The sequence below is a fragment of the Garra rufa genome, chromosome 4 (assembly GCF_049309525.1).
Source record: "Garra rufa chromosome 4, GarRuf1.0, whole genome shotgun sequence".
NCBI lineage: Eukaryota > Metazoa > Chordata > Actinopteri > Cypriniformes > Cyprinidae > Garra > Garra rufa.
The window spans coordinates 838,261-910,349 of NC_133364.1; the positions used below are offsets into that span (position 1 = coordinate 838,261).

The window sequence follows — 72,089 nt, forward strand, 5'->3', positions numbered from 1 at the left end:
ATTAGTTAGATCAAGTCTGTGCGATATAATTAGATCTAGTGTATGATTAAAACGATGAGTGGGCCCAGTGACATTTTGTTTGACTCCAAAAGAGTTTATCAGGTCAGTAAATGCAAGTCCTAACGCATCATTTGTATTATCAACATGAATGTGTCACGACCACACACAAAGGGAGAAGGTGAGTATCTTTCAAGGTATTTATTAACAAACGTGCACAGTACAACACACGTGCAATCGGGTGAAATAAGGTCTCTGTGGTCAAATCTTCAAACAAACACAACAGGTGAGTTCAAGTTCATAAGGATCATAGCGTTAGCAATAGTCACTTCCCTTTAACACGATTAACGTGTATCACAGGAGAACATCAGAGCAATCCACGAGGAGCACAGGAGAACATCGGAAGAATCCACGAGGAGCACAGGAGAGACAACAGGAGGGGGAGAAGATCCACAGAGAAACATCCATGCAACTTTGATACCAGCCGATGAGTGAGTGGCAGAGGTAGGTATATAAAGGGTGTGGTGATTGCCGGTGCAGGTGACGGTGATTAGTATTCTGGTGATGGTTCACGGGTGTGCTGTGGTGGTGATTGGCTGGTTGGTGGAGGATCGTGGTGATTGGGGCTGAGGGAACGTGCAGAGGGTGTGACATCACCCCCTCCTCCACGGGTGACTCCTGGCACCCAAGAACGGCGACGGGGACGACCACGACCTCTGGGAGCTGGGCGTTCGGGATGTTGGCGGTGGAATTCCTCGAGGAGAGTCGGGTCCAGGATGTCGTCACGGGGTATCCACGATCTCTCCTCGGGTCCGAACCCCTCCCAGTCCACTAGGTACTGGAGCTGGCCGTTCCGCCGCCGGGAGTCTAGGATTTCTTGGACTTGGTAGATGTTATCTCCAAGGATCTCTGGCGGGTCGGGAGGAGGAGGTGACTCCGACTCTGTGGAGGAAGGGAACAGGGGTTCAGTGTGGCGCTTGAGTAGGGAAACGTGAAACGAGGGGGCGATTCTGTAATGTGGAGGTAGGTTTAGACGGTAGGTGACAGGGTTGATCTGTGAGTGCACGGTGAAGGGCCCTATGTAGCGGGGACTCAGCTTCCTACTGGGCAGCCGGAGGCGTATGTCTCGAGTGGACAACCATACCTGGTCCCCGGGGAGGTAAACTGGGTTGGGTAACCTACGGCGGTTGGCATGTTCCGTATGCCTCCGTACTGCCCGCTGGAGATGGACGTGCGCTGAGTCCCACACCCTCTCGCTCTCTCGGAACCAGTGATCTACCGCGGGCACCTCGGAGGACTCTCCAGTCCATGGAAACAGAGCTGGTTGATAACCTAGAATGCATTGGAATGGGGTTAGACCAGTAGAGGTTTGACGGAGGGAATTTTGCGCATACTCAGCCCACGGTAGATACTGGCTCCAGGTGTTTTGATGTTGGGAACAGTACGCCCGAAGGTAGCGGGAGATTTCCTGTATTTTCCGTTCGGTCTGCCCGTTCGTTTGAGGGTGATATCCGGATGACAGGCTGACTGTGGTACCCAGAAGTTGGAAGAAGGCCCGCCAGACCCTGGAAATGAATTGGGGTCCCCGATCGGACACGATGTCTTCTGGGAGTCCGAAGTTCCGGAATACATTGTGGAATAGTGCCTCTGCGGTTTCTAGTGCTGTGGGGAGACCTTTGAGAGGTATTAATTTGCAAGCTTTCGAGAATCGATCGACTACCACTAAAATTGTGGTGTAACCCTGAGAGGGGGGCAGGTCTGTGGCGAAGTCAATGCCCAAGTGTGTCCAGGGTCGGCGGGGAATAGGTAACGGTTGTAATTTACCTTCGGGTAAGCGGCGTGGGGTTGTGTTGACGGCGCAGACCGAACATCCTTGGACGTACCGTTCCACTTCCCTGCTCATGTTGGGCCACCAATATTTCTGCTGGAGGAGCGAGAGGGTTCGCCTGCTGCCAGGATGTCCTGAGCCGGGGGACGTGTGCGTACTATCCAGCAGAAGGGGTCTGAGACGGCTTGGGACATAGACACGACCCGGGGGAAGCTCCGGTGGTGCAGGTTCCTCGAAGGTGGCGGCCCGTATATCTTCATCCAGCTGCCATAGTATGGGTGCGAGAAAGACAGATGGGGGTAGAATTGGATCAGGATCGTCAGAGGTAGGTTCAGGTGAGTGCATACGTGATAGGGCGTCTGCTTTGGTGTTTTTGTGGCCGGGTTGGTAAGTAATGTGGAAATTGAATCGGGCAAAGAATAATGACCAGCGAGCTTGGCGGGCATTTAGTCTCTTGGCGTTCTGAATGTACTGGAGGTTCTTGTGGTCGGTTATTACGGTGAAGGGGAACTGGGCTCCTTCCAACCAGTGCCGCCACTCTTCGAGGGCGAGCTTTATGGCCAGCAGTTCGCGGTCTCCAATTCCATAATTCTGCTCAGCTGGGGTAAGTTTTTTGGAATAGTACGCACACGGGTGGAGGGATCGGGGTTCATCAGACCACTGGGACAGCACGGCTCCTACGCCCACGTCCGCCGCATCTACCTCCACCACGAAGGGCCTTGAAGGGTCGGGGTGCTTGAGGATGGGAGCGGTGGTGAACATTAGTTTTAGACGGTCGAAGGCTTGCTGAGCCTCTGGAGTCCACTGTAGTACCCGGCGACCTCCCTTTAAGAGGGAAGTGAGTGGGGCCGATAGGAGGCTATAGTTCTTTATAAAGCGTCGGTAGAAGTTAGCGAAGCCTAAGAAACGCTGAAGCTCCTTCACCGTCCTGGGCTCCGCCCACTTGGCCACTGCGTCCACCTTGCCGGCTTCCATGTGAACTCCCTCCGCAGTGATCACGTATCCGAGAAAGGAGATGGTGGGCTGATGGAATTCACATTTTTCTAATTTTAGATAGAGTTGGTACTCACGGAGGCGTTGGAGAACCTGACGGACGTGGTCTTGATGTTCCTTTAGGTTACGTGAGTAAATGAGGATATCGTCAATGTAGATGATTACGAATCGATGGAGGTAGTCGCGGAAGATTTCGTTCATGAAATTCTGAAATACGGAAGGACTGTTAGCCAGGCCATAGGGCATCACCTGATATTCATAGTGACCGGTGGGGGTGATGAAGGCGGTCTTCCACTCATCTCCTTCTCGGATACGGATCAGGTTGTATGCACTGCGGAGGTCGAGTTTGGTGAAGACGCGGGCTTCCCGTAGTTCCTCCAAGGCAGCTGGCACTAGAGGAAGTGGATAGGCGAATTTCACCGTGGCGTCGTTGAGCACCCGGTAGTCAATGCAAGGTCTGAGCCCACCATCCTTCTTGGGGACGAAGAAGAAACTGGATGCTGCTGGGGACGTGGAAGGTCTGATGAACCCCTGTTGGAGAGCCTCCTGGATGTAATTCTCCATGGCTTCCTGCTCAGGACGTGAGAGGGGGTAGATCTTCCCGTGGGGTAGTTTGGCACCTGGCAGCAGGTCGATACTACAGTCCCAGGGCCGGTGCGGTGGTAGTTGTGTGGCCCGTTCCTTGCTGAAGACATCGGTGAAAGACTGATAGACGGGGGGAATGGTGGTGGCGGATTGAGTGGCAGGGCTCTCTATGGTGGTGGCGTGCAGAGGGATAGGACGGTATGGAGACTTTGCATCTGACGAGGAAGGATGGTAGCCGTGGTCCTCACACGTTGCGCCCCACTCCAGGACCTCTCCTGTGCTCCAATCTATGCGGGGTTGGTGCTTAATGAGCCATGGTCTGCCCAGGATGACATCCACGTTGGCTCGCGGGAGTACTAGGAGGGTCAGATATTCCCGGTGGTTGTGTTGGGAGACGAGGGTCACTTTTCTGGTCCGGCGAGATATCTTACCATCGCCCAATGGTGAGTTTTGGATTGTGGTTATGTGGTATGTGACCTCATTTTGAACGGTGGGAATTCGATGTTTAGCAATGAAGTGTGATGAAACAAAATTGCCAGCCGCTCCGGAATCCACGAGCACATAGATGGGGAGAGTACGAGAGTTTACTATTAGTTTAGCGGTAATATGGGGTAAGAGAGACATGGCCGGAGTAATAGATACGGTACTCACCATTGGACGAGGCGGGCGGACTGGACAGGCACTGATGAAGTGAGAGGCTTCTCCACAATATAGGCACAGATGATTATTAATTCGTCGTTTCCTCTCCGCAGGATCCAGGCGATAGGAGTCAGTAATCATAGGCTCCTCCGCGTTTCGTTGGGGTGACGGTGTTCGGAGTGGAGGGAAGCTGGGTACAGACTTTGTAGAAGGACACGCTGAGAGATGTTGAGAAATGCCTACTGCCTTCTTAATAAAGGTTTCCAGCGGTACGTTGTCATCGTAAATAACCATATGCTTGCGGATCTGGGGTTTAAGCCCCTTACGGTAGGCTGCTAGGAGAGCTACTTGGTTCCAACCACTGGTGGCCGCTAGGGAGCGGAAGCGCAGGGTGTATTCATGGATATTGGACGCACCTTGATTCAGAGTGATCAGCTCGTCGTGCACCGAAAGGGGAGTGAGCGCAGCTCCAAACACGTCCTTGAAGTGGGCAACGAAAGCATTATAGGAGATTAAAGCGTCGCTCCGTGAATTCCAGAGTGCGTCTGCCCATTGGAGTGCCTGTCCAGTGAGGAGGGAAATCATAAAAGATATTTTAGAAATTTCGTTAGGAAACTGGTGTGCGTTGGCTTCAATATAGAGGGAACTTTGCAGGAGGAAACCATTGCAACCACCCGGGTCTCCGGAATAACTCATGGGGCGAGAGAGGGGCGTGTTGGAAATCGTCGTTGGAGCAGCAGGTAGAGATTGACGAAGGACGTTTACCATATCCGCAAATGGATCGGGGGTGTCTTCGGTGATAGCGGCACTCGCCTCCATGAGTGAAGCGGTGAGTTAATATTTTATGGGCTGGTATCCTGTCACGACCACACACAAAGGGAGAAGGTGAGTATCTTTCAAGGTATTTATTAACAAACGTGCACAGTACAACACACGTGCAATCGGGTGAAATAAGGTCTCTGTGGTCAAATCTTCAAACAAACACAACAGGTGAGTTCAAGTTCATAAGGATCATAGCGTTAGCAATAGTCACTTCCCTTTAACACGATTAACGTGTATCACAGGAGAACATCAGAGCAATCCACGAGGAGCACAGGAGAACATCGGAAGAATCCACGAGGAGCACAGGAGAGACAACAGGAGGGGGAGAAGATCCACAGAGAAACATCCATGCAACTTTGATACCAGCCGATGAGTGAGTGGCAGAGGTAGGTATATAAAGGGTGTGGTGATTGCCGGTGCAGGTGACGGTGATTAGTATTCTGGTGATGGTTCACGGGTGTGCTGTGGTGGTGATTGGCTGGTTGGTGGAGGATCGTGGTGATTGGGGCTGAGGGAACGTGCAGAGGGTGTGACAGAATGTTAAAATCTCCAACAATTAATGCTTTATCAAAATTAACCAATAGGTCTGAAAGGAAATCTGCAAATTCATTTAGCAAATTTGTATACGGCCCTGGAGTTCTATACACAGTAGCCAGAGCAAGAGATAGGAGAGGTTTATTTTGCATATCTGACAGAGTGACATTAAGTAGGAGTACTTCAAATGAATTAAACCTGTACCCTGTTTTCTGGGTAACATTGAAAATATCACTATATATTGTTGCAACACCACCGCCACGACCGATCTGACGAGGCTCATGCTTATAACAGTAGTTTGGCGGAGTAGACTCATTCAGACCAATATAATCGTTTGGTTTTAGCCAAGTTTCAGTCAAGCAGAGTACATCAAAACTATTATCTGTGATTATTTCATTTACAATAAGTGCTTTGGGTGCGAGTGATCTAATGTTTAGGAGCCCAAGCTTTAAAAATAGTTTTTGTTCATTTATTGTGCATTTTTCTGGTTTAATCAAGATTAGATTTTTTCTAGATCCTGCATTAAATTTTTGTTTTGACCTCACTATTCGAGGAACAGACACAGTCTTTATAGATTGGACAGCACCAATACTATCGTTTAAATGTGCATAACAAAAGCCATCATCACAACTATTTGAAGATATGCTTACTAGTCAAATGGAGCGCAGCGTCCTGGAGATGTTGTCCGACAGGAGTTCTGCTCCGACTCTGCTGGGGTGCAGGCCATCAGCGCGGTAAAGCCTAGGACGCTCCCAAAAAAGATTCCAATTATTAACAAAGAGCAGTTTCTGTTCTTTACACCATGACAACAACCATTCATTTAGAGCAAAAAGTCTACTGAACCTTTCGTGTTCACGTCGATACGTGGGAAGCGGTCCTGACACGATGATTCTCGTCGCGGGCGATGTACTGCGTACTGTCTCGATCAGGCTCCTGAAATCCCTCTTAAAGACCTCCGTCTGCCGCAGCCTGACATCCTTCACCCCCGCGTGCAGGATGATTTCACCGACGTTCACATCATCCTTCAAGATGGCAGGTATCTCTGAAGAGACATCGAGAACGCGAGCACCAGGGAAACAGTGAGTGTGCACTTTACCGTTAGCAAAGTTAGCACGAACGTACCGGACAATGGAGTCTCCGATGATCACAGCGTCGCGTTCCGTCTCGCGGAGGGGAGCGAAGCAGTTCCGGGTGGAGATCTCGAAGACCGGAGGCGGCGGAGGGGGGAGGTCCTCACCCGGGGTCTGGCTCGCGTCTTCCGCTGCTGCTGCACCCAGGGTCCGTGGTGTCCCGGCGGAGTGAGTGACATCTGGGAGGATCGCGTCCTGGGTGCACCGGACATGTGCAGAAAATCATATGGAGTAGAGGTAATGGGAGTGTTTTTCTGTCCCGCAGCTCGATCTGCCTGGTCAGCAACCCCTGGATCTGCTTCTCCACGGCCTCCAGCTCCACTGAACGTGTCTTCACCTGCACTCAAAGGTAGACACAAATTCGCCATTAAAGCAATTCATACACATATAGACCTCATCGGGCTGAACAACTTTCGTGCTCAAAGTCTGTGCTTCGCCCAATAGGAAGTCAGCTATTCAGGGATGTCTAAAAAGTGCATGCAATGGAATTTGATATACTCCTCCTAGGCCTTTCCACCGATGGCCACCAAACTCGGGGTCAGCATGATCTCAAGACATTGGGGACGCTAAATTGCCAGGGGAATTTTGATATTTCGAACGGTTTGGCCGTGGCGGGGCGACAAAGTTATGGCGAGAATTGAGAAACTGGATGTGTCTAATAACTTTAACACACTTTGTCTGATTTTGACCAAACTTCAGCAGTTTGTTCATTGTATGATGCTGATCACAGAGATGTGACTATTATGAGTCAAAGTTATAGCACGTTTTCTAAATGCTTTTAAATCAGCCTCTTAATTTTACTCAATTTGCTTCAAACTTCATCCCAATAATGTCGAAACACGGCCGATGAGAATCTGTGAAGGGCTTTATCGATAACTTTTATCATGTTGCCATGGCAACATGTCAAATTTTAACTTTAACTTTTTGTGTTTTTGAGCCACTCTAAATACTTAGAATTTCATGAAACTCAACACACACATCTGTATTAATGATATTTAGACACTGATAACAGCCCATAAATAGGTGTGGAGGAGGCACTCTATAGCGCCACCTTTTGACAAAAGTTGGGGGTTTAGTTTTGTCTACAGTCACCAAACTCAGTACACATATTGTTCTCATCAATCCGGACAACTTTCTAATTAACACTCATTAGCTATAATAAACAGGAAGTTGGCTATTTTTATTTGAATGTGGATTTTTGGAAAAATCAGGCTGTAAATAAAATCATAATACTCGTAAAAGAATGACATTGTTCACACCAAACTTTGTCAACATGATAAGAATATACTCAAAATGCTAAATTGTGAGCGGATTTGGGATATCTTGAAGAGTGTTGATGTGGTGATCTATTAAGGTCACAGTAAAAAAAAGTTACATTATTTGTCATATATCTTTAAAGTGCCTAATACCAACTCTTCAAAACTTTGTATATTTGAAGAACAAATCATTCTTAGGAAATACACTTGGTATCAAAATTTTATCATTGTCAGAGGACCCAAAAACATTAAAAGTATCCAGATGTGAGAGAGAGATAGATGAAGACTGTAATACGAGGGATGAACACCAGAGTTCCTCGTATGTTAAGGAATATTTTTACCTCTAATCCTATTCTGCTTATTCTCAATGTACAACAATAAAACGAATGCATGTAATCAGTTGAAGTTGTAAAAGTTGTATAAATACAAAAAAAAACATTTTATATATATATATATATATATATATATATATATATATATATATATATATATATTTTTTTTTTTTTTTTTTTTTTAAGAAGAATCGTGAAATGTTTTGTCTCTCACTGATTTGGTAACACTTTATATGAAGCCCCTATTATAAGGGTATTTCTAAGGCATTATAATGAACGCATAATGCATTATAAAAAAAATTAAAAAAAAAAAACTTATAATATGTTATATCATCCAATGAATATTCATAACAACAATTATCATACATTATAATACTTAAATATTAGTGGTTATAACTTTTAATATTATGATTATTTATAACACACAATAGACACCATATTAAATCGACTTCATTTGTAATGGACTATATCATATTACATTTATTTTTTACATTATATTCGTTTTAATTTGATGGTCCCCTTAGTCTATTGACTATAAGCAACTAACTCTCACCAACTAACACTCCTTACAGTGTAGACTTAGGTTAATGTTAGGCTAAGTAGAAGGTTCATGTACTTGCAAAGTTACTTATAATCAGTTTCTCTTTTTTCATATATATATATATATATATATATATATATATATATATATATATATATATATATATGTATAGCCTGCCACCATAGATCCCCCCACATAACAAATCCCAATTTAACCCCTGCCAGGTTGTAATATGCAAATGTCATATAAGAGGGAAAAATGAATACCTTGTCTGCACCAAAGACTTTTTTTTCATTTACTCATTTAATTCACTTACCTCTTGTTTGCTGTTCTTGTTGCCCAAGTCTGCATGCAAATACTCATTGAATCCCGAAGAAGGGGGTGGTCAATTGAGTGCTTCTTATAGAGGCCTTTATCATTTCCACTCTGACTGAAGAGGTCCACCTGGGTCCCTCAGTGCTGAAATCAAATAAAGCAAGTGTTAGAAAAGTGTAAACGTGTTAGAAAAGTGTTAGTGTAAGAAAATATGAGTATTGATGAGTTGTAATGTGCCTTAACGAGTCATGCAGTGTTTCCTGAGTGTATTACTGTATACTTTGCATAATAAAATTAATATAACTCTCAATTATGACTTATTAAGGCAATGTCCACAGACAGCCTGTGAAGGTCACGTCAAATAAGTTACAGGTGGGCAGAGCTGGACAGTGACAGAGTACATTGACAGGAATGAAATAAGTTACAGTTGGTCAATTGTCCACACACAGCTTGCGGAGCTGACAACTGCAACTTATTTGACAGGGCCTAGAAAGGCTTTTTGTGGACATACCTTTTATGAAGTAAATATGAATATTAATGAGATGTAATGTATATAAACTTGTCAGACGGTGTGTCCTGAGTGAAGTACTGCACTAAAAAAAAATTAAATCTGTTTGTTGTTTGATTAAAATAAATAGAGTATATTGAAACAAATAAAATGAATCAATTTAAGGGACATACACAGTTATTTCAAACCTCCCAAAACCAAAAAGTCAGAAACTGTTACCGGCTATAACCAGGCTCTGGAAGACTGGGCTGAACCAGCGGAGGCTCTGGAAGGCTGGGCGGAACCAGCGGAGGCTCTGGAAGACTGGGCTGAACCAGCGGAGGCTCTGGAAGGCTGGGCGGAACCAGCAGAGGCTCTGGAAGGCTGAGTGGAACCAGCAAAGGCTCTGGAAGGTTGGGCTGAACCAGCGGAGGCTCTGGAAGGCTGAGTGGAACCAGCAGAGGCTCTGGAAGGCTGAGTGGAACCAGCAAAGGCTCTGGAAGGTTGGGCTGAACCAGCAAAGGCTCTGGAAGGTTGGGCTGAACCAGCGGAGGCTCTGGAAGGCTGGGCGGAACCAGCAGAGGCTCTGGAAGGCTGAGTGGAACCAGCAAAGGCTCTGGAAGGTTGGGCTGAACCAGCGGAGGCTCTGGAAGGTTGGGCTGAACCAGCGGAGGCTCTGGAAGGCTGGGCGGGACCAGCGGAGGCTCTGGAAGGTTGGGCGGAACCAGCGGAGGCTCTGGAAGGCTGGGCTGAACCAGCGGAGGCTCTGGAAGGCTGGGCGGAACCAGCGGAGGCTCTGGAAGGTTGGGCTGAACCAGCGGAGGCTCTGGAAGGCTGGGTGGAACCAGCAGAGGCTCTGGAAGGCTGGGCGGAACCAGCAGAGGCTCTGGAAGGTTGGGCTGAACCAGCGGAGGCTCTGGAAGGCTGGGCGGAACCAGCGGAGGCTCTGGAAGGTTGGGCGGAACCAGCGGAGGCTCTGGAAGGCTGGGCGGAACCATGGATCGAATTCGATTTTCAGCGCGATTTGGCGTGGCTTGTCAGTGATTTACGGCGGGGTGTTTGAATTGCCGCTCCAGCTGAACGCACGTGATGGAGATTTACTACTAATCAAAGTACCGGCTTCATTGTCTAGACGCGCCTCACAACATCGTTCGATTAATCGTTGCAGCCCTACACACAACAAAAGAGCAAGATCCATATAATATTGTAAAGTCCAGCCCGGTTCAATCATGGGCATGAGGGAAGCCAATGGCTCTAAGAGTCCTCCACGGAAGAAAATCATCAGGCATTGATCATCCATAGAAGACAGATTTGCCAATTCAATGAAGTCCATCGCATAATCCTCAATAGTCCCCTCACCCTGCTTGAGACGCATGATCTGTACAGTGGGGTTCGTGCTGGAACCGGATGACACCATACTAGCTTCTGGATCCTTGTAGCGGCGAAGTCTTCTGTCACAGGGACGGACTGAGACGTGCGGATCCATTTGCAGCATTTATTTAGAACAGACAAACACAAAGGGGCAGGCAGAAATCGTAGTCAAAACACAGGCAGAAAGGTCGGGGCTGGCAGCGAGAATCAAACACGGGAGGGAGTCCAGGAATCAAAGACGAGAAAACAAACACGGGAAGAAACGCTCAGAAATGCAGCCGGGGCAATACAAGACTTCGCGAAGAAGCTAAGTGTGTGAGTGGCATATAAGCTGTCCGTGTGATGAGCTGCAGGTGTGTGTGTGTGTGTGTGTGTGTGTGAATGAGCTGCAGGTGTGTGTGTGTGTGTGTGTGTGTGTGTGTGTGTGTGTGTGTGAATGAGCTGCAGGTGAGAGCAGTGATCAGTGCAGTGAGAAACAGGGAGCAGGTGAATGCAGTGATTGGTGCAGTGGCTTGTGGGGAATGAAGTCCATGATGTGTAATGCAAGAGTTTATGATGACAGGACGACCAATACGTGACAATTATCTTATTTAAACATTTTATGTTTTTCAAATAACTTGTGTCGCTATCTGTGCTGCATTCAGGCAGAAAGTAAGATTTTGCATGCTCTGCGCGCATGCTGCTGAGTGAGCAAGAGATATGTTGAGGATCTGTCTTAATCTTCATTACAAATCTTGTTAGGTTTTATTTTGTATCATTGCATGTTAAAAATAATTCACTATGCTGGATTGCGAATAAGATTAGGCTATGGCATTTTACAACATATATTCAGCATATTTAACAACCTTTATTATTTAATGCATAAGCAATGTATTAAAACAAGTTTATGCTGCGACATCTGCGTAATCTCGATCAACAGCAACTAATGACCAACGAATTGGAGCGGCATCGGCCCGTTAGATCATTTTAAAACGTCAAATATTTTCTCCAATTTGCAGGTTATAACTGCGTTTGTCTCGGATGTAGACTTGTGATGATGTGCTATTATCGATATTCAAGTGTTTGTGATCCAAATAACTCGTCGCTATCGAGGCAGATATAAAACAACAGATTTTGTTTGGATGAATTTCGTATCATTGCATATGAAAATATTTTTTGTTATGCAGATGCAAAACGTGAATCTCATGTAAAGAACTAAGTTTCGCATCTAGCAGGACCACGGTACATAAATAAACATATATAAACAACAATAGAGGTAAGAGCTATTTTTAAACCTGTGTATAACTAACTTACCAAAGTGTTAATGCATAAGCAAGTCATTGAAACATTTTTTGAGCGGATCCGTTTAATCCTGATCAGCAATGCATCGGAGCGGCATTGTTCCGTTAGGTCATTTTAAAATGACAAAAAATAAAGCGGATTTCAAACTCTATAAACTCTATTGTTTAGTTATATATTTTAATTTTTTATTTTTTTAGAAATACTAAAGAAAGACCAGATGCGCTTTCTGCCATCTCTGTCTGTCTCTGGCTGGAACTCAGCGTGTGTCTCACATAGGCTACAAGAGATATGTCTACAGAAAGCTTAAAATGTCTACTTTTAAACGAAACAATTAAAAAAGAAAATTAAATACTCCGCATTTATGTAAAATGAAGGCTTTATTTCTCTCTTAAGCCACATCCAGTACAGGTCTGTGGAGATGCGAGTCATCACTGTGAAATAAAACATTCGCCTAGTTTATTAATAAAAAAAAAGATAAAACATTAAAACGTCTCCTTTTTGTATACATTAATTAGTTAAATAATGGCCTAAACGAATGTTTTTACTATTAGTTACAGTTAGACGTCTCTGTTCAAGGTTTTAAAGCGTTCTATACGCATTTCCAGAGTCGGATAATGGTCACGTCCGTAAGGCGGATTAATCAGCTGAGACATAAAAGGGAAAATGTAAACAAAATTTATATTTTAGGTTTTGTAAATAGCCAGCCCTTGTCAATTCGGCAGATATTGTTACTTCTGCTCTGTGCACTGTAAATCGCAGAAATTTTACAAAATATGTTGTGTCCCAAAAACTCCTGTCTTTCTTTGTCACGTCCGTAACGCATGTGTATTTCTCTCATTTAAAATATAAAACAGGGTTTTAGACTGAAACTTTTCTGATGTCTAGACTCTATTTTTAGGGGTTTCGAAAAATATAAAGAGATGGTTTAATATATTGGTAAAGAATAAAATTTATGAAAATTTATATTTCAGGTTTTGACCTTGAATGTCACCGTCTGTAATGCTGGAATTGCTCAATTTACAAAAAGCCTTTGATAACACCGAGCTAAAAACAGGTAATGATACTCACCTGTGTATTTTGGCCGTGTCATTCAGAAAGCAGAAGTCCGAAAGCTTGCCCTTCCCCTCCGACATGTAGGCGATGAAATTTTTAATCCGGTAAATTTGACCACCCACATTTTCCCTCAGCTTGCGGGTGGGATCCGGGCCCAACAGGTACCGACTGTATCCCTCCATTAATTCATCTGCACGCAAAAGAGCAAAGGCACAGTTAGCCCAGTAATAAAAAATAGTAATAACATAGTAGTTACATAGTAATGAGAAGAACAAGAGCAGCGTCAGACTCACTTAGAACCGTCACGTGGTCGGGATACTGAGGGGGGCTTTTTTCCCGCGCGGTGCTGGGCTTGTCTGCGCTGACGGAGGGCTCCTCGCATGGGGTTTCTGTGGGCTGCTCACTGGTGGAGGGCTCACAAGGACCGGAGGCCTGTTCGGGAGGCTGAGCGGCCTCTTCTTCATTATCAAAAGTAGAGAGGAGTTTCCGCACCACCTGACCGACACGGACAGCGCCCGACGGGGTCGACCTCCTCGACAGGGTGCGGAAGCGCCTGGTGACATTTCTTAAACTGTCAGTCAGAATGTCGACCAGTTTGTTCAGGTCTGCCACCTGGGATCTAAGAAACTCTTTTTGTTTCTTACACCCCATGTTTCCGCACTCCTCTTCCTCCTGATCTTCACGGTCAGGTGGCACGTCAGCCTCTTCTGTCTGCTGGCACTCCTCCAGGTCCAGGGTGGACACCATCGGAATCTCTGGGTTGGAGGCCCTCAAGGCGGTCAACTTGTTTATAACCACCCTCCGTTTGCATCGGAGGATTGCGTCCTCCTGCTCCACCACCGATATTTCGCTATGCGTTCGTATGTGGCGGTCAAGGCGGTTGGAAGACTTGCCGCATTCAGGAATCGGGCAGTTGCCCGCCCGGGCGTTGATGCGGCCTGACTCGATGGCTAGCAGAAGCTTCCTCTCCTCCTTATTGTGCACATTGTGCGTAGTTAGGAGGTGCTGGCTGAGACGGCCATACATTCTACAACAGATTGGACAAGTTTCAACGGGCATCTTGTCAATGCGCAAAACAGCACAGGAAAGTATATGTTTGTACTTCGGGGATTGGCGTTGAATGAATGGGCTCTCAGGCTTTAGAAAGCACTTTATTCCACATTTAAAGTTCAATCAGTTTCCTGGTTAAAGTAATTGACTCCACACTTAATCTGAAAATATATTGAGTTTTAAAGCAATTGAGTCCACACTTAATCTGAAAATAGATTGAGTTTTAAGGCAATTAACTACACACAGAATTATTGCAAACTTAAATAATGGGCTAATAATGCATTGTCCACGGAAAACCTGCAGGTCAACCAAATTCCAACATCATAAAGTGACAGCTGTAATTTATTTGACGGGGCCTCTGCAGGCTTTCCGTGGACAGACCTTTTTCAAGGTAAATAGGATTCAAATATGCAATAAAATAACTGCTTGCATATATTTAAACATTTTATTTTTATCCATAATACACTACCAGCCAAATACATACAATATATGGCTACATTTTAGCTTTTAATCTATAGATTGGTTAGTTTGTTTTGTATGTAGAATATAATCTGTAATATTGAAAAAATAAGTGTGTGTGTGTGTGTGTGTGTGTATATTCTTCATGCATGAAGCATTATATTCTTAACAGATGGATTAGTTTTTGTTTGTCTGCAGAAAATGGCTAATTATCAGCTCATCCTAACTATTGATATTGATGATTTTCAGTTCTGCAATTCGGTTAATGACTGTGATTTTTTAGTAATGGCTTCATTATTTTAATGGGAGAAACCATTTTCAGAACAAGCCAACTAAAGCACAACTATGTAAATATGTTTTTATATGTAAAGTAAATAAGCTTTTATATCAAATTAGAGCTGTGAGGCTTCCATAATTATTGTTTTTTGGTTAAATTACTGCCAACAAATAAATAATATATAAAGTTTATCTAAATCGATTCAAGAGATCATTTCTTAACCATATGCCAAAACCAATACATAGACATGTATTACTCTACACAGACAAAGAAGCATATTATTAAATACTTTTAAAAAAATATAATTGTATGTTTGAATCAGTGTTTAAAAGCACACATATAACTTCAAATTTTTTGGGTTAGTAAATAGACACACTGTAGGCACAGCACCATTCAAGCCTGTGTAGTGAAAGACTTCAACACCCAGAATTCATTGCAGCAAAACAAACATGGCGACCTACGGTTGCTTTCATTTTGAACAAACGGAATATCAGATTGAAACAGATAAAACGATCAAACATATCTTTTTCGGACTGAATTCAACAGCGTGTTCTAAACCTGCTGATGCTGCAAGAAGCGTGCAACACCGTTCAGCAAATAGCTTAGCGTGCTGCTGTGTTGACACACGTGCCCAGATGTGTAGAGGCAATAGGTGTGTTCGAGCTCATGCTGCGCTGCGCAGAGTCGGGGAGGAGCTGAAAACGGAGCCGTCAAGTCGGACAAGTTGGGGATCTCGTTGCTTCCTCAAACATGGCAGATCACGTGGCGTTTGCCTACTTTATTGCAGATGAATTGGAAGCTATATAAATACCTTTTTTGTTGGAAGAAATGCAGCACATGCAAGTGAAGCAGCAACTACAGATTTCAGCATCAATCAGTGTTGACCACATTCCATAAAAAATATTACTTAAATATGTAGCTGAATACTATAAGTGGTCTGTATGAAAAAAGTACAATAATAAACTTATGCACAAATCCAATATAAAGAATTTAAGGGAGTAAAATGTACTGCAGTCAAAAGATCGTAAACTATTTACGAAATGGCATGCAAATTGATTTGTTCTGCACGAAACACGCGTGATCATCGTCATGTGGTGAATGTGGCCAATCGTGAGAAGCTGTGACGTCATCACAGCCTGGCGCAGTCCCTTCTGAAATGCTGCGCTGGCTGAGCAAGCCGGCTGTTCTCGAAACGCTCTCGCGTTACTTTGATGCCACACGTGAACGTCACGTGGTGTCGACGCCGGTTCAAGTCGGACAAAATTTCTAACCTGCACTACTTCAAATCAGCCGCCGATCGGTCCGCGCAGCGCTGCATGAAGTCGAACGCACCTAATGTTTTGGTGCTGAGCGACCAATCACAATCGTGTTTCGGGGCTGGAGGCGGAGATGAGCCCGCCCCCTGACGTAAATACACTAAGCACTTGTGGAGATCTGTCACTAGGTGCGTTCGACTTCATGCGGCGCCGCCAGAAATCGGCTGCCGCCTTACAAAACAATGCATTCTGGTAAGATCATTTGTCCGACTTTGATCGGCGCTGCAGCCGCCTTTCGATCACGTGTGCCATCAAAGTACCGTGAGAGCAAAACGAGAGCAGCCGCAGAGGTCAGGCGCTGCAGCTGCTTAAAACCGGCTGCGAAAGCCTTGATGACGACACACTTTATTCTCATTGGTCAGATTATGTGACGACAAGCACGACGTGTGCTGTGTGTTTTTTCTTAAAAAAGTTCCTGTATGTAATCAATCTTTATATCGAATATCTGATATTCAAACAAAACATTAATGATGAAAATGAAGATTAGGCGATATGGTAAACATATATTCTTATTGTTTAAGAGTTCAAATTAAAGTATACTGCTAAGAAAAATGTTTCAGCACACTACGGAAACCTATAAGTGTCCGACCTGACGGCCGTCTCTTTACTCCTCCCCCGACTGCAAGGGGCTGCTCTCGCCAGCCGGCGGCAGGCTAGTGTAGTGCATCTCGAACGCACCTCATGTCTTTTGAATATCTCTTCAAGCGGACATATACATTCTCTTTTGCTGGAACGCGTTCTTCGATTGCTTAATTTGAAAATGGCTGAATCTCAGAAAAGGTAAGGCTTGTTTTTTTGTCCGTAGCTAATTGTGATTGTATTATGTTAAAACTGTTAAAGCTATACATTTGAATGCGCCCTGTGACATCAGTTAGTAAAATAACATAAAAACGAAACAAACTAACAAACACCTTTTCCAAAAAAAAAAAAAAAAAGCTTTGTTAAAGTCTGGTAAAAGTATCAAAGTATTTTAAAAAAAATGTAACGTAGTGAAATCAGGGGTAAACCAAGATATTCCATAAAAAAAAGCTTACACCAAAATTATTAATTTATTTTTATGTAATACTTCTTGTAATTCTATTTGTTTTTTAGGTTTAACGCCCAGTATTTGTGTAAAGTTTAATTTGTGTAGCATTTCTTTTGTTTACAGTATTCTTTTTTTCAGAACAGTAGGCTATATAAGCTTGAGTGTTTTTCTTTTTGTTTTTTGTTAAAACCCTGCATGTGGGACATTTTATCCATAGTCCTCTATAATCCCCCCCCCCCCCCAAAAAAAAAAGAAACAAAGATGTGGCCACATTTTCAGCAGGTATGAATTGGGGGTGGGGGTTTCAAACTTACCTGTATGACAACACAGGCCTGAATCAGGTCATTTCTGAAGGGCTGAAACATTACACATAAAACACTTTTGCATATATGCAAGCTGTTATTTTATTGCTTATTTGAATCAATGTAATTTACTCCTGTGATCAAAGCTGAATCTGAATACTGAATTACATGTGCAGTAAATTGAAATTATACCCTCAAAAGCATGTCAAACAGGGCAATCCACTCTGTGTGTGTGAGTGTGTGTGTCTGTTTCTTTTCCAGGAAAGTATATATGCTTTACTAAATTTAAATGTTGTTTTGTCTGTTTCTTGAAGGTCTGCTGCTGATCGCAACCTGGTTTACTGTTTACGGTGCTTCAAGCCACAGGAAAACCTCTCTGTTCATCTGGCTAGGGTTTGTATGAAAACCAACACGCCAGATGAAAGAGCTGAGGAGCTGCATAAAGCCAAGGTATCCAATAGGGAATGGGTACGCACAAGCAGGACCTGGGATTACCAGGAGCTCTGTCAGATCCTGCCTGAAAGTACCTCGCGGCTCAACATGACCAAGGAGCTTCTCCGGCGAGGAGAATCCTCAACTGGTCTTAGACCCTGCGGTTACCGCCACTTCAGTCTCTCACAGCATGCAAGACTGTCAGAAGATCCTGACCGCTGCAAAAGCAGACTTCCTCAGGATACGAGGAAACCTGCTGAAGGGCGGCGAGGTGTCCGGGGCGGAGAAGACCCTTTACCGGTATTACTGCGAGGCAGTCTTGGTTTTCCGTCACCTTCAGGGCCCTGGAGCTGTGGAAGTCTTGACTGTGAGTTCATCTATTGTAGCAAGTTGTCCCTCATGATATGCTGTAATTTTTTGACATGAGTACGATTTGGCAATTAAAATATTTCCATGTTTTCTAGGATGCAGACTGGGTGGAGAGGTTGCAGCATGGTGGCAGGGTTGTGTTTGGCATCAGCAGCCGCGCAACAGCTAGAAAGCAGGCTCCCACGTTCGCCCTGTCCTCCACAGAGGAAGCTGTAAGGCCTTACATATCTTATTAGACTGATTCTCTGACTACAGTATGAAGCAATGCATGTGCTGTTTTATTGTAATGCACAAAGATTTTTTGGTTTCAGTACTAGTTTATAACAGTCTGTTCTATTTTCACAGTGGTTTCAGCTGTACTTCAGAGAGATACGGCCAGAAAACATTCGGCCTGATAAAACCTGCAATCGTTTTTTCATGTCACCGGCCGGCGAAGGAGTGTGCAACGTCACAAAGGATCTCAACCGCCTCCATGAAATGTATGTGGCCCCGCAGATCCGCATAGATTTCCAATATCTTACCGGTCACAGTGAATATTCATAAATAATCTTTTATTTCTTAATGCAGGTATAAGCTGCCCGCCATCAGGAGCAATGACATGCGGAAGGCAGTGGAGGCGGCTGCTGCTCAAACACTGCCAGCAGACCAACAGCAGGCAGTGAAAGAGTACCTAACCCTCAGGGTGCCGGCGGCAAAGAATGCAACAGCCACAGTTTGTGTGCTGCTGGACTCCTTGGCGGGGTAGGTCATTTCATCCAGTGGTTCAACATGATTGTGTTTTCCCAATGTTATATAATTTTTTTATTTTTTTAAACTTGTTTTTCCTTCCTTTTGCAGCTTTACATCAGACGATGGCACTCCCGGAACCAGCACCGAGAACAGAGACTTCTCTGCATTTGTCTCGCAATTTCCTGTGTAACTGGACGGCCAGTTTCTTTTCGTGGTCACATTCTTTAGATTACAGATGGACGAATAGGCTTTTCGTGGTCACATTCTTTAGATTGCAGATGGACGAATAGGCTTTTCGTGGTCACATACTTTAGATTACAGATGGACGAATAGGCTTTTCATGGTCACATACTTTAGATTACAGATGGACGAATGGGCTTTTCATGGTCACTTTCTTTAGATTACAGATGGACGAATAGGCTTTTCGTGGTCACATTCTTTAGATTACAGATGGACGAATAGGCTTTACGTGGTCACATTCTTTAGATTACAGATGGACGAATAGGCTTTTCGTGGTCACATACTTTAGATTACAGATGGACGAATAGGCTTTTCATGGTCACATTCTTTAGATTACAGATGGACGAATAGGCTTTTCGTGGTCACATACTTTAGATTACAGATGGACGAATAGGCTTTTCATGGTCACATACTTTAGATTACAGATGGACGAATAGGCTTTTCGTGGTCACATACTTTAGATTACAGATGGACGAATAGGCTTTTCGTGGTCACATACTTTAGATTACAGATGGACGAATAGGCTTTTCGTGGTCACATACTTTAGATTGCAGATGGACGAATAGGCTTTTCATGGTCACATTCTTTAGATTACAGATGGACGAATAGGCTTTTCGTGGTCACATACTTTAGATTGCAGATGGACGAATAGGCTTTTCATGGTCACATTCTTTAGATTACAGATGGACGAATAGGCTTTTCGTGGTCACATTCTTTAGATTACAGATGGACGAATAGGCTTTTCGTGGTCACATACTTTAGATTACAGATGGACGAATAGGCTTTACGTGGTCACATTCTTTAGATTACAGATGGACGAATAGGCTTTTCGTGGTCACATTCTTTAGATTACAGATGGACGAATAGGCTTTTCGTGGTCACATTCTTTAGATTACAGATGGACTAATAGGCTTTACGTGGTCACATTCTTTAGATTACAGATGGACGAATAGGCTTTTCGTGGTCACATTCTTTAGATTACAGATGGACGAATAGGCTTTTCGTGGTCACATTCTTTAGATTACAGATGGACGAATAGGCTTTTCGTGGTCACATTCTTTAGATTACAGATGGACGAATGGGCTTTTCATGGTCACTTTCTTTAGATTACAGATGGACGAATAGGCTTTACGTGGTCACATTCTTTAGATTACAGATGGACGAATAGGCTTTTCGTGGTCACATTCTTTAGATTACAGATGGACGAATAGGCTTTTCGTGGTCACATACTTTAGATTACAGATGGACGAATAGGCTTTTCGTGGTCACATTCTTTAGATTACAGATGGACGAATGGGCTTTTCATGGTCACTTTCTTTAGATTACAGATGGACGAATAGGCTTTACGTGGTCACATTCTTTAGATTACAGATGGACGAATAGGCTTTTCGTGGTCACATTCTTTAGATTACAGATGGACGAATAGGCTTTTCGTGGTCACTTTCTTTAGATTACAGATGGACGAATAGGCTTTTCGTGGTCACATTCTTTAGATTACAGATGGACGAATAGGCTTTTCGTGGTCACTTTCTTTAGATTACAGATGGACGAATAGGCTTTTCGTGGTCACTTTCTTTAGATTACAGATGGACGAATGGGCTTTTCGTGGTCACATTCTTTAGATTACAGATGGACGAATAGGCTTTTCGTGGTCACTTTCTTTAGATTACAGATGGACGAATGGGCTTTTCATGGTCACTTTCTTTAGATTACAGATGGACGAATAGGCTTTTCGTGGTCACTTTCTTTAGATTACAGATGGACGAATAGGCTTTTCGTGGTCACATTCTTTAGATTACAGATGGACGAATAGGCTTTTCGTGGTCACTTTCTTTAGATTACAGATGGACGAATGGGCTTTTCATGGTCACTTTCTTTAGATTACAGATGGACGAATAGGCTTTTCGTGGTCACTTTCTTTAGATTGCAGATGGACGAATAGGCTTTTCGTGGTCACTTTCTTTAGATTACAGATGGACGAATGGGCTTTTCATGGTCACTTTCTTTAGATTACAGATGGACGAATGGGCTTTTCATGGTCACTTTCTTTAGATTACAGATGGACGAATGGGCTTTTCATGGTCACTTTCTTTAGATTACAGATGGACGAATAGGCTTTTCGTGGTCACTTTCTTTAGATTGCAGATGGACGAATAGGCTTTTCGTGGTCACTTTCTTTAGATTACAGATGGACGAATGGGCTTTTCGTGGTCACTTTCTTTAGATTACAGATGGACGAATGGGCTTTTCATGGTCACTTTCTTTAGATTACAGATGGACGAATGGGCTTTTCATGGTCACTTTCTTTAGATTACAGATGGACGAATAGGCTTTTCGTGGTCACTTTCTTTAGATTGCAGATGGACGAATAGGCTTTTCATGGTCACTTTCTTTAGATTACAGATGGACGAATAGGCTTTTCATGGTCACTTTCTTTAGATTACAGATGGACGAATAGGCTTTTCATGGTCACTTTCTTTAGATTACAGATGGACGAATAGGCTTTTCATGGTCACTTTCTTTAGATTGCAGATGGACGAATAGGCTTTTCATGGTCACTTTCTTTAGATTACAGATGGACGAATAGGCTTTTCGTGGTCACATACTTTAGATTACAGATGGACGAATGGGCTTTTCATGGTCACTTTCTTTAGATTACAGATGGACGAATAGGCTTTTCGTGGTCACATTCTTTAGATTGCAGATGGACGAATAGGCTTTTCGTGGTCACATTCTTTAGATTGCAGATGGACGAATAGGCTTTTCATGGTCACTTTCTTTAGATTGCAGATGGACGAATAGGCTTTTCGTGGTCACATTCTTTAGATTACAGATGGACGAATGGGCTTTTCATGGTCACTTTCTTTAGATTACAGATGGACGAATAGGCTTTTCGTGGTCACATTCTTTAGATTACAGATGGACGAATAGGCTTTTCGTGGTCACTTTCTTTAGATTACAGATGGACGAATAGGCTTTTCATGGTCACATTCTTTAGATTACAGATGGACGAATGGGCTTTTCATGGTCACTTTCTTTAGATTACAGATGGACGAATAGGCTTTTCGTGGTCACATTCTTTAGATTACAGATGGACGAATAGGCTTTTCGTGGTCACATTCTTTAGATTACAGATGGACGAATAGGCTTTTCGTGGTCACATTCTTTAGATTGCAGATGGACGAATAGGCTTTTCGTGGTCACTTTCTTTAGATTGCAGATGGACGAATAGGCTTTTCATGGTCACTTTCTTTAGATTACAGATGGACGAATAGGCTTTTCGTGGTCACATTCTTTAGATTGCAGATGGACGAATAGGCTTTTCGTGGTCACTTTCTTTAGATTACAGATGGACGAATAGGCTTTTCGTGGTCACATTCTTTAGATTACAGATGGACGAATAGGCTTTTCGTGGTCACTTTCTTTAGATTGCAGATGGACGAATAGGCTTTTCGTGGTCACATTCTTTAGATTACAGATGGACGAATAGGCTTTTCGTGGTCACATTCTTTAGATTGCAGATGGACGAATAGGCTTTTCGTGGTCACTTTCTTTAGATTGCAGATGGACGAATAGGCTTTTCATGGTCACATACTTTAGATTACAGATGGACGAATAGGCTTTTCGTGGTCACATTCTTTAGATTGCAGATGGACGAATAGGCTTTTCGTGGTCACTTTCTTTAGATTGCAGATGGACGAATAGGCTTTTCATGGTCACATACTTTAGATTACAGATGGACGATTAGGCTTTTCATGGTCACATTCTTTAGATTACAGATGGACGAATAGGCTTTTCATGGTCACATTCTTTAGATTACAGATGGACGAATGGGCTTTTCATGGTCACATTCATTAGATTGCAGATGGACGAATAGGCTTTTCGTGGTCACATTCTTTAGATTACAGATGGACGAATAGACTTTTCATGGTCACATTCTTTAGATTACAGATGGACGAATAGGCTTTTCGTGGTCACATTCTTTAGATTGCAGATGGACGAATAGGCTTTTCGTGGTCACGTACTTTAGATTGCAGATGGACGAATAGGCTTTTCGTGGTCACATTCTTTAGATTGCAGATGGACGAATAGGCTTTTCGTGGTCACGTACTTTAGATTGCAGATGGACGAATAGGCTTTTCGTGGTCACGTACTTTAGATTGCAGATGGACGAATAGGCTTTTCGTGGTCACATTCATTAGATTGCAGATGGACGAATAGGCTTTTCGTGGTCACGTACTTTAGATTGCAGATGGACGAATAGGCTTTTCGTGGTCACATTCATTAGATTGCAGATGGACGAATAGGCTTTTCGTGGTCACATTCTTTAGATTGCAGATGGACGAATAGGCTTTTCGTGGTCACATTCATTAGATTGCAGATGGACGAATAGGCTTTTCGTGGTCACGTACTTTAGATTGCAGATGGACGAATAGGCTTTTCGTGGTCACGTACTTTAGATTGCAGATGGACGAATAGGCTTTTCGTGGTCACGTACTTTAGATTGCAGATGGACGAATAGGCTTTTCGTGGTCACGTACTTTAGATTGCAGATGGACGAATAGGCTTTTCGTGGTCACATTGATTAGATTGCAGATGGACGAATAGGCTTTTCGTGGTCACATTGATTAGATTGCAGATGGACGAATAGGCTTTTCGTGGTCACATTGATTAGATTGCAGGTGGACGAATAGGCTTTTCGTGGTCACATTGATTAGATTGCAGATGGACGAATAGGCTTTTCGTGGTCACGTACTTTAGATTGCAGATGGACGAATAGGCTTTTCGTGGTCACATTCTTTAGATTGCAGATGGACGAATAGGCTTTTCGTGGTCACGTACTTTAGATTGCAGATGGACGAATAGGCTTTTCGTGGTCACATTGATTAGATTGCAGATGGACGAATAGGCTTTTCGTGGTCACATTCTTTAGATTGCAGATGGACGAATAGGCTTTTCGTGGTCACGTACTTTAGATTGCAGATGGACGAATAGGCTTTTCGTGGTCACATTGATTAGATTGCAGGTGGACGAATAGGCTTTTCGTGGTCACATTGATTAGATTGCAGATGGACGAATAGGCTTTTCGTGGTCACGTACTTTAGATTGCAGATGGACGAATAGGCTTTTCGTGGTCACATTGATTAGATTGCAGATGGACGAATAGGCTTTTCGTGGTCACATTCTTTAGATTGCAGATGGACGAATAGGCTTTTCGTGGTCACGTACTTTAGATTGCAGATGGACGAATAGGCTTTTCGTGGTCACATTCTTTAGATTGCAGATGGACGAATAGGCTTTTCGTGGTCACATACTTTAGATTGCAGATGGACGAATAGGCTTTTCATGGTCACATTCATTAGATTGCAGATGGACGAATAGGCTTTTCGTGGTCACATTCTTTAGATTGCAGATGGACGAATAGGCTTTTCGTGGTCACATTTTTTAGATTGCAGATGGACGAATAGGCTTTTCATGGTCAGTTTCATTAGATTGCAGATGGACGAATAGGCTTTTCGTGGTCACGTACTTTAGATTGCAGATGGACGAATAGGCTTTTCGTGGTCACATTCTTTAGATTACAGATGGACGAATAGGCTTTTCGTGGTCACGTACTTTAGATTACAGATGGACGAATAGGCTTTTCATGGTCACATTCTTTAGATTGCAGATGGACGAATAGGCTTTTCATGGTCACATTCTTTAGATTGCAGGTGGACGAATAGGCTTTTCGTGGTCACGTACTTTAGATTGCAGATGGACGAATAGGCTTTTCGTGGTCACATACTTTAGATTGCAGATGGACGAATAGGCTTTTCGTGGTCACATACTTTAGATTGCAGATGGACGAATAGGCTTTTCGTGGTCACATACTTTAGATTGCAGATGGACTAATAGGCTTTTCATGGTCACGCACTTTAGATTGCAGATGGACTAATAGGCTTTTCGTGGTCACGCACTTTAGATTGCAGGTGGACGAATAGGCTTTTCATGGTCACATACTTTAGATTGCAGATGGACGAATAGGCTTTTCATGGTCACGCACTTTAGATTGCAGATGGACGAATAGGCTTTTCATGGTCACGCACTTTAGATTGCAGGTGGACGAATAGGCTTTTCATGGTCACATACTTTAGATTGCAGATGGACGAATAGGCTTTTCGTGGTCACGCACTTTAGATTGCAGATGGACGAATAGGCTTTTCGTGGTCACATACTTTAGATTGCAGATGGACGAATAGGCTTTTCATGGTCACGCACTTTAGATTGCAGATGGACTAATAGGCTTTTCGTGGTCACGCACTTTAGATTGCAGGTGGACGAATAGGCTTTTCATGGTCACGTACTTTAGATTGCAGGTGGACGAATAGGCTTTTCGTGGTCACGTACTTTAGATTGCAGATGGACGAATAGGCTTTTCATGGTCACGCACTTTAGATTGCAGATGGACGAATAGGCTTTTCGTGGTCACGTACTTTAGATTGCAGGTGGACTAATAGGCTTTTCATAGTCACATTCTTTAGATTGCAGGTGGACGAATAGGCTTTTCATAGTCACATTCTTTAGATTGCAGATGGACGAATAGGCTTTTCGTGGTCACATTCTTTAGATTGCAGGTGGACTAATAGGCTTTTCATAGTCACATTCTTTAGATTGCAGGTGGACGAATAGGCTTTTCATAGTCACATTCTTTAGATTGCAGATGGACGAATAGGCTTTTCGTGGTCACATTCTTTAGATTGCAGGTGGACTAATAGGCTTTTCATAGTCACATTCTTTAGATTGCAGGTGGACGAATAGGCTTTTCGTGGTCACGCACTTTAGATTGCAGGTGGACGAATAGGCTTTTCATGGTCACATTCTTTAGATTGCAGGTGGACGAATAGGCTTTTCGTGGTCACATTCTTTAGATTGCAGGTGGACGAATAGGCTTTTCGTGGTCACATTCTTTAGATTGCAGATGGACGAATAGGCTTTTCGTGGTCACATTCTTTAGATTGCAGGTGGACGAATAGGCTTTTCGTGGTCACGCACTTTAGATTGCAGATGGACGAATAGGCTTTTCGTGGTCACGTACTTTAGATTGCAGGTGGACGAATAGGCTTTTCATGGTCACATTCTTTAGATTGCAGGTGGACGAATAGGCTTTTCGTGGTCACATTCTTTAGATTGCAGGTGGACGAATAGGCTTTTCGTGGTCACGCACTTTAGATTGCAGATGGACGAATAGGCTTTTCGTGGTCACGTACTTTAGATTGCAGATGGACGAATAGGCTTTTCATGGTCACATTCTTTAGATTGCAGATGGACGAATAGGCTTTTCATGGTCAGTTTCATTAGATTGCAGATGGACGAATAGGCTTTTCGTGGTCACATTCTTTAGATTACAGATGGACGAATAGGCTTTTCGTGGTCACGTACTTTAGATTACAGATGGACGAATAGGCTTTTCATGGTCACATTCTTTAGATTGCAGATGGACGAATAGGCTTTTCATGGTCACATTCTTTAGATTGCAGATGGACGAATAGGCTTTTCGTGGTCACATTCTTTAGATTGCAGATGGACGAATAGTCTTTTCGTGGTCACATACTTTAGATTGCAGGTGGACGAATAGGCTTTTCGTGGTCACGTACTTTAGATTGCAGGTGGACGAATAGGCTTTTCGTGGTCACGTACTTTAGATTGCAGATGGACGAATAGGCTTTTCGTGGTCACGTACTTTAGATTGCAGATGGACGAATAGGCTTTTCGTGGTCACATTCTTTAGATTGCAGGTGGACGAATAGGCTTTTCGTGGTCACGTACTTTAGATTGCAGATGGACGAATAGGCTTTTCGTGGTCACGCACTTTAGATTGCAGATGGACGAATAGGCTTTTCGTGGTCACATACTTTAGATTGCAGATGGACGAATAGGCTTTTCATGGTCACGCACTTTAGATTGCAGATGGACTAATAGGCTTTTCGTGGTCACGCACTTTAGATTGCAGGTGGACTAATAGGCTTTTCGTGGTCACGCACTTTAGATTGCAGATGGACTAATAGGCTTTTCATGGTCACGCACTTTAGATTGCAGATGGACTAATAGGCTTTTCGTGGTCACGCACTTTAGATTGCAGGTGGACTAATAGGCTTTTCGTGGTCACGCACTTTAGATTGCAGATGGACTAATAGGCTTTTCGTGGTCACGCACTTTAGATTGCAGGTGGACTAATAGGCTTTTCGTGGTCACGCACTTTAGATTGCAGATGGACTAATAGGCTTTTCGTGGTCACGCACTTTAGATTGCAGGTGGACGAATAGGCTTTTCATGGTCACATTCTTTAGATTGCAGGTGGACGAATAGGCTTTTCGTGGTCACGTACTTTAGATTGCAGGTGGACGAATAGGCTTTTCATGGTCACGCACTTTAGATTGCAGATGGACTAATAGGCTTTTCGTGGTCACGCACTTTAGATTGCAGGTGGACGAATAGGCTTTTCATGGTCACATTCTTTAGATTGCAGGTGGACGAATAGGCTTTTCGTGGTCACGCACTTTAGATTGCAGGTGGACTAATAGGCTTTTCGTGGTCACGCACTTTAGATTGCAGATGGACTAATAGGCTTTTCGTGGTCACGCACTTTAGATTGCAGATGGACGAATAGGCTTTTCGTGGTCACGCACTTTAGATTGCAGATGGACGAATAGGCTTTTCATGGTCACGCACTTTAGATTGCAGATGGACTAATAGGCTTTTCGTGGTCACGCACTTTAGATTGCAGGTGGACGAATAGGCTTTTCATGGTCACATTCTTTAGATTGCAGGTGGACGAATAGGCTTTTCGTGGTCACGCACTTTAGATTGCAGGTGGACTAATAGGCTTTTCATGGTCACGCACTTTAGATTGCAGGTGGACGAATAGGCTTTTCATGGTCACGTACTTTAGATTGCAGGTGGACTAATAGGCTTTTCATGGTCACATTCTTTAGATTGCAGGTGGACTAATAGGCTTTTCATGGTCACATTCTTTAGATTGCAGGTGGACGAATAGGCTTTTCATGGTCACGCACTTTAGATTGCAGATGGACGAATAGGCTTTTCGTGGTCACGTACTTTAGATTGCAGGTGGACTAATAGGCTTTTCATGGTCACATTCTTTAGATTGCAGGTGGACGAATAGGCTTTTCGTGGTCACGTACTTTAGATTGCAGGTGGACGAATAGGCTTTTCGTGGTCACATTCTTTAGATTGCAGGTGGACGAATAGGCTTTTCGTGGTCACGTACTTTAGATTGCAGGTGGACGAATAGGCTTTTCGTGGTCACGTACTTTAGATTGCAGGTGGACTAATAGGCTTTTCATGGTCACATTCTTTAGATTGCAGGTGGATGAATAGGCTTTTCGTGGTCACGCACTTTAGATTGCAGGTGGACGAATAGGCTTTTCGTGGTCACGTACTTTAGATTGCAGGTGGACTAATAGGCTTTTCATGGTCACATTCTTTAGATTGCAGGTGGATGAATAGGCTTTTCGTGGTCACGCACTTTAGATTGCAGGTGGACGAATAGGCTTTTCATGGTCACATTCTTTAGATTGCAGGTGGACGAATAGGCTTTTCGTGGTCACATTCTTTAGATTGCAGGTGGACGAATAGGCTTTTCGTGGTCACGCACTTTAGATTGCAGATGGACGAATAGGCTTTTCGTGGTCACGTACTTTAGATTGCAGATGGACGAATAGGCTTTTCGTGGTCACATTCTTTAGATTTCAGATGGACGAATAGGCTTTTCGTGGTCACATTCTTTAGATTGCAGGTGGACGAATAGGCTTTTCGTTGTCACGCACTTTAGATTGCAGATGGACGAATAGGCTTTTCGTGGTCACGTACTTTAGATTGCAGATGGACGAATAGGCTTTTCGTGGTCACATTCTTTAGATTGCAGGTGGACGAATAGGCTTTTCGTGGTCACGTACTTTAGATTGCAGATGGACGAATAGGCTTTTCGTGGTCACATACTTTAGATTGCAGATGGACGAATAGGCTTTTCGTGGTCACATACTTTAGATTGCAGATGGACTAATAGGCTTTTCGTGGTCACGCACTTTAGATTGCAGGTGGACGAATAGGCTTTTCATGGTCACATACTTTAGATTGCAGATGGACGAATAGGCTTTTCATGGTCACGCACTTTAGATTGCAGATGGACGAATAGGCTTTTCATGGTCACGCACTTTAGATTGCAGATGGACGAATAGGCTTTTCGTGGTCACGCACTTTAGATTGCAGATGGACGAATAGGCTTTTCATGGTCACATACTTTAGATTGCAGATGGACGAATAGGCTTTTCGTGGTCACGCACTTTAGATTGCAGATGGACGAATAGGCTTTTCGTGGTCACGCACTTTAGATTGCAGATGGACTAATAGGCTTTTCATGGTCACGCACTTTAGATTGCAGATGGACGAATAGGCTTTTCGTGGTCACGTACTTTAGATTGCAGATGGACGAATAGGCTTTTCATGGTCACGCACTTTAGATTGCAGATGGACGAATAGGCTTTTCATGGTCACGCACTTTAGATTGCAGATGGACGAATAGGCTTTTCGTGGTCACGTACTTTAGATTGCAGATGGACGAATAGGCTTTTCATGGTCACATACTTTAGATTGCAGATGGACGAATAGGCTTTTCGTGGTCACGTACTTTAGATTGCAGGTGGACTAATAGGCTTTTCATGGTCACATTCTTTAGATTGCAGGTGGACGAATAGGCTTTTCGTGGTCACGTACTTTAGATTGCAGGTGGACGAATAGGCTTTTCATGGTCACGCACTTTAGATTGCAGATGGACGAATAGGCTTTTCATGGTCACATTCTTTAGATTGCAGGTGGACGAATAGGCTTTTCGTGGTCACGTACTTTAGATTGCAGGTGGACTAATAGGCTTTTCATGGTCACATTCTTTAGATTGCAGGTGGACGAATAGGCTTTTCGTGGTCACGTACTTTAGATTGCAGGTGGACGAATAGGCTTTTCATGGTCACGTACTTTAGATTGCAGGTGGACTAATAGGCTTTTCATGGTCACATTCTTTAGATTGCAGGTGGACTAATAGGCTTTTCATAGTCACATTCTTTAGATTGCAGGTGGACGAATAGGCTTTTCATAGTCACATTCTTTAGATTGCAGGTGGACTAATAGGCTTTTCATGGTCACGCACTTTAGATTGCAGATGGACGAATAGGCTTTTCGTGGTCACGTACTTTAGATTGCAGGTGGACTAATAGGCTTTTCATGGTCACATTCTTTAGATTGCAGGTGGACTAATAGGCTTTTCATAGTCACATTCTTTAGATTGCAGGTGGACTAATAGGCTTTTCATGGTCACGCACTTTAGATTGCAGATGGACGAATAGGCTTTTCGTGGTCACGTACTTTAGATTGCAGGTGGACTAATAGGCTTTTCATGGTCACATTCTTTAGATTGCAGGTGGACGAATAGGCTTTTCGTGGTCACGTACTTTAGATTGCAGGTGGACGAATAGGCTTTTCGTGGTCACATTCTTTAGATTGCAGGTGGACGAATAGGCTTTTCGTGGTCACGTACTTTAGATTGCAGGTGGACTAATAGGCTTTTCATGGTCACATTCTTTAGATTGCAGGTGGACGAATAGGCTTTTCGTGGTCACGTACTTTAGATTGCAGGTGGACGAATAGGCTTTTCGTGGTCACGTACTTTAGATTGCAGGTGGATGAATAGGCTTTTCGTGGTCACGCACTTTAGATTGCAGGTGGACGAATAGGCTTTTCATGGTCACATTCTTTAGATTGCAGGTGGACGAATAGGCTTTTCGTGGTCACATTCTTTAGATTGCAGGTGGACGAATAGGCTTTTCGTGGTCACATTCTTTAGATTGCAGATGGACGAATAGGCTTTTCGTGGTCACATTCTTTAGATTGCAGGTGGACGAATAGGCTTTTCGTGGTCACATTCTTCAGATTGCAGGTGGACGAATAGGCTTTTCGTGGTCACGTACTTTAGATTGCAGATGGACGAATAGGCTTTTCGTGGTCACATTCTTTAGATTGCAGGTAGACGAATAGGCTTTTCGTGGTCACATTCTTCAGATTGCAGGTGGACGAATAGGCTTTTCGTGGTCACGCACTTTAGATTACAGATGGACGAATAGGCTTTTCATGGTCACATTCTTCAGATTGCAGGTGGACGAATAGGCTTTTCGTGGTCACATTCTTCAGATTGCAGGTGGACGAATAGGCTTTTCGTGGTCACGCACTTTAGATTACAGGTGGACGAATAGGCTTTTCATGGTCACGCACTTTAGATTGCAGGTGGACGAATAGGCTTTTCATGGTCACGCACTTTAGATTGCAGGTGGACGAATAGGCTTTTCGTGGTCACGTACTTTAGATTGCAGGTGGACTAATAGGCTTTTCATGGTCACATTCTTTAGATTGCAGGTGGACGAATAGGCTTTTCGTGGTCACGTACTTTAGATTGCAGATGGACGAATAGGCTTTTCGTGGTCACATTCTTTAGATTGCAGGTGGACGAATAGGCTTTTCGTGGTCACATTCTTCAGATTGCAGGTGGACGAATAGGCTTTTCGTGGTCACGCACTTTAGATTACAGATGGACGAATAGGCTTTTCATGGTCACGCACTTTAGATTGCAGATGGACTAATAGGCTTTTCGTGGTCACATTCTTTAGATTGCAGGTGGACGAATAGGCTTTTCATGGTCACGTACTTTAGATTACAGATGGACGAATAGGCTTTTCATGGTCACGCACTTTAGATTGCAGATGGACTAATAGGCTTTTCGTGGTCACGCACTTTAGATTACAGATGGACGAATAGGCTTTTCGTGGTCACGCACTTTAGATTGCAGATGGACTAATAGGCTTTTCGTGGTCACGTACTTTAGATTGCAGATGGACGAATAGGCTTTTCGTGGTCACATACTTTAGATTGCAGATGGACGAATAGGCTTTTCGTGGTCACATACTTTAGATTGCAGATGGACGAATAGGCTTTTCATGGTCACGCACTTTAGATTGCAGATGGACTAATAGGCTTTTCGTGGTCACGTACTTTAGATTGCAGATGGACGAATAGGCTTTTCGTGGTCACATACTTTAGATTGCAGATGGACGAATAGGCTTTTCGTGGTCACATACTTTAGATTGCAGATGGACGAATAGGCTTTTCGTGGTCACGTACTTTAGATTGCAGATGGACGAATAGGCTTTTCGTGGTCACGTACTTTAGATTGCAGATGGACGAATAGGCTTTTCGTGGTCACATACTTTAGATTGCAGGTGGACGAATAGGCTTTTCGTGGTCACGTACTTTAGATTGCAGATGGACGAATAGGCTTTTCGTGGTCACATACTTTAGATTGCAGATGGACGAATAGGCTTTTCGTGGTCACGCACTTTAGATTGCAGATGGACTAATAGGCTTTTCGTGGTCACGCACTTTAGATTACAGATGGACGAATAGGCTTTTCGTGGTCACATACTTTAGATTGCAGATGGACGAATAGGCTTTTCATGGTCACGCACTTTAGATTGCAGATGGACTAATAGGCTTTTCGTTGTCACGCACTTTAGATTGCAGATGGACGAATAGGCTTTTCGTGGTCACATTCTTTAGATTGCAGATGGACGAATAGGCTTTTCGTGGTCACATACTTTAGATTGCAGATGGACTAATAGGCTTTTCGTGGTCACATACTTTAGATTGCAGGTGGACGAATAGGCTTTTCGTGGTCACGTACTTTAGATTGCAGATGGACGAATAGGCTTTTCGTGGTCACATACTTTAGATTGCAGATGGACGAATAGGCTTTTCGTGGTCACGCACTTTAGATTGCAGATGGACTAATAGGCTTTTCGTGGTCACGCACTTTAGATTACAGATGGACGAATAGGCTTTTCGTGGTCACATACTTTAGATTGCAGATGGACGAATAGGCTTTTCATGGTCACGCACTTTAGATTGCAGATGGACTAATAGGCTTTTCGTTGTCACGCACTTTAGATTGCAGATGGACGAATAGGCTTTTCGTGGTCACGCACTTTAGATTGCAGATGGACGAATAGGCTTTTCGTGGTCACATACTTTAGATTGCAGATGGACTAATAGGCTTTTCGTGGTCACATACTTTAGATTGCAGATGGACTAATAGGCTTTTCGTGGTCACGTACTTTAGATTGCAGATGGACGAATAGGCTTTTCGTGGTCACGTACTTTAGATTGCAGATGGACGAATAGGCTTTTCGTGGTCACGTACTTTAGATTGCAGATGGACGAATAGGCTTTTCGTGGTCACGTACTTTAGATTGCAGATGGACGAATAGGCTTTTCGTGGTCACGTACTTTAGATTGCAGATGGACGAATAGGCTTTTCGTGGTCACGTACTTTAGATTGCAGATGGACGAATAGGCTTTTCGTGGTCACGTACTTTAGATTGCAGATGGACGAATAGGCTTTTCGTGGTCACATACTTTAGATTGCAGATGGACGAATAGGCTTTTCGTGGTCACGTACTTTAGATTGCAGGTGGACTAATAGGCTTTTCGTGGTCACATACTTTAGATTGCAGGTGGACTAATAGGCTTTTCGTGGTCACGTACTTTAGATTGCAGGTGGACTAATAGGCTTTTCGTGGTCACATACTTTAGATTGCAGGTGGACTAATAGGCTTTTCGTGGTCACATTCTTTAGATTGCAGATGGACGAATAGGCTTTTCGTGGTCACATACTTTAGATTGCAGATGGACGAATAGGCTTTTCGTGGTCACATTCTTTAGATTGCAGATGGACGAATAGGCTTTTCGTGGTCACATTCTTTAGATTACAGATGGACGAATAGGCTTTTCGTGGTCACGTTCTTTAGATTACAGATGGACGAATAGGCTTTTCGTGGTCACGTACTTTAGATTGCAGATGGACGAATAGGCTTTTCGTGGTCACGTACTTTAGATTGCAGGTGGACGAATAGGCTTTTCGTGGTCACATTCTTTAGATTGCAGGTGGACGAATAGGCTTTTCGTGGTCACGTACTTTAGATTGCAGGTGGACGAATAGGCTTTTCGTGGTCACATTCTTTAGATTGCAGGTGGACGAATAGGCTTTTCGTGGTCACATACTTTAGATTGCAGATGGACGAATAGGCTTTTCGTGGTCACGTACTTTAGATTGCAGGTGGACTAATAGGCTTTTCATGGTCACATTCTTTAGATTGCAGGTGGACGAATAGGCTTTTCGTGGTCACGTACTTTAGATTGCAGGTGGACTAATAGGCTTTTCATGGTCACATTCTTTAGATTGCAGGTGGACGAATAGGCTTTTCGTGGTCACGTACTTTAGATTGCAGGTGGACGAATAGGCTTTTCGTGGTCACATACTTTAGATTGCAGGTGGACGAATAGGCTTTTCGTGGTCACATTCTTTAGATTGCAGGTGGACGAATAGGCTTTTCGTGGTCACGTACTTTAGATTGCAGGTGGACGAATAGGCTTTTCGTGGTCACATTCTTTAGATTGCAGGTGGACGAATAGGCTTTTCGTGGTCACATACTTTAGATTGCAGATGGACGAATAGGCTTTTCGTGGTCACGTACTTTAGATTGCAGGTGGACTAATAGGCTTTTCATGGTCACATTCTTTAGATTGCAGGTGGACGAATAGGCTTTTCGTGGTCACGTACTTTAGATTGCAGGTGGACTAATAGGCTTTTCATGGTCACGCACTTTAGATTGCAGATGGACTAATAGGCTTTTCGTGGTCACGCACTTTAGATTGCAGGTGGACGAATAGGCTTTTCATGGTCACATACTTTAGATTGCAGATGGACGAATAGGCTTTTCATGGTCACGCACTTTAGATTGCAGATGGACGAATAGGCTTTTCATGGTCACGCACTTTAGATTGCAGGTGGACGAATAGGCTTTTCATGGTCACATTCTTTAGATTGCAGGTGGACGAATAGGCTTTTCGTGGTCACGTACTTTAGATTGCAGGTGGACGAATAGGCTTTTCATGGTCACGCACTTTAGATTGCAGATGGACGAATAGGCTTTTCGTGGTCACGTACTTTAGATTGCAGGTGGACTAATAGGCTTTTCATGGTCACATTCTTTAGATTGCAGGTGGACTAATAGGCTTTTCATAGTCACATTCTTTAGATTGCAGGTGGACGAATAGGCTTTTCATGGTCACGCACTTTAGATTGCAGATGGACGAATAGGCTTTTCGTGGTCACGTACTTTAGATTGCAGGTGGACTAATAGGCTTTTCATGGTCACATTCTTTAGATTGCAGGTGGACGAATAGGCTTTTCGTGGTCACGTACTTTAGATTGCAGGTGGACGAATAGGCTTTTCGTTAGGGCTGGGCGATTTGGCCTAAAATCAAAATCTCGATTAATTGAACATTTTAACTCGATTACGATTAATGAACGATTATTTTATTTATTAATAAAATTACATTTAATTATATTTATATAATATTTATTTTTTTGCCCTCATAGTTCACTGACAAGTAGGGATGCACCGAAATGAAAATTCTTGGCCGAAACCGAAAACCAAAAAAGAGGAAACCAAGGCCGAAAACCGAAACCCCGAAAGAATTATGCCAATTATTAGTACCATTCCTTTTATGGCTATGACTGTGTACTAATCTTACTAGAATCAAGGCATTGCAATTGCATACATTAATATTAAAGTTTCAAAGAATAAATCAATTATATTAATTTAAACAATTATTATCAATCAAGTATTTTATTACTTGACATATACATATATTTTACTGCCTTTGTTTAAATTGTTTAATCGTTTACATTTTTATAACATTATCTTCTGGATCCATCACATCATAGACTGTAAAAAAATTCACATTTACAAGTCTACGCGTTTCTCTTCCAGCAGGAGGCGCTGTCAGACTGGTATACAAAGCAGCGCAACAAATGACTTTGAAACGTGCAGCGCTCAGATTTATTCAATGGATAGCCTTTTGAAGTTTTATCATTTCTTGTCTTTCAGTCCCCACATTTAACACCTGAAATCATAATTAATACTTTCTTAACCCCTAATAACACTGCAGTTTTCAATTAAAATTAAGAGCTTTATTTCAAGAACGGATTTTCTGAAACAAACCTTGCACAATATACGTTTCTTTTTATACGTTTCCCACCATATTCAGGGCACAAGGAAAATATTAGGGGACTAAATTAATATCAGCATATGAAGTATAATCGTCTCTCATTGTCTCTGAGAGAATGCACGTCAGATGCTGAAAATCCGTTTTCACTTTCATTTTAACATTGCGCAGTTTTCACGTTACTTGTGTGATATCCATTGGCTCACCTCCATGGTTTAAAACATAAATATTAATAAAAATACAGTATGAAAAGACATATCTTTAAAATATTGTGACGTAACACCAACGTAAAGCTAATGTTTTTCACTCACTGAAAGCTACATCTTGTCTCGATCTCTGCTCTTATCACTGCACGCACGACTGCAGACACAACCCCTCTGGAAATTTCGGCAAAACAAGTTTTGCAAATCGCTATCCGTGGGTCTTTCCATACGTCCACACCGCAGACGTGTTGCTTCAGACAAGCACGTGCAGGCTGCGGTTTCTGTTTGTGTCAACATACTGTTTCGGCCGTGTTGTTTCGGTGATAAAAGTCTTTCGGCCGAAAACCGAAAATGCATTTTCAAAGTAGAAAATAAGCACTGTCTTCTAAACAAAATTACTTTTGTATATCCTGTAAATTTAAGCTCTCCATGGACATGTCGGCGGAATAACGTAATGTAACGGAGAGGGGTCACGTGACTCCACACGCGGTACTGTTTTTAAAGGGAAAGTAATCGAAATAATCGACCTGGAAACATTTGATCGATTATAGGTTCTGAATGTCGATTTCGATTATTTTTCGATTAATCGCCCAGCCCTACTTTTCGTGGTCACATTCTTTAGATTGCAGGTGGACGAATAGGCTTTTCGTGGTCACATTCTTTAGATTGCAGGTGGACGAATAGGCTTTTCGTGGTCACATTCTTTAGATTGCAGGTGGACGAATAGGCTTTTCGTGGTCACGTACTTTAGATTGCAGGTGGACGAATAGGCTTTTCGTGGTCACGTACTTTAGATTGCAGGTGGACTAATAGGCTTTTCATGGTCACATTCTTTAGATTGCAGGTGGATGAATAGGCTTTTCGTGGTCACGCACTTTAGATTGCAGGTGGACGAATAGGCTTTTCATGGTCACATTCTTTAGATTGCAGGTGGACGAATAGGCTTTTCGTGGTCACGTACTTTAGATTGCAGGTGGACGAATAGGCTTTTCGTGGTCACGTACTTTAGATTGCAGGTGGACGAATAGGCTTTTCGTGGTCACGTACTTTAGATTGCAGGTGGACGAATAGGCTTTTCGTGGTCACGTACTTTAGATTGCAGGTGGACGAATAGGCTTTTCGTGGTCACGTACTTTAGATTGCAGGTGGACGAATAGGCTTTTCGTGGTCACGTACTTTAGATTGCAGGTGGACGAATAGGCTTTTCGTGGTCACGTACTTTAGATTGCAGGTGGACGAATAGGCTTTTCGTGGTCACGTACTTTAGATTGCAGGTGGACGAATAGGCTTTTCATGGTCACATTCTTTAGATTGCAGGTGGATGAATAGGCTTTTCGTGGTCACGCACTTTAGATTGCAGGTGGACGAATAGGCTTTTCATGGTCACATTCTTTAGATTGCAGGTGGACGAATAGGCTTTTCGTGGTCACATTCTTTAGATTGCAGGTGGACGAATAGGCTTTTCGTGGTCACATTCTTTAGATTGCAGATGGACGAATAGGCTTTTCGTGGTCACATTCTTTAGATTGCAGGTGGACTAATAGGCTTTTCGTGGTCACATTCTTTAGATTGCAGGTGGACGAATAGGCTTTTCGTGGTCACATTCTTCAGATTGCAGGTGGACGAATAGGCTTTTCGTGGTCACGTACTTTAGATTGCAGATGGACGAATAGGCTTTTCGTGGTCACATTCTTTAGATTGCAGGTAGACGAATAGGCTTTTCGTGGTCACATTCTTTAGATTGCAGGTGGACGAATAGGCTTTTCGTGGTCACGCACTTTAGATTACAGATGGACGAATAGGCTTTTCATGGTCACGCACTTTAGATTGCAGATGGACTAATAGGCTTTTCGTGGTCACATTCTTCAGATTGCAGGTGGACGAATAGGCTTTTCGTGGTCACATTCTTCAGATTGCAGGTGGACGAATAGGCTTTTCGTGGTCACGCACTTTAGATTACAGATGGACGAATAGGCTTTTCATGGTCACGCACTTTAGATTGCAGGTGGACGAATAGGCTTTTCGTGGTCACGTACTTTAGATTGCAGGTGGACTAATAGGCTTTTCATGGTCACATTCTTTAGATTGCAGGTGGACGAATAGGCTTTTCGTGGTCACGTACTTTAGATTGCAGATGGACGAATAGGCTTTTCGTGGTCACATTCTTTAGATTGCAGGTGGACGAATAGGCTTTTCGTGGTCACATTCTTCAGATTGCAGGTGGACGAATAGGCTTTTCGTGGTCACGCACTTTAGATTACAGATGGACGAATAGGCTTTTCATGGTCACGCACTTTAGATTGCAGATGGACTAATAGGCTTTTCGTGGTCACATTCTTTAGATTGCAGATGGACGAATAGGCTTTTCATGGTCACGCACTTTAGATTGCAGATGGACTAATAGGCTTTTCGTTGTCACGCACTTTAGATTGCAGATGGACGAATAGGCTTTTCGTGGTCACGCACTTTAGATTGCAGATGGACGAATAGGCTTTTCGTGGTCACATACTTTAGATTGCAGATGGACTAATAGGCTTTTCGTGGTCACATACTTTAGATTGCAGATGGACTAATAGGCTTTTCGTGGTCACATACTTTAGATTGCAGATGGACTAATAGGCTTTTCGTGGTCACGTACTTTAGATTGCAGATGGACGAATAGGCTTTTCGTGGTCACATACTTTAGATTGCAGATGGACTAATAGGCTTTTCGTGGTCACATACTTTAGATTGCAGATGGACGAATAGGCTTTTCGTGGTCACATACTTTAGATTGCAGATGGACGAATAGGCTTTTCGTGGTCACGTACTTTAGATTGCAGATGGACGAATAGGCTTTTCGTGGTCACGTACTTTAGATTGCAGATGGACGAATAGGCTTTTCGTGGTCACGTACTTTAGATTGCAGATGGACGAATAGGCTTTTCGTGGTCACGTACTTTAGATTGCAGATGGACGAATAGGCTTTTCGTGGTCACGTACTTTAGATTGCAGATGGACGAATAGGCTTTTCGTGGTCACGTACTTTAGATTGCAGATGGACGAATAGGCTTTTCGTGGTCACGTACTTTAGATTGCAGATGGACGAATAGGCTTTTCGTGGTCACATACTTTAGATTGCAGATGGACGAATAGGCTTTTCGTGGTCACGTACTTTAGATTGCAGGTGGACTAATAGGCTTTTCGTGGTCACATACTTTAGATTGCAGGTGGACGAATAGGCTTTTCGTGGTCACATACTTTAGATTGCAGATGGACGAATAGGCTTTTCGTGGTCACATTCTTTAGATTACAGATGGACGAATAGGCTTTTCGTGGTCACATACTTTAGATTGCAGATGGACGAATAGGCTTTTCGTGGTCACATTCTTTAGATTACAGATGGACGAATAGGCTTTTCGTGGTCACGTTCTTTAGATTACAGATGGACGAATAGGCTTTTCGTGGTCACGTACTTTAGATTGCAGATGGACGAATAGGCTTTTCGTGGTCACGTACTTTAGATTGCAGATGGACGAATAGGCTTTTCGTGGTCACATACTTTAGATTGCAGGTGGACGAATAGGCTTTTCGTGGTCACGTACTTTAGATTGCAGGTGGACGAATAGGCTTTTCATGGTCACATACTTTAGATTGCAGATGGACGAATAGGCTTTTCATGGTCACGTACTTTAGATTGCAGATGGACGAATAGGCTTTTCGTGGTCACATTCTTTAGATTGCAGGTGGACGAATAGGCTTTTCGTGGTCACATACTTTAGATTGCAGATGGACGAATAGGCTTTTCGTGGTCACGTACTTTAGATTGCAGGTGGACTAATAGGCTTTTCATGGTCACATTCTTTAGATTGCAGGTGGACTAATAGGCTTTTCATGGTCACATTCTTTAGATTGCAGGTGGACGAATAGGCTTTTCGTGGTCACGTACTTTAGATTGCAGGTGGACTAATAGGCTTTTCATGGTCACATTCTTTAGATTGCAGGTGGACTAATAGGCTTTTCATGGTCACGCACTTTAGATTGCAGATGGACGAATAGGCTTTTCATGGTCACGCACTTTAGATTGCAGATGGACGAATAGGCTTTTCATGGTCACGCACTTTAGATTGCAGGTGGACGAATAGGCTTTTCATGGTCACATTCTTTAGATTGCAGGTGGACGAATAGGCTTTTCATGGTCACATTCTTTAGATTGCAGGTGGACGAATAGGCTTTTCGTGGTCACGTACTTTAGATTGCAGGTGGACGAATAGGCTTTTCATGGTCACGCACTTTAGATTGCAGATGGACGAATAGGCTTTTCGTGGTCACGTACTTTAGATTGCAGGTGGACTAATAGGCTTTTCATGGTCACATTCTTTAGATTGCAGGTGGACGAATAGGCTTTTCGTGGTCACGTACTTTAGATTGCAGGTGGACGAATAGGCTTTTCGTTAGGGCTGGGCGATTTGGCCTAAAATCAAAATCTCGATTAATTGAACATTTTAACTCGATTACGATTAATGAACGATTATTTTATTTATTAATAAAATTACATTTAATTATATTTATATAATATTTATTTTTTTGCCCTCATAGTTCACTGACAAGTAGGGATGCACCGAAATGAAAATTCTTGGCCGAAACCGAAAACCAAAAAAGAGGAAACCAAGGCCGAAAACCGAAACCCCGAAAGAATTATGCCAATTATTAGTACCATTCCTTTTATGGCTATGACTGTGTACTAATCTTACTAGAATCAAGGCATTGCAATTGCATACATTAATATTAAAGTTTCAAAGAATAAATCAATTATATTAATTTAAACAATTATTATCAATCAAGTATTTTATTACTTGACATATACATATATTTTACTGCCTTTGTTTAAATTGTTTAATCGTTTACATTTTTATAACATTATCTTCTGGATCCATCACATCATAGACTGTAAAAAAATTCACATTTACAAGTCTACGCGTTTCTCTTCCAGCAGGAGGCGCTGTCAGACTGGTATACAAAGCAGCGCAACAAATGACTTTGAAACGTGCAGCGCTCAGATTTATTCAATGGATAGCCTTTTGAAGTTTTATCATTTCTTGTCTTTCAGTCCCCACATTTAACACCTGAAATCATAATTAATACTTTCTTAACCCCTAATAACACTGCAGTTTTCAATTAAAATTAAGAGCTTTATTTCAAGAACGGATTTTCTGAAACAAACCTTGCACAATATACGTTTCTTTTTATACGTTTCCCACCATATTCAGGGCACAAGGAAAATATTAGGGGACTAAATTAATATCAGCATATGAAGTATAATCGTCTCTCATTGTCTCTGAGAGAATGCACGTCAGATGCTGAAAATCCGTTTTCACTTTCATTTTAACATTGCGCAGTTTTCACGTTACTTGTGTGATATCCATTGGCTCACCTCCATGGTTTAAAACATAAATATTAATAAAAATACAGTATGAAAAGACATATCTTTAAAATATTGTGACGTAACACCAACGTAAAGCTAATGTTTTTCACTCACTGAAAGCTACATCTTGTCTCGATCTCTGCTCTTATCACTGCACGCACGACTGCAGACACAACCCCTCTGGAAATTTCGGCAAAACAAGTTTTGCAAATCGCTATCCGTGGGTCTTTCCATACGTCCACACCGCAGACGTGTTGCTTCAGACAAGCACGTGCAGGCTGCGGTTTCTGTTTGTGTCAACATACTGTTTCGGCCGTGTTGTTTCGGTGATAAAAGTCTTTCGGCCGAAAACCGAAAATGCATTTTCAAAGTAGAAAATAAGCACTGTCTTCTAAACAAAATTACTTTTGTATATCCTGTAAATTTAAGCTCTCCATGGACATGTCGGCGGAATAACGTAATGTAACGGAGAGGGGTCACGTGACTCCACACGCGGTACTGTTTTTAAAGGGAAAGTAATCGAAATAATCGACCTGGAAACATTTGATCGATTATAGGTTCTGAATGTCGATTTCGATTATTTTTCGATTAATCGCCCAGCCCTACTTTTCGTGGTCACATTCTTTAGATTGCAGGTGGACGAATAGGCTTTTCGTGGTCACATTCTTTAGATTGCAGGTGGACGAATAGGCTTTTCGTGGTCACATTCTTTAGATTGCAGGTGGACGAATAGGCTTTTCGTGGTCACGTACTTTAGATTGCAGGTGGACTAATAGGCTTTTCATGGTCACATTCTTTAGATTGCAGGTGGATGAATAGGCTTTTCGTGGTCACGCACTTTAGATTGCAGGTGGACGAATAGGCTTTTCATGGTCACATTCTTTAGATTGCAGGTGGACGAATAGGCTTTTCGTGGTCACGTACTTTAGATTGCAGGTGGACGAATAGGCTTTTCGTGGTCACGTACTTTAGATTGCAGGTGGACGAATAGGCTTTTCGTGGTCACGTACTTTAGATTGCAGGTGGACGAATAGGCTTTTCGTGGTCACGTACTTTAGATTGCAGGTGGACGAATAGGCTTTTCGTGGTCACGTACTTTAGATTGCAGGTGGACGAATAGGCTTTTCGTGGTCACGTACTTTAGATTGCAGGTGGACGAATAGGCTTTTCGTGGTCACGTACTTTAGATTGCAGGTGGACGAATAGGCTTTTCGTGGTCACGTACTTTAGATTGCAGGTGGACGAATAGGCTTTTCATGGTCACATTCTTTAGATTGCAGGTGGATGAATAGGCTTTTCGTGGTCACGCACTTTAGATTGCAGGTGGACGAATAGGCTTTTCGTGGTCACGTACTTTAGATTGCAGGTGGACGAATAGGCTTTTCGTGGTCACGTACTTTAGATTGCAGGTGGACGAATAGGCTTTTCATGGACACATTCTTTAGATTGCAGGTGGACGAATAGGCTTTTCATGGTCACATTCTTTAGATTGCAGGTGGACGAATAGGCTTTTCGTGGTCACATTCTTTAGATTGCAGGTGGACGAATAGGCTTTTCGTGGTCACATTCTTTAGATTGCAGATGGACGAATAGGCTTTTCGTGGTCACATTCTTTAGATTGCAGGTGGACTAATAGGCTTTTCGTGGTCACATTCTTTAGATTGCAGGTGGACGAATAGGCTTTTCGTGGTCACATTCTTCAGATTGCAGGTGGACGAATAGGCTTTTCGTGGTCACGTACTTTAGATTGCAGATGGACGAATAGGCTTTTCGTGGTCACATTCTTTAGATTGCAGGTAGACGAATAGGCTTTTCGTGGTCACATTCTTTAGATTGCAGGTGGACGAATAGGCTTTTCGTGGTCACGCACTTTAGATTACAGATGGACGAATAGGCTTTTCATGGTCACGCACTTTAGATTGCAGATGGACTAATAGGCTTTTCGTGGTCACATTCTTCAGATTGCAGGTGGACGAATAGGCTTTTCGTGGTCACATTCTTCAGATTGCAGGTGGACGAATAGGCTTTTCGTGGTCACGCACTTTAGATTACAGATGGACGAATAGGCTTTTCATGGTCACGCACTTTAGATTGCAGGTGGACGAATAGGCTTTTCGTGGTCACGTACTTTAGATTGCAGGTGGACTAATAGGCTTTTCATGGTCACATTCTTTAGATTGCAGGTGGACGAATAGGCTTTTCGTGGTCACGTACTTTAGATTGCAGATGGACGAATAGGCTTTTCGTGGTCACATTCTTTAGATTGCAGGTGGACGAATAGGCTTTTCGTGGTCACATTCTTCAGATTGCAGGTGGACGAATAGGCTTTTCGTGGTCACGCACTTTAGATTACAGATGGACGAATAGGCTTTTCATGGTCACGCACTTTAGATTGCAGATGGACTAATAGGCTTTTCGTGGTCACATTCTTTAGATTGCAGATGGACGAATAGGCTTTTCATGGTCACGCACTTTAGATTGCAGATGGACTAATAGGCTTTTCGTTGTCACGCACTTTAGATTGCAGATGGACGAATAGGCTTTTCGTGGTCACGCACTTTAGATTGCAGATGGACGAATAGGCTTTTCGTGGTCACATACTTTAGATTGCAGATGGACTAATAGGCTTTTCGTGGTCACATACTTTAGATTGCAGATGGACTAATAGGCTTTTCGTGGTCACATACTTTAGATTGCAGATGGACTAATAGGCTTTTCGTGGTCACGTACTTTAGATTGCAGATGGACGAATAGGCTTTTCGTGGTCACATACTTTAGATTGCAGATGGACTAATAGGCTTTTCGTGGTCACATACTTTAGATTGCAGATGGACGAATAGGCTTTTCGTGGTCACATACTTTAGATTGCAGATGGACGAATAGGCTTTTCGTGGTCACGTACTTTAGATTGCAGATGGACGAATAGGCTTTTCGTGGTCACGTACTTTAGATTGCAGATGGACGAATAGGCTTTTCGTGGTCACGTACTTTAGATTGCAGATGGACGAATAGGCTTTTCGTGGTCACGTACTTTAGATTGCAGATGGACGAATAGGCTTTTCGTGGTCACGTACTTTAGATTGCAGATGGACGAATAGGCTTTTCGTGGTCACGTACTTTAGATTGCAGATGGACGAATAGGCTTTTCGTGGTCACGTACTTTAGATTGCAGATGGACGAATAGGCTTTTCGTGGTCACGTACTTTAGATTGCAGGTGGACGAATAGGCTTTTCGTGGTCACATACTTTAGATTGAAGGTGGACGAATAGGCTTTTCGTAGTCACATTGATTAGATTGCAGGTGGACGAATAGGCTTTTCGTGGTCACATTGATTAGATTGCAGGTGGACGAATAGGCTTTTCGTGGTCACGTACTTTAGATTGCAGATGGACGATAGGCTTTTCGTGGTCATATTGATTAGATTGCAGGTGGACGAATAGGCTTTTCGTGGTCACATTGATTAGATTGCAGGTGGACGAATAGGCTTTTCGTGGTCACATACTTTAGATTGCAGATGGACGAATAGGCTTTTCGTGGTCACGTACTTTAGATTGCAGATGGACGATAGGCTTTTCGTGGTCACATTGATTAGATTGCAGGTGGACGAATAGGCTTTTCGTGGTCACGTACTTTAGATTGAAGGTGGACGAATAGGCTTTTTCGTGGTCACATTCTTTAGATTGCAGGTGGACGAATAGGCTTTTCGTGGTCACATACTTTAGATTGCAGATGGACGAATAGGCTTTTCGTGGTCACATACTTTAGATTGAAGGTGGACGAATAGGCTTTTCGTGGTCACGTACTTTAGATTGCAGGTGGACGAATAGGCTTTTCGTGGTCACATTGATTAGATTGCAGGTGGACGAATAGGCTTTTCGTGGTCACGTACTTTAGATTGAAGGTGGACGAATAGGCTTTTTCGTGGTCACATTCTTTAGATTGCAGGTGGACTAATAGGCTTTTCGTGGTCACATACTTTAGATTGCAGGTGGACGAATAGGCTTTTCGTGGTCACATACTTTAGATTGCAGATGGACGAATAGGCTTTTCGTGGTCACATACTTTAGATTGAAGGTGGACGAATAGGCTTTTCGTGGTCACGTACTTTAGATTGCAGGTGGACGAATAGGCTTTTCGTGGTCACATTGATTAGATTGCAGGTGGACGAATAGGCTTTTCGTGGTCACATACTTTAGATTGCAGATGGACGAATAGGCTTTTCGTGGTCACATTGATTTGATTGCAGATGGACGAATAGGCTTTTCGTGGTCACATACTTTAGATTGCAGATGGACGAATAGGCTTTTCGTGGTCACGTACTTTAGATTGCAGATGGACGAATAGGCTTTTCGTGGTCACGTTCTTTAGATTGCAGGTGGACGAATAGGCTTTTCGTGGTCACGTACTTTAGATTGCAGATGGACGAATAGGCTTTTCGTGGTCACATTGATTAGATTGCAGGTGGACGAATAGGCTTTTCGTGGTCACGTACTTTAGATTGCAGGTGGACGAATAGGCTTTTCGTGGTCACATTGATTAGATTGCAGGTGGACGAATAGGCTTTTCGTGGTCACATACTTTAGATTGCAGATGGACGAATAGGCTTTTCGTGGTCACATTGATTTGATTGCAGGTGGACGAATAGGCTTTTCGTGGTCACGTACTTTAGATTGCAGATGGACGAATAGGCTTTTCGTGGTCACGTACTTTAGATTGCAGATGGACGAATAGGCTTTTCGTGGTCACATACTTTAGATTGCAGATGGACGAATAGGCTTTTCGTGGTCACGTACTTTAGATTGCAGGTGGACGAATAGGCTTTTCGTGGTCACATACTTTAGATTGCAGATGGACGAATAGGCTTTTCGTGGTCACATTGATTAGATTGCAGGTGGACGAATAGGCTTTTCGTGGTCACATACTTTAGATTGCAGATGGACGAATAGGCTTTTCGTGGTCACGTACTTTAGATTGCAGATGGACGATAGGCTTTTCGTGGTCACATACTTTAGATTGCAGATGGACGAATAGGCTTTTCGTGGTCACGTACTTTAGATTGCAGACTGACGAATAGGCTTTTCGTGATCACGTACTTTAGATTGCAGGTGGACGAATAGGCTTTTCGTGGTCACGTACTTTAGATTGCAGATGGACGAATAGGCTTTTCGTGGTCACGTACTTTAGATTGCAGATGGACGAATAGGCTTTTCGTGGTCACGTACTTTAGATTGCAGATGGAGGAATAGGCTTTTCGTGGTCACGTACTTTAGATTGCAGGTGGACGAATAGGCTTTTCGTGGTCACATTCTTTAGATTGCAGGTGGACGAATAGGCTTTTCGTGGTCACGTTCTTTAGATTGCAGATGGACGAATAGGCTTTTCGTGGTCACGTACTTTAGATTGCAGATGGACGAATAGGCTTTTCGTGGTCACGTACTTTAGATTGCAGATGGACGAATAGGCTTTTCGTGGTCACATACTTTAGATTGCAGGTGGACGAATAGGCTTTTCATGGTCACGTACTTTAGATTGCAGATGGACGAATAGGCTTTTCGTGGTCACATTCTTTAGATTGCAGGTGGACGAATAGGCTTTTCATGGTCACATACTTTAGATTGCAGATGGACGAATAGGCTTTTCGTGGTCACGTACTTTAGATTGCAGGTGGACGAATAGGCTTTTCGTGGTCACATACTTTAGATTGCAGATGGACGAATAGGCTTTTCGTGGTCACATTGATTAGATTGCAGGTGGACGAGTAGGCTTTTCGTGGTCACATACTTTAGATTGAAGGTGGACGAATAGGCTTTTCGTGGTCACGTACTTTAGATTGCAGATGGACGAATAGGCTTTTCGTGGTCACGTACTTTAGATTGCAGATGGACGAATAGGCTTTTCGTGGTCACATACTTTAGATTGCAGATGGACGAATAGGCTTTTCGTGGTCACATACTTTAGATTGAAGGTGGACGAATAGGCTTTTCGTGGTCACATTCTTTAGATTGAAGGTGGACGAATAGGCTTTTCGTGGTCACATACTTTAGATTGAAGGTGGACGAATAGGCTTTTCGTGGTCACGTACTTTAGATTGCAGGTGGACGAATAGGCTTTTCGTGGTCACATTGATTAGATTGCAGGTGGACGAATAGGCTTTTCGTGGTCACATTGATTAGATTGCAGGTGGACGAATAGGATTTTCATGGTCACATTCTTTAGATTGCAGATGGACGAATAGGCTTTTCGTGGTCACATTGATTAGATTGCAAGTGGACGAATAGGCTTTTCATGGTCACATTCTTTAGATTGCAGATGGACGAATAGGCTTTTCATGGTCACATTCTTTAGATTGCAGATGGACGAATAGGCTTTTCGTGGTCACATTGATTAGATTGCAGGTGGACGAATAGGCTTTTCATGGTCACATTCTTTAGATTGCAGATGGACGAATAGGCTTTTCGTGGTCACATACTTTAGATTGCAGATGGACGAACAGGCTTTTCGTGGTCACATACTTTAGATTGCAGATGGACGAATAGGCTTTTCGTGGTCACAGTGATTAGATTGCAGGTGGACGAATAGGCTTTTCGTGGTCACATTGATTAGATTGCAGGTGGACGAATAGGCTTTTCGTGGTCACATTGATTAGATTGCAGGTGGACTTTAGGTGGCAGATGGACGAATAGGCTTTTCGTGGTCACATTGATTAGATTGCAGGTGGACGAATAGGATTTTCATGGTCACATTCTTTAGATTGCAGATGGACGAATAGGCTTTTCGTGGTCACATTGATTAGATTGCAGATGGACGAATAGGATTTTCATGGTCACGTACTTTAGATTGCAGATGGACGAATAGGATTTTCATGGTCACGTACTTTAGATTGCAGATGGACGAATAGGCTTTTCGTGATCACGTACTTTAGATTGCAGATGGACGAATAGGCTTTTCGTGATCACGTACTTTAAATTGCAGATGGACGAATAGGCTTTTCGTGGTCACGTACTTTAGATTGCAGATGGACGAATAGGCTTTTCGTGGTCACGTACTTTAGATTGCAGATGGACGAATAGGCTTTTCGTGATCACGTACTTTAAATTGCAGATGGACGAATAGGCTTTTCGTGGTCACGTACTTTAGATTGCAGATGGACGAATAGGCTTTTCGTGGTCACGTACTTTAGATTGCAGATGGACGAATAGGCTTTTCGTGGTCACGTACTTTAGATTGCAGATGGACGAATAGGCTTTTCGTGATCACGTACTTTAAATTGCAGATGGACGAATAGGCTTTTCGTGGTCACGTACTTTAGATTGCAGATGGACGAATAGGCTTTTCGTGGTCACGTACTTTAGATTGCAGATGGACGAATAGGCTTTTCGTGATCACGTACTTTAAATTGCAGATGGACGAATAGGCTTTTCGTGGTCACGTACTTTAGATTGCAGATGGACGAATAGGCTTTTCGTGGTCACGTACTTTAGATTGCAGATGGACGAATAGGCTTTTCGTGGTCACGTACTTTAGATTGCAGATGGACGAATAGGCTTTTCGTGGTCACGTACTTTAGATTGCAGATGGACGAATAGGCTTTTCGTGGTCACATTCTTTAGATTGCAGGTGGACGAATAGGCTTTTCATGGTCACGTACTTTAGATTGCAGATGGACGAATAGGCTTTTCATGGTCACGTACTTTAGATTGCAGATGGACGATAGGCTTTTCGTGGTCACATTGATTAGATTGCAGGTGGACGAATAGGCTTTTCGTGGTCACGTACTTTAGATTGCAGGTGGACGAATAGGCTTTTCGTGGTCACGTACTTTAGATTGAAGGTGGACGAATAGGCTTTTCGTGGTCACATACTTTAGATTGCAGATGGACGAATAGGCTTTTCGTGGTCACGTACTTTAGATTGCAGATGGACGAATAGGCTTTTCGTGGTCACGTACTTTAGATTGCAGATGGACGAATAGGCTTTTCGTGGTCACGTACTTTAGATTGCAGATGGACGAATAGGCTTTTCGTGGTCACGTACTTTAGATTGCAGATGGACGAATAGGCTTTTCGTGGTCACGTACTTTAGATTGCAGATGGACGAATAGGCTTTTCGTGGTCACGTACTTTAGATTGCAGATGGACGAACAGGCTTTTCGTGGTCACGTACTTTAGATTGCAGATGGACGAACAGGCTTTTCGTGGTCACATTGATTAGATTGCAGGTGGACGAATAGGCTTTTCGTGGTCACGTACTTTAGATTGAAGGTGGACGAATAGGCTTTTTCGTGGTCACATTCTTTAGATTGCAGGTGGACTAATAGGCTTTTCGTGGTCACATACTTTAGATTGCAGATGGACGAATAGGCTTTTCGTGGTCACATACTTTAGATTGAAGGTGGACGAATAGGCTTTTCGTGGTCACGTACTTTAGATTGCAGGTGGACGAATAGGCTTTTCGTGGTCACATTGATTAGATTGCAGGTGGACGAATAGGCTTTTCGTGGTCACATACTTTAGATTGCAGATGGACGAATAGGCTTTTCGTGGTCACGTACTTTAGATTGCAGGTGGACGAATAGGCTTTTCGTGGTCACATACTTTAGATTGCAGATGGACGAATAGGCTTTTCGTGGTCACATTCTTTAGATTGCAGGTGGACGAATAGGCTTTTCATGGTCACGTACTTTAGATTGCAGATGGACGAATAGGCTTTTCGTGGTCACATACTTTAGATTGCAGATGGACGATAGGCTTTTCGTGGTCACATTCTTTAGATTACAGATGGACGAATAGGCTTTTCGTGGTCACGTACTTTAGATTGCAGATGGACGAATAGGCTTTTCATGGTCACGTACTTTAGATTGCAGATGGACGATAGGCTTTTCGTGGTCACATTGATTAGATTGCAGGTGGACGAATAGGCTTTTCGTGGTCACATACTTTAGATTGCAGATGGACGAATAGGCTTTTCGTGGTCACGTACTTTAGATTGCAGATGGACGAATAGGCTTTTCGTGGTCACGTACTTTAGATTGCAGATGGACGAATAGGCTTTTCGTGGTCACGTACTTTAGATTGCAGATGGACGAATAGGCTTTTCGTGGTCACGTACTTTAGATTGCAGATGGACGAATAGGCTTTTCGTGGTCACGTACTTTAGATTGCAGATGGACGAATAGGCTTTTCGTGGTCACGTACTTTAGATTGCAGATGGACGAATAGGCTTTTCGTGGTCACGTACTTTAGATTGCAGATGGACGAATAGGCTTTTCGTGGTCACGTACTTTAGATTGCAGATGGACGAATAGGCTTTTCGTGGTCACGTACTTTAGATTGCAGATGGACGAATAGGCTTTTCGTGGTCACGTACTTTAGATTGCAGATGGACGAATAGGCTTTTCGTGGTCACATTCTTTAGATTGCAGGTGGACGAATAGGCTTTTCATGGTCACGTACTTTAGATTGCAGATGGACGAATAGGCTTTTCATGGTCACGTACTTTAGATTGCAGATGGACGATAGGCTTTTCGTGGTCACATTGATTAGATTGCAGGTGGACGAATAGGCTTTTCGTGGTCACGTACTTTAGATTGCAGGTGGACGAATAGGCTTTTCGTGGTCACGTACTTTAGATTGAAGGTGGACGAATAGGCTTTTCGTGGTCACATACTTTAGATTGCAGATGGACGAATAGGCTTTTCGTGGTCACGTACTTTAGATTGCAGATGGACGAATAGGCTTTTCGTGGTCACGTACTTTAGATTGCAGATGGACGAATAGGCTTTTCGTGGTCACGTACTTTAGATTGCAGATGGACGAATAGGCTTTTCGTGGTCACGTACTTTAGATTGCAGATGGACGAATAGGCTTTTCGTGGTCACGTACTTTAGATTGCAGATGGACGAATAGGCTTTTCGTGGTCACGTACTTTAGATTGCAGATGGACGAACAGGCTTTTCGTGGTCACGTACTTTAGATTGCAGATGGACGAACAGGCTTTTTGTGGTCACATTGATTAGATTGCAGGTGGACGAATAGGCTTTTCGTGGTCACGTACTTTAGATTGAAGGTGGACGAATAGGCTTTTTCGTGGTCACATTCTTTAGATTGCAGGTGGACTAATAGGCTTTTCGTGGTCACATACTTTAGATTGCAGATGGACGAATAGGCTTTTCGTGGTCACATACTTTAGATTGCAGATGGACGAATAGGCTTTTCGTGGTCACATACTTTAGATTGAAGGTGGACGAATAGGCTTTTCGTGGTCACGTACTTTAGATTGCAGGTGGACGAATAGGCTTTTCGTGGTCACATTGATTAGATTGCAGGTGGACGAATAGGCTTTTCGTGGTCACATACTTTAGATTGCAGATGGACGAATAGGCTTTTCGTGGTCACGTACTTTAGATTGCAGGTGGACGAATAGGCTTTTCGTGGTCACATACTTTAGATTGCAGATGGACGAATAGGCTTTTCGTGGTCACATTCTTTAGATTGCAGGTGGACGAATAGGCTTTTCATGGTCACGTACTTTAGATTGCAGATGGACGAATAGGCTTTTCGTGGTCACATACTTTAGATTGCAGATGGACGATAGGCTTTTCGTGGTCACATTCTTTAGATTACAGATGGACGAATAGGCTTTTCGTGGTCACATTCTTTAGATTGCAGGTGGACGAATAGGCTTTTCATGGTCACGTACTTTAGATTGCAGATGGACGAATAGGCTTTTCATGGTCACGTACTTTAGATTGCAGATGGACGATAGGCTTTTCGTGGTCACATTGATTAGATTGCAGGTGGACGAATAGGCTTTTCGTGGTCACATACTTTAGATTGCAGATGGACGAATAGGCTTTTCGTGGTCACGTACTTTAGATTGCAGATGGACGAATAGGCTTTTCGTGGTCACGTACTTTAGATTGCAGATGGACGAATAGGCTTTTCGTGGTCACGTACTTTAGATTGCAGATGGACGAATAGGCTTTTCGTGGTCACGTACTTTAGATTGCAGATGGACGAATAGGCTTTTCGTGGTCACGTACTTTAGATTGCAGATGGACGAATAGGCTTTTCGTGGTCACGTACTTTAGATTGCAGATGGACGAATAGGCTTTTCGTGGTCACGTACTTTAGATTGCAGATGGACGAATAGGCTTTTCGTGGTCACGTACTTTAGATTGCAGATGGACGAATAGGCTTTTCGTGGTCACGTACTTTAGATTGCAGATGGACGAACAGGCTTTTCGTGGTCACGTACTTTAGATTGCAGATGGACGAACAGGCTTTTCGTGGTCACATTGATTAGATTGCAGGTGGACGAATAGGCTTTTCGTGGTCACATACTTTAGATTGCAGGTGGACTAATAGGCTTTTCGTGGTCACATACTTTAGATTGCAGGTGGACGAATAGGCTTTTCGTGGTCACATACTTTAGATTGCAGGTGGACGAATAGGCTTTTCGTGGTCACGTTCTTTAGATTGCAGGTGGACGAATAGGCTTTTCGTGGTCACGTACTTTAGATTGCAGATGGACGAATAGGCTTTTCGTGGTCACATTGATTAGATTGCAGGTGGACGAATAGGCTTTTCGTGGTCACGTACTTTAGATTGCAGGTGGACGAATAGGCTTTTCGTGGTCACATACTTTAGATTGCAGATGGACGAATAGGCTTTTCGTGGTCACATTGATTAGATTGCAGGTGGACGAATAGGCTTTTCGTGGTCACGTACTTTAGATTGCAGATGGACGAATAGGCTTTTCGTGGTCACATTGATTTGATTGCAGGTGGACGAATAGGCTTTTCGTGGTCACGTACTTTAGATTGCAGATGGACGAATAGGCTTTTCGTGGTCACGTACTTTAGATTGCAGATGGACGAATAGGCTTTTCGTGGTCACATACTTTAGATTGCAGATGGACGAATAGGCTTTTCGTGGTCACGTACTTTAGATTGCAGGTGGACGAATAGGCTTTTCGTGGTCACATACTTTAGATTGCAGATGGACGAATAGGCTTTTCGTGGTCACATACTTTAGATTGCAGATGGACGATAGGCTTTTCGTGGTCACATACTTTAGATTGCAGATGGACGAATAGGCTTTTCGTGGTCACGTACTTTAGATTGCAGACTGACGAATAGGCTTTTCGTGATCACGTACTTTAGATTGCAGGTGGACGAATAGGCTTTTCGTGGTCACGTACTTTAGATTGCAGATGGACGAATAGGCTTTTCGTGGTCACGTACTTTAGATTGCAGATGGACGAATAGGCTTTTCGTGATCACGTACTTTAGATTGCAGATGGACGAATAGGCTTTTCGTGGTCACGTACTTTAGATTGCAGATGGACGAATAGGCTTTTCGTGGTCACGTACTTTAGATTGCAGATGGACGAATAGGCTTTTCGTGGTCACGTACTTTAGATTGCAGGTGGACGAATAGGCTTTTCGTGGTCACATTGATTAGATTGCAGGTGGACGAATAGGATTTTCATGGTCACATTCTTTAGATTGCAGATGGACGAATAGGCTTTTCGTGGTCACATTGATTAGATTGCAGGTGGACGAATAGGCTTTTCATGGTCACATTCTTTAGATTGCAGATGGACGAATAGGCTTTTCGTGGTCACATACTTTAGATTGCAGATGGACGAACAGGCTTTTCGTGGTCACATACTTTAGATTGCAGATGGACGAATAGGCTTTTCGTGGTCACAGTGATTAGATTGCAGGTGGACGAATAGGCTTTTCGTGGTCACATTGATTAGATTGCAGGTGGACGAATAGGCTTTTCGTGGTCACATTGATTAGATTGCAGGTGGACGAATAGGATTTTCATGGTCACATTCTTTAGATTGCAGATGGACTAATAGGCTTTTCGTGGTCACGTACTTTAGATTGCAGGTGGACGAATAGGCTTTTCGTGGTCACATTGATTAGATTGCAGGTGGACGAATAGGCTTTTCGTGGTCACATTGATTAGATTGCAGGTGGACGAATAGGCTTTTCGTGGTCACGTACTTTAGATTGCAGATGGACGAATAGGCTTTTCGTGATCACGTACTTTAGATTGCAGATGGACGAATAGGCTTTTCGTGGTCACGTACTTTAGATTGCAGATGGACGAATAGGCTTTTCGTGATCACGTACTTTAAATTGCAGATGGACGAATAGGCTTTTCGTGGTCACGTACTTTAGATTGCAGATGGACGAATAGGCTTTTCGTGGTCACGTACTTTAGATTGCAGACTGACGAATAGGCTTTTCGTGGTCACGTACTTTAGATTGCAGATGGAGGAATAGGCTTTTCGTGGTCACGTACTTTAGATTGCAGGTGGACGAATAGGCTTTTCGTGGTCACATTCTTTAGATTGCAGGTGGACGAATAGGCTTTTCGTGGTCACGTTCTTTAGATTGCAGATGGACGAATAGGCTTTTCGTGGTCACGTACTTTAGATTGCAGATGGACGAATAGGCTTTTCGTGGTCACATACTTTAGATTGCAGGTGGACGAATAGGCTTTTCATGGTCACGTACTTTAGATTGCAGATGGACGAATAGGCTTTTCGTGGTCACATTCTTTAGATTGCAGGTGGACGAATAGGCTTTTCATGGTCACATACTTTAGATTGCAGATGGACGAATAGGCTTTTCGTGGTCACGTACTTTAGATTGCAGGTGGACGAATAGGCTTTTCGTGGTCACGTACTTTAGATTGCAGGTGGACGAATAGGCTTTTCGTGGTCACGTACTTTAGATTGCAGATGGACGAATAGGCTTTTCGTGGTCACATACTTTAGATTGCAGATGGACGAATAGGCTTTTCGTGGTCACATACTTTAGATTGAAGGTGGACGAATAGGCTTTTCGTGGTCACATTCTTTAGATTGCAGGTGGACGAATAGGCTTTTCGTGGTCACATACTTTAGATTGCAGGTGGACGAATAGGCTTTTCGTGGTCACATACTTTAGATTGCAGATGGACGAATAGGCTTTTCGTGGTCACATACTTTAGATTGAAGGTGGACGAATAGGCTTTTCGTAGTCACATTGATTAGATTGCAGATGGACGAATAGGCTTTTCGTGGTCACATACTTTAGATTGCAGATGGACGAATAGGCTTTTCGTGGTCACGTACTTTAGATTGCAGATGGACGAATAGGCTTTTCGTGGTCACGTACTTTAGATTGCAGGTGGACGAATAGGCTTTTCGTGGTCACGTACTTTAGATTGCAGATGGACGAATAGGCTTTTCGTGGTCACATACTTTAGATTGCAGATGGACGAATAGGCTTTTCGTGGTCACGTACTTTAGATTGCAGGTGGACGAATAGGCTTTTCGTGGTCACATACTTTAGATTGCAGATGGACGAATAGGCTTTTCGTGGTCACATACTTTAGATTGAAGGTGGACGAATAGGCTTTTCGTGGTCACATTCTTTAGATTGCAGGTGGACTAATAGGCTTTTCGTGGTCAAATTCTTTAGATTGCAGGTGGACGAATAGGCTTTTCGTGGTCACGTACTTTAGATTGCAGATGGACGAATAGGCTTTTCGTGGTCACGTACTTTAGATTGCAGGTGGACGAATAGGCTTTTCGTGGTCACGTACTTTAGATTGCAGATGGACGAATAGGCTTTTCGTGATCACATACTTTAGATTGCAGATGGACGAATAGGCTTTTCGTGGTCACATACTTTAGATTGAAGGTGGACGAATAGGCTTTTCGTGGTCACATTCTTTAGATTGCAGGTGGACTAATAGGCTTTTCGTGGTCACATTCTTTAGATTGCAGGTGGACGAATAGGCTTTTCGTGGTCACGTACTTTAGATTGCAGATGGACGAATAGGCTTTTCGTGGTCACGTACTTTAGATTGCAGATGGACGAATAGGCTTTTCGTGGTCACGTACTTTAGATTGCAGGTGGACGAATAGGCTTTTCGTGGTCACGTACTTTAGATTGCAGATGGACGAATAGGCTTTTCGTGGTCACATACTTTAGATTGCAGATGGACGAATGGGCTTTTCGTGGTCACGTACTTTAGATTGCAGGTGGACGAATAGGCTTTTCGTGGTCACATACTTTAGATTGAAGGTGGACGAATAGGCTTTTCGTAGTCACATTGATTAGATTGCAGGTGGACGAATAGGCTTTTCATGGTCACATTGATTAGATTGCAGGTGGACGAATAGGCTTTTCGTGGTCACGTACTTTAGATTGCAGATGGACGATAGGCTTTTCGTGGTCACATTGATTAGATTGCAGGTGGACGAATAGGCTTTTCGTGGTCACATACTTTAGATTGCAGATGGACGAATAGGCTTTTCGTGGTCACATTGATTAGATTGCAGGTGGACGAATAGGCTTTTCGTGGTCACATACTTTAGATTGCAGATGGACGAATAGGCTTTTCGTGGTCACATTGATTAGATTGCAGGTGGACGAATAGGCTTTTCGTGGTCACATACTTTAGATTGCAGGTGGACGAATAGGCTTTTCGTGGTCACATACTTTAGATTGCAGATGGACGAATAGGCTTTTCGTGGTCACATTGATTAGATTGCAGGTGGACGAATAGGCTTTTCGTGGTCACGTACTTTAGATTGCAGATGGACGATAGGCTTTTCGTGGTCACATTGATTAGATTGCAGGTGGACGAATAGGCTTTTCGTGGTCACGTACTTTAGATTGCAGATGGACGAATAGGCTTTTCGTGATCACGTACTTTAGATTGCAGGTGGACGAATAGGCTTTTCGTGGTCACATACTTTAGATTGAAGGTGGACGAATAGGCTTTTCGTAGTCACATTGATTAGATTGCAGGTGGACGAATAGGCTTTTCGTGGTCACGTACTTTAGATTGCAGATGGACGAATAGGCTTTTCGTGGTCACATACTTTAGATTGCAGATGGACGAATAGGCTTTTCGTGGTCACATACTTTAGATTGCAGATGGACGAATAGGCTTTTCGTGGTCACATACTTTAGATTGCAGGTGGACGAATAGGCTTTTCGTGGTCACATACTTTAGATTGCAGATGGACGAATAGGCTTTTCGTGGTCACATACTTTAGATTGAAGGTGGACGAATAGGCTTTTCGTGGTCACATACTTTAGATTGCAGATGGACGAATAGGCTTTTCGTGGTCACATACTTTAGATTGAAGGTGGACGAATAGGCTTTTCGTGGTCACATTCTTTAGATTGCAGGTGGACGAATAGGCTTTTCGTGGTCACATTCTTTAGATTGCAGGTGGACGAATAGGCTTTTCGTGGTCACATACTTTAGATTGAAGGTGGACGAATAGGCTTTTCGTAGTCACATTGATTAGATTGCAGGTGGACGAATAGGCTTTTCATGGTCACATACTTTAGATTGCAGATGGACGAATAGGCTTTTCGTGGTCACGTACTTTAGATTGCAGATGGACGAATAGGCTTTTCGTGGTCACGTACTTTAGATTGCAGATGGACGAATAGGCTTTTCGTGGTCACGTACTTTAGATTGCAGGTGGACGAATAGGCTTTTCGTGGTCACGTACTTTAGATTGCAGATGGACGAATAGGCTTTTCGTGGTCACGTACTTTAGATTGCAGATGGACGAATAGGCTTTTCGTGGTCACATTCTTTAGATTGCAGATGGACGAATAGGCTTTTCGTGGTCACATACTTTAGATTGCAGATGGACGAATAGGCTTTTCGTGGTCACGTACTTTAGATTGCAGGTGGACGAATAGGCTTTTCGTGGTCACATACTTTAGATTGAAGGTGGACGAATAGGCTTTTCGTAGTCACATTGATTAGATTGCAGATGGACGAATAGGCTTTTCGTGGTCACGTACTTTAGATTGCAGATGGACGAATAGGCTTTTCGTGGTCACATTGATTAGATTGCAGGTGGACGAATAGGCTTTTCGTGGTCACGTACTTTAGATTGCAGATGGACGATAGGCTTTTCGTGGTCACATTGATTAGATTGCAGGTGGACGAATAGGCTTTTCGTGGTCACATACTTTAGATTGCAGATGGACGAATAGGCTTTTCGTGGTCACATTGATTAGATTGCAGGTGGACGAATAGGCTTTTCGTGGTCACATACTTTAGATTGCAGGTGGACGAATAGGCTTTTCGTGGTCACATACTTTAGATTGCAGATGGACGAATAGGCTTTTCGTGGTCACATTGATTAGATTGCAGGTGGACGAATAGGCTTTTCGTGGTCACGTACTTTAGATTGCAGATGGACGATAGGCTTTTCGTGGTCACATACTTTAGATTGCAGATGGACGAATAGGCTTTTCGTGGTCACATACTTTAGATTGCAGGTGGACGAATAGGCTTTTCGTGGTCACGTACTTTAGATTGCAGGTGGACGAATAGGCTTTTCGTGGTCACATTGATTAGATTGCAGGTGGACGAATAGGCTTTTCGTGGTCACGTACTTTAGATTGCAGGTGGACGAATAGGCTTTTCGTGGTCACATTGATTAGATTGCAGGTGGACGAATAGGCTTTTCATGGTCACGTACTTTAGATTGCAGATGGACGAATAGGCTTTTCGTGATCACGTACTTTAGATTGCAGATGGACGAATAGGCTTTTCGTGGTCACGTACTTTAGATTGCAGATGGACGAATAGGCTTTTCGTGGTCACGTACTTTAGATTGCAGATGGACGAATAGGCTTTTCGTGATCACGTACTTTAGATTGCAGATGGACGAATAGGCTTTTCGTGGTCACGTACTTTAGATTGCAGATGGACGAATAGGCTTTTCGTGGTCACATTCTTTAGATTGCAGATGGACGAATAGGCTTTTCGTGGTCACATACTTTAGATTGCAGATGGACGAATAGGCTTTTCGTGGTCACGTACTTTAGATTGCAGGTGGACGAATAGGCTTTTCGTGGTCACATTCTTTAGATTGCAGATGGACGAATAGGCTTTTCGTGGTCACGTACTTTAGATTGCAGGTGGACGAATAGGCTTTTCGTGGTCACATTCTTTAGATTGCAGGTGGACGAATAGGCTTTTCGTGGTCACATTCTTTAGATTGCAGATGGACGAATAGGCTTTTCGTGGTCACATTCTTTAGATTGCAGATGGACGAATAGGCTTTTCGTGGTCACATTCTTTAGATTGCAGATGGACGAATAGGCTTTTCGTGGTCACGTTCTTTAGATTGCAGATGGACAAATAGGCTTTTCGTGGTCACGTACTTTAGATTGCAGATGGACGAATAGGCTTTTCGTGATCACGTACTTTAGATTGCAGGTGGACGAATAGGCTTTTCGTGGTCACATTCTTTAGATTGCAGATGGACGAATAGGCTTTTCGTGATCACGTACTTTAGATTGCAGGTGGACGAATAGGCTTTTCGTGGTCACATTCTTTAGATTGCAGGTGGACGAATAGGCTTTTCGTGGTCACATTCTTTAGATTGCAGATGGACGAATAGGCTTTTCGTGGTCACGTTCTTTAGATTGCAGATGGACGAATAGGCTTTTCGTGGTCACGTACTTTAGATTGCAGATGGACGAATAGGCTTTTCGTGATCACGTACTTTAGATTGCAGGTGGACGAATAGGCTTTTCGTGATCACGTACTTTAGATTGCAGATGGACGAATAGGCTTTTCGTGATCACGTACTTTAGATTGCAGATGGACGAATAGGCTTTTCGTGGTCACGTACTTTAGATTGCAGATGGACGATAGGCTTTTCTTGGTCACATTGATTAGATTGCAGGTGGACGAATAGGCTTTTCGTGGTCACGTACTTTAGATTGCAGATGGACGAATAGGCTTTTCGTGATCACGTACTTTAGATTGCAGATGGACGAATAGGCTTTTCGTGGTCACGTACTTTAGATTGCAGATGGACGAATAGGCTTTTCGTGGTCACGTACTTTAGATTGCAGATGGACGAATAGGCTTTTCGTGGTCACGTACTTTAGATTGCAGATGGACGAATAGGCTTTTCGTGGTCACGTACTTTAGATTGCAGGTGGACGAATAGGCTTTTCGTGGTCACATTCTTTAGATTGCAGGTGGACGAATAGGCTTTTCGTGGTCACGTACTTTAGATTGCAGATGGACGAATAGGCTTTTCGTGGTCACGTACTTTAGATTGCAGATGGACGATAGGCTTTTCGTGGTCACATTGATTAGATTGCAGGTGGACGAATAGGCTTTTCGTGGTCACGTACTTTAGATTGCAGGTGGACGAATAGGCTTTTCGTGGTCACATTGATTAGATTGCAGGTGGACGAATAGGCTTTTCATGGTCACGTACTTTAGATTGCAGATGGACGAATAGGCTTTTCGTGGTCACATTCATTAGATTGCAGATGGACGAATAGGCTTTTCATGGTCACGTACTTTAGATTGCAGATGGACGAATAGGCTTTTCATGGTCACGTACTTTAGATTGCAGGTGGACGAATAGGCTTTTCGTGGTCACATACTTTAGATTGCAGGTGGACGAATAGGCTTTTCGTGGTCACATACTTTAGATTGCAGATGGAGGAATAGGCTTTTCGTGGTCACGTACTTTAGATTGCAGGTGGACGAATAGGCTTTTCGTGGTCACATTGATTAGATTGCAGGTGGACGAATAGGCTTTTCGTGGTCACATACTTTAGATTGCAGATGGACGAATAGGCTTTTCGTGGTCACATTGATTAGATTGCAGATGGACGAATAGGCTTTTCGTGGTCACATTGATTAGATTGCAGATGGACGAATAGGCTTTTCGTGGTCACGTACTTTAGATTGCAGATGGACGAATAGGCTTTTCGTGGTCACGTACTTTAGATTGCAGATGGACGAATAGGCTTTTCGTGGTCACGTACTTTAGATTGCAGGTGGACGAATAGGCTTTTCGTGGTCACATACTTTAGATTGCAGATGGACGAATAGGCTTTTCGTGGTCACATTGATTAGATTGCAGATGGACGAATAGGCTTTTCGTGGTCACATTGATTAGATTGCAGATGGACGAATAGGCTTTTCGTGGTCACGTACTTTAGATTGCAGATGGACGAATAGGCTTTTCGTGGTCACATTGATTAGATTGCAGGTGGACGAATAGGCTTTTCGTGGTCACATTGATTAGATTGCAGGTGGACGAATAGGCTTTTCGTGGTCACATTGATTAGATTGCAGGTGGACGAATAGGCTTTTCGTGGTCACATACTTTAGATTGCAGGTGGACGAATAGGCTTTTCGTGGTCACATACTTTAGATTGCAGGTGGACGAATAGGCTTTTCGTGGTCACATACTTTAGATTGCAGATGGACGAATAGGCTTTTCGTGGTCACATTCATTAGATTGCAGATGGACGAATAGGCTTTTCGTGGTCACATTCATTAGATTGCAGATGGACGAATAGGCTTTTCATGGTCACGTACTTTAGATTGCAGGTGGACGAATAGGCTTTTCGTGGTCACATACTTTAGATTGTAGATGGACGAATAGGCTTTTCGTGGTCACATTCATTAGATTGCAGATGGACGAATAGGCTTTTCGTGGTCACGTACTTTAGATTGCAGATGGACGAATAGGCTTTTCATGGTCACATACTTTAGATTGCAGATGGACGAATAGGCTTTTCGTGGTCACATACTTTAGATTGCAGGTGGACAAAAAGGTTTTTCATGGTCACATACTTTAGATTGCAGATGGACGAATAGGCTTTTCGTGGTCACATACTTTAGATTGCAGGTGGACGAATAGGCTTTTCTTGGTCACATACTTTAGATTGCAGGTGGACGAATAGGCTTTTCGTGGTCACATACTTTAGATTGCAGGTGGACGAATAGGCTTTTCGTGGTCACATTGATTAGATTGCAGGTGGACGAATAGGCTTTTCGTGGTCACATACTTTAGATTGCAGGTGGACGAATAGGCTTTTCGTGGTCACATTGATTAGATTGCAGGTGGACGAATAGGCTTTTCGTGGTCACATTGATTAGATTGCAGGTGGACGAATAGGCTTTTCGTGGTCACATACTTTAGATTGCAGATGGACGAATAGGCTTTTCGTGGTCACATACTTTAGATTGCAGATGGACGAATAGGCTTTTCTTGGTCACATTCTTTAGATTGCAGGTGGACTAATAGGCTTTTCGTGGTCACATTCTTTAGATTGCAGGTGGACGAATAGGCTTTTCGTGGTCACATACTTTAGATTGCAGATGGACGAATAGGCTTTTCGTGGTCACATACTTTAGATTGCAGATGGACGAATAGGCTTTTCTTGGTCACATTCTTTAGATTGCAGGTGGACTAATAGGCTTTTCGTGGTCACATTCTTTAGATTGCAGGTGGACGAATAGGCTTTTCGTGGTCACATACTTTAGATTGCAGGTGGACGAATAGGCTTTTCGTGGTCACATACTTTAGATTGCAGGTGGACGAATAGGCTTTTCGTGGTCACATTCTTTAGATTGCAGGTGGACGAATAGGCTTTTCGTGGTCACATACTTTAGATTGCAGATGGACTAATAGGCTTTTCGTGGTCACGTACTTTAGATTGCAGGTGGACTAATAGGCTTTTCGTGGTCACGTACTTTAGATTGCAGGTGGACTAATAGGCTTTTCGTGGTCACATTCTTTAGATTGAAGATGGACGAATAGGCTTTTCGTGGTCACATACTTTAGATTGCAGATGGACGAATAGGCTTTTCGTGGTCACATACTTTAGATTGCAGATGGACGAATAGGCTTTTCGTGGTCACATTCTTTAGATTGCAGGTGGACGAATAGGCTTTTCGTGGTCACGTACTTTAGATTGCAGGTGGACTAATAGGCTTTTCGTGGTCACATTCTTTAGATTGAAGATGGACGAATAGGCTTTTCGTGGTCACATACTTTAGATTGCAGATGGACGAATAGGCTTTTCGTGGTCACATACTTTAGATTGCAGATGGACGAATAGGCTTTTCGTGGTCACGCACTTTAGATTGCAGATGGACGAATAGGCTTTTCGTGGTCACATTCTTTAGATTGCAGGTGGACGAATAGGCTTTTCGTGGTCACGTACTTTAGATTGCAGGTGGACTAATAGGCTTTTCGTGGTCACATTCTTTAGATTGCAGATGGACGAATAGGCTTTTCGTGGTCACGTACTTTAGATTGCAGATGGACGAATAGGCTTTTCGTGGTCACATACTTTAGATTACAGGTGGACGAATAGGCTTTTCGTGGTCACGTACTTTAGATTGCAGATGGACGAATAGGCTTTTCGTGGTCACGTACTTTAGATTGCAGGTGGACGAATAGGCTTTTCGTGGTCACATACTTTAGATTGCAGATGGACTAATAGGCTTTTCGTGGTCACGTACTTTAGATTGCAGGTGGACTAATAGGCTTTTCGTGGTCACGTACTTTAGATTGCAGGTGGACTAATAGGCTTTTCGTGGTCACATTCTTTAGATTGAAGATGGACGAATAGGCTTTTCGTGGTCACATACTTTAGATTGCAGATGGACGAATAGGCTTTTCGTGGTCACATACTTTAGATTGCAGATGGACGAATAGGCTTTTCGTGGTCACATTCTTTAGATTGCAGGTGGACGAATAGGCTTTTCGTGGTCACGTACTTTAGATTGCAGGTGGACTAATAGGCTTTTCGTGGTCACATTCTTTAGATTGAAGATGGACGAATAGGCTTTTCGTGGTCACATACTTTAGATTGCAGATGGACGAATAGGCTTTTCGTGGTCACATACTTTAGATTGCAGATGGACGAATAGGCTTTTCGTGGTCACGCACTTTAGATTGCAGATGGACGAATAGGCTTTTCGTGGTCACATTCTTTAGATTGCAGGTGGACGAATAGGCTTTTCGTGGTCACGTACTTTAGATTGCAGGTGGACTAATAGGCTTTTCGTGGTCACATTCTTTAGATTGCAGATGGACGAATAGGCTTTTCGTGGTCACGTACTTTAGATTGCAGATGGACGAATAGGCTTTTCGTGGTCACATACTTTAGATTACAGGTGGACGAATAGGCTTTTCGTGGTCACGTACTTTAGATTGCAGATGGACGAATAGGCTTTTCGTGGTCACGTACTTTAGATTGCAGGTGGACGAATAGGCTTTTCGTGGTCACATACTTTAGATTGCAGGTGGACGAATAGGCTTTTCGTGGTCACATTGATTAGATTGCAGGTGGACGAATAGGCTTTTCGTGGTCACATACTTTAGATTGCAGGTGGACGAATAGGCTTTTCGTGGTCACATTGATTAGATTACAGGTGGACGAATAGGCTTTTCGTGGTCACATACTTTAGATTGCAGGTGGACGAATAGGCTTTTCGTGGTCACATACTTTAGATTGCAGGTGGACGAATAGGCTTTTCGTGGTCACATTGATTAGATTGCAGGTGGACGAATAGGCTTTTCGTGGTCACATTCTTTAGATTGAAGATGGACGAATAGGCTTTTCGTGGTCACATTGATTAGATTGCAGGTGGACGAATAGGCTTTTCGTGGTCACATACTTTAGATTGCAGGTGGACGAATAGGCTTTTCGTGGTCACATTGATTAGATTGCAGGTGGACGAATAGGCTTTTCGTGGTCACATACTTTAGATTGCAGGTGGACGAATAGGCTTTTCGTGGTCACATACTTTAGATTGCAGGTGGACGAATAGGCTTTTCGTGGTCACATTGATTAGATTGCAGGTGGACGAATAGGCTTTTCGTGGTCACATTCTTTAGATTGAAGATGGACGAATAGGCTTTTCGTGGTCACATACTTTAGATTGCAGATGGACGAATAGGCTTTTCGTGGTCACATACTTTAGATTGCAGATGGACGAATAGGCTTTTCGTGGTCACGCACTTTAGATTGCAGATGGACGAATAGGCTTTTCGTGGTCACATACTTTAGATTGCAGATGGACGAATAGGCTTTTCGTGGTCACGCACTTTAGATTGCAGATGGACGAATAGGCTTTTCGTGGTCACATACTTTAGATTGCAGATGGACGAATAGGCTTTTCGTGGTCACGCACTTTAGATTGCAGATGGACGAATAGGCTTTTCGTGGTCACATACTTTAGATTGCAGATGGACGAATAGGCTTTTCGTGGTCACATACTTTAGATTGCAGATGGACGAATAGGCTTTTCGTGGTCACATACTTTAGATTGCAGATGGACGAATAGGCTTTTCGTGGTCACATACTTTAGATTGCAGATGGACGAATAGGCTTTTCGTGGTCACGCACTTTAGATTGCAGATGGACGAATAGGCTTTTCGTGGTCACATACTTTAGATTGCAGGTGGACGAATAGGCTTTTCGTGGTCACATTGATTAGATTGCAGGTGGACGAATAGGCTTTTCGTGGTCACATTGATTAGATTGCAGGTGGACGAATAGGCTTTTCGTGGTCACATACTTTAGATTGCAGGTGGACGAATAGGCTTTTCGTGGTCACATTGATTAGATTGCAGGTGGACGAATAGGCTTTTCGTGGTCACATTCTTTAGATTGAAGATGGACGAATAGGCTTTTCGTGGTCACATATTTTAGATTGCAGATGGACGAATAGGCTTTTCGTGGTCACGCACTTTAGATTGCAGATGGACGAATAGGCTTTTCGTGGTCACGTTCTTTAGATTGCAGGTGGACGAATAGGCTTTTCGTGGTCACGTACTTTAGATTGCAGGTGGACTAATAGGCTTTTCGTGGTCACATTCTTTAGATTGCAGGTGGACGAATAGGCTTTTCGTGGTCACATTGATTAGATTGCAGGTGGACGAATAGGCTTTTCGTGGTCACATACTTTAGATTGCAGGTGGACGAATAGGCTTTTCGTGGTCACATTGATTAGATTGCAGGTGGACGAATAGGCTTTTCGTGGTCACATACTTTAGATTGCAGGTGGACGAATAGGCTTTTCGTGGTCACATACTTTAGATTGCAGGTGGACGAATAGGCTTTTCGTGGTCACATTGATTAGATTGCAGGTGGACGAATAGGCTTTTCGTGGTCACATTGATTAGATTGCAGGTGGACGAATAGGCTTTTCGTGGTCACATTGATTAGATTGCAGGTGGACGAATAGGCTTTTCGTGGTCACATACTTTAGATTGCAGATGGACGAATAGGCTTTTCGTGGTCACATTGATTAGATTGCAGGTGGACGAATAGGCTTTTCGTGGTCACATACTTTAGATTGCAGATGGACGAATAGGCTTTTCGTGGTCACATTGATTAGATTGCAGGTGGACGAATAGGCTTTTCGTGGTCACATACTTTAGATTGCAGGTGGACGAATAGGCTTTTCGTGGTCACATACTTTAGATTGCAGATGGACGAATAGGCTTTTCATGGTCACGTACTTTAGATTGCAGGTGGACGAATAGGCTATTCGTGGTCACATTCATTAGATTGCAGATGGACGAATAGGCTTTTCATGGTCACGTACTTTAGATTGCAGATGGACGAATAGGCTTTTCATGGTCACGTACTTTAGATTGCAGGTGGACGAATAGGCTTTTCGTGGTCACATTCATTAGATTGCAGATGGACGAATAGGCTTTTCATGGTCACGTACTTTAGATTGCAGATGGACGAATAGGCTTTTCATGGTCACGTACTTTAGATTGCAGGTGGACGAATAGGCTTTTCGTGGTCACATTCATTAGATTGCAGGTGGACGAATAGGCTTTTCATGGTCACGTACTTTAGATTGCAGGTGGACGAATAGGCTTTTCGTGGTCACATTCATTAGATTGCAGATGGACGAATAGGCTTTTCATGGTCACGTACTTTAGATTGTAGATGGACGAATAGGCTTTTCATGGTCACATACTTTAGATTGCAGGTGGACGAATAGGCTTTTCGTGGTCACATACTTTAGATTGTAGATGGACGAATAGGCTTTTCGTGGTCACATTCATTAGATTGCAGATGGACGAATAGGCTTTTCATGGTCACGTACTTTAGATTGCAGATGGACGAATAGGCTTTTCATGGTCACGTACTTTAGATTGCAGATGGACGAATAGGCTTTTCATGGTCACGTACTTTAGATTGCAGGTGGACGAATAGGCTTTTCGTGGTCACATTCATTAGATTGCAGATGGACGAATAGGCTTTTCATGGTCACGTACTTTAGATTGTAGATGGACGAATAGGCTTTTCATGGTCACATACTTTAGATTGCAGGTGGACGAATAGGCTTTTCGTGGTCACATTCATTAGATTGCAGATGGACGAATAGGCTTTTCATGGTCACGTACTTTAGATTGCAGATGGACGAATAGGCTTTTCATGGTCACGTACTTTAGATTGTAGATGGACGAATAGGCTTTTCATGGTCACGTACTTTAGATTACAGATGGACGAATAGGCTTTTCGTGGTCACGTACTTTAGATTGCAGATGGACGAATAGGCTTTTCATGGTCACGTACTTTAGATTACAGATGGACGAATAGGCTTTTCGTGGTCACGTACTTTAGATTGTAGATGGACGAATAGGCTTTTCATGGTCACATACTTTAGATTGCAGGTGGACGAATAGGCTTTTCGTGGTCACATTCATTAGATTGCAGATGGACGAATAGGCTTTTCATGGTCACGTACTTTAGATTACAGATGGACGAATAGGCTTTTCGTGGTCACGTACTTTAGATTGCAGATGGACGAATAGGCTTTTCATGGTCACGTACTTTAGATTACAGATGGACGAATAGGCTTTTCGTGGTCACGTACTTTAGATTGTAGATGGACGAATAGGCTTTTCATGGTCACATACTTTAGATTGCAGGTGGACGAATAGGCTTTTCGTGGTCACATACTTTAGATTGTAGATGGACGAATAGGCTTTTCATGGTCACGTACTTTAGATTGCAGGTGGACGAATAGGCTTTTCGTGGTCACATACTTTAGATTGTAGATGGACGAATAGGCTTTTCGTGGTCACATACTTTAGATTGTAGATGGACGAATAGGCTTTTCGTGGTCACATACTTTAGATTGTAGATGGACGAATAGGCTTTTCATGGTCACGTACTTTAGATTGTAGATGGACGAATAGGCTTTTCATGGTCACATACTTTAGATTGCAGGTGGACGAATAGGCTTTTCGTGGTCACATACTTTAGATTGTAGATGGACGAATAGGCTTTTCATGGTCACGTACTTTAGATTGCAGGTGGACGAATAGGCTTTTCGTGGTCACATACTTTAGATTGCAGATGGACGAATAGGCTTTTCGTGGTCACGTACTTTAGATTGCAGGTGGACGAATAGGCTTTTCGTGGTCACATTGATTAGATTGCAGGTGGACGAATAGGCTTTTCGTGGTCACATACTTTAGGTTGCAGGTGGTGTTGGATATGTGTTGTTATAATATCCAAAGTTCGTAAAACTGTAGAAACTTGGTGGTGTGTCTGATTAAAACACTGAAAAAGATACCAGTCCTTTGCTCTCTTTTATTCCACTGAAGTGAAGAATCATAAATCTTTAGCAATTAGCATGACATGTAGTTCACATGGAGCAGGACTACCATGATGGACATGATGACAGGATGCACAGGATACACAACAGGATGGTTTTAAGTCACTACAAACAATATAAAAAGAGAATCAAACTCATACAAACAACTCATCAATAAACATCAATATTGTACTCAATTCAAACAAGGATTGAATATCCAAACAATTCAAATAAACAAATTCAAACTATACAATGAGCAAACAAACTTACTTAACACATCCTAAGGAAAGGACTCAAAGGACATGGTTGGGTGCCCATTCAAACACCCACACCTCACCAAGGCAGAAAAGGGACAAAGGAAGGAAGTGAGGTCTATTTATAGACCTCAACCAGGGGGATTATGGGTAATGTAGTGCACCAGATATGGGTTCACCCTAATCGTAGTTTACTGGGAATTGTGGGTAATGTAGTACAAATAAAAGTAAGGGAAAAAATAAGAAAAAACAACAACAAATGAGTCAAATTCACAACAGCCGCCCCCAAATACAGTCATGTATTTGCTATTCATCAATTTGAGGTAATACAATCAACTTAGCAACCGGACGTACGCAAGTTTTCCCATTAATAGAAATCTCGGCTACTCTGACCCGTCTATCCTGACTAGGTAAAAGACGCACTACCCTACCAATGGGCCATGATGCTCTTGGAAGCTGGGAATCAATAACTAACACAACAGCAGAATCATTTAGATTAGGATTTTCTCTATTCCATTTTTGACGGAGCTGCTGATCTGGTAAATAATTACGAATAAAGGCCGTCCAAAACTGGTCAACAAGGACCTGGCTATGGCGCCAAGATCTGCGGCCAAGGAGCTCAGTGTTGGCATAAATAACCTGGGGTAGAGAAGAATCCCGCCGCCCCATTAGGAGGAGATTTGGGGTGATGGGATCAAGATCTGCAATATTGGAGGCGGCGTAACCAAGTGGCTTCGAATTTAACACTCCTTCAACTTCTGTCAGAACTGTCCGTAGGATTTCTTCTGATACTCTTTGGCTGCCAAGTACCACACGTAGAGCTGTTTTAACGGAACGAACCTCTCGTTCCCATGAGCCTCCGAAATGAGGTGCTTGGGGTGGATTAAATTTGAATTTGATCTGCTGATTTTACAATTTAACTTGTAACTCAGTGGTAAGGTTCTGGAAAGCTTCTTTCAATTCTCTCGCAGCTCCACGGAAATTACTTCCTTGGTCACAAAGAATCTCATATGGCTGACCTCTCCTGGATATAAAACGGCGCAGGGCCATTAGAAAGCTGTCCACGTCTAAACTGGTTAACAAATCGAGATGCAGACATCGAGTAGTCTGGCACTTAAACAGAATTCCCCATCTCTTTTCTGTTCTACGACCAGTCTTGACATGGAAAGGGCCAAAACAGTCCATCCCGGTTGACCAAAAAGGTGGTTTGAACAACCGGAGCTTAGAGAGTGGAAGATCTGACATTTTAGGGATTGATGGCTTAGCTTTCCACTTTCTACATTCCAAGCAAGCCAACTGATGTTTTTTTATCGCTTGTCTTCCTCTAATTATCCAATAATTACGTCGAAGTTCTGAGAAAACTCTCTCTGGACCAGGATGGAAAAGTTTCTCGTCTAAGTCTTTGATGATTAAACTAGATAGTGGATGTTTAGAGTCAAGAATGACTGGATGAACCATTCCAGGTTCCATATCCTCTACTTGTCTGAGCCTGCCACCCACTACAATAAGTCCCGTTTCTTCTCTGAATTCAGGGGAAAGTGTAAGGAGACGACTTTGAGATTCAATGGACTTTCCTCTCTTTAGAGACTGGTACTCAGAAGGGAAACTTTGTTGCTGGGCTTGTCTTAAAAGAAGGGTTTGAACAACTGAGGGTTCACAAGAATCAGGACTATGTTGTCGCATTAACTCAGTTGTGGCAGACTTTAACTCTGACCATGACTGGAAACAGGAAGGGTCTGGAAGTACAAAATCATCTAATAGTGTTAATCCACAAAAAAGTGGTTTTCGGAGCTCAGGGTCAGGATTAGCAGATCGGGACACTAGATTTTGAGGCCACTGATGTGAAGGAAATTTTAAAAATGATGGACCTTGTCGCCATCTATGATCAGGTTTGGCCAGCTCAACAAGCGTTTTGCCTCTAGTGATGTCATCTGCTGGATTCTGTGCAGAAGGAATATATCTCCAAAAAGAGAGATCAGTGAGTTCCAAGATTTCGGTAACTCGATTGGCTACGAAAACTTTGTAACGGCAGGAAGAGGAATGCAGCCAAGACAAAACAGTTGTTGAATCTGACCATAAGACCGTATTTGTCAAGGGAAGAGTCAGTTCCTTTTGCAAAAGTTTTGAAAGCTGTGCACCTGTTAAAGCAGCGCAAAGTTCGAGGCGAGGGATGGAAATTTGCTTTTTTGGGGCAACTCGAGATCTTGCCATGATGAAGGAAGTATGTACCATGCC

The 72,089-nt window shown here is 43.1% G+C and overlaps 2 protein-coding genes and 1 long non-coding RNA gene across 4 annotated transcripts in view; 1 reads left to right on the forward strand and 2 right to left on the reverse strand.

Moving 5' to 3' along the window:
• The window catches only part of LOC141334031 (uncharacterized), a 19,501-nt gene extending 13,103 nt beyond the window's left edge, over nucleotides 1–6,398 (reverse strand). For both annotated transcript variants that reach the window (XR_012355457.1, XR_012355456.1), the window contains exon 1: nucleotides 6,049–6,398. This is a non-coding gene — a long non-coding RNA (uncharacterized lncRNA). The remainder of the gene's footprint in view (nucleotides 1–6,048) is intronic.
• A 6,101-nt stretch (nucleotides 6,399–12,499) lies between these two features.
• LOC141333391 (uncharacterized) lies at nucleotides 12,500–17,031 on the reverse strand. Its single transcript, XM_073838371.1, has 3 exons — nucleotides 13,458–17,031; nucleotides 13,180–13,354; nucleotides 12,500–12,521 (listed from the first exon to the last, which is right to left on the reverse strand). Exons 1-3 carry the CDS (start codon nucleotides 14,221–14,223, stop codon nucleotides 12,500–12,502), a joined length of 963 nt encoding a protein of 320 aa, XP_073694472.1. The 5' UTR covers nucleotides 14,224–17,031.
• A 1,179-nt stretch (nucleotides 17,032–18,210) lies between these two features.
• Nucleotides 18,211–19,397, forward strand: LOC141333076 (uncharacterized). Its single transcript, XM_073838006.1, has 5 exons — nucleotides 18,211–18,394; nucleotides 18,492–18,608; nucleotides 18,742–18,875; nucleotides 18,964–19,137; nucleotides 19,234–19,397. Exons 1-5 carry the CDS (start codon nucleotides 18,218–18,220, stop codon nucleotides 19,313–19,315), a joined length of 684 nt encoding a protein of 227 aa, XP_073694107.1. The 5' UTR covers nucleotides 18,211–18,217; the 3' UTR covers nucleotides 19,316–19,397.
• Nucleotides 19,398–72,089: the final 52,692 nt, after the last annotated feature.

Excerpts from the sequence above, each read along its gene's own strand:
- LOC141333076 (XM_073838006.1), top strand. The coding sequence starts at position 18,218 with ATGCAAGACTGTCAGAAGATCCTGACCGCTGCAAAAGCAGACTTCCTC. Across the intron at positions 18,395-18,491 it reads GAGCTGTGGAAGTCTTGACT|GATGCAGACTGGGTGGAGAG; the intron begins GTGAGTTCATCT and ends CATGTTTTCTAG. Across the intron at positions 18,876-18,963 it reads CTCAACCGCCTCCATGAAAT|GTATAAGCTGCCCGCCATCA; the intron begins GTATGTGGCCCC and ends TTCTTAATGCAG.
- LOC141333391 (XM_073838371.1), bottom strand. The coding sequence starts at position 14,223 with ATGCCCGTTGAAACTTGTCCAATCTGTTGTAGAATGTATGGCCGTCTC. Across the intron at positions 13,355-13,457 it reads CGACCACGTGACGGTTCTAA|ATGAATTAATGGAGGGATAC; the intron begins GTGAGTCTGACG and ends TTTTGCGTGCAG. Across the intron at positions 12,522-13,179 it reads GACACGGCCAAAATACACAG|ACCTGTACTGGATGTGGCTT; the intron begins GTGAGTATCATT and ends GCATCTCCACAG.